The sequence below is a fragment of the Elaeis guineensis genome, chromosome 5 (assembly GCF_000442705.2).
Source record: "Elaeis guineensis isolate ETL-2024a chromosome 5, EG11, whole genome shotgun sequence".
Classification (NCBI taxonomy): Eukaryota; Viridiplantae; Streptophyta; class Magnoliopsida; order Arecales; family Arecaceae; genus Elaeis; species Elaeis guineensis.
Window position 1 is genome coordinate 67316279 of NC_025997.2, and position 72089 is coordinate 67388367.

Consider the following 72089-nt stretch of genomic DNA (forward strand, 5'->3'; position numbering starts at 1 on the left):
GAGAGGGCCTTTAAACCCTATTTTTCTCCTATGATCGGACGGCCATGGCAACCAATCCAATTTGATTACTTGCTACTTGGGTCAAGTATATCTAAATATATCAATTTTAAAATTTAAATTTTAAATTTCAAATTTTAAATTTCAAACAAATTTTAAATTTCAAATTTTAAAATTTTAAGTTTCAAATTTTGAATTTTAAATTTTGAATTTCAAATTTGAAATTTCACCCAAATTTCAAATTTCAAATTTTTGAATTTTAAATTTCGAATTTCAAATTTCAAAATTTAAATTTCAAATTTTGAATTTCAAACTTTTAAATTTTGAATTTTAAACAACTTTCAAAATTCAAATTTTAAATTTTGAATTTCAAATTTTAAATTTAAACTTTTAGATTACAACTTAATCTACGCATGCAAATTCATATATCATATCTTAGAACCAGCTCTGATACCATTTTATGAGAAAAATTCAGTGCAGGGGTAAAATGATAATTTTAAAATTTTTTCAAAATTATGATTTTACAGTGAAAAAATATTAATTAATCTAGTTAATTAACATAAATTTATCCTACACTAAGATCTAAATATGATATATAGTATGCATTCATTTAAATTTGAAATTCAAATTCGAACAGTAAACACTTTACTGTAATGTGTTCAGAACACAATACCTTTGTGCAGGTAGTAGATTGTCGCAATCTGATCATTGTCGAGAGAGTCTGATCATTGCGATGTAGCCACACAGTGTGTCTGGTCTCTGTGGATCGTCCACATGAAGCTTCCGATCTGATCGACTCCTCACGAGTGCTAGCTCGTTGTAGAGCCCTTTTGACGGTGGATGCTGATCAAACTCCTTCGATCGATGTCTATCGATTCTTCGGATGCTTCGGATCGTCAACAAACGTGCTTAAGAGGATGTTGAAGATCTTTCTAAGATTTTATGGGCTCACAACACTCGTAGCTCACTTTCTTACTTTTCGAACCCCAGGTTAAAACTCTAAGGAATTCATCGAAAACCTTGTACCCACTTTTCTTTCTTTTCTTTCTTTTTCTCTTGGAAGGATATGGACTTCCTTCTCATGCATAAGACTTCTCATGCCCTAAAATTTTTCTTCAAAAATCTTCTTCTTCTTGCACGCCCCACTCTTCTCCTCCTTTTATAACAACGTCAAACGTCTTATCCAAAAGAAAGGATAAAGATGAGTAATTGCACATTTGAATTCAAATCAAATTTTGAATTCAAATGGACACCAACTCATCCCTTATCCACTAAAGGCATGAGGTGTGGCTTAAATTGTGCATGGAGTGATTTCATGAGAAACTTTTTCTCATGTAATAAATAAGACGTAAAAAAAGGATAAGGTGCAAAGATTGATTGCCCATTCAAATTCAAACTTTATTTTGAATTTGAATGGCCAACCAATCATCCTTTGTGGAAATTCAGTGTAGGGATAAAATGATAATTTTAAAATTTTTTTAAAATTATGATTTTACAGTGAAAAAATATTAATTAATCTAATTAATTAATATAAATTTACCCTACATTAGGATCTAAATATGATATATAGCATGCAGCATTTAAATTTGAAATTTGAATTTGAACAATAAACACTTTATTATAATGTGTTCAGAACACAATACCTTTGTGCGGGTAGTAGATCACCGCAATCTGATCACCGTCGGAAGAGTCTGATCATCGTGATGCAGCCACACAGCATGTCTGGCCTCTACAGATCATCCACATGAAGCTCTCGGTTTGATCAACTCCTCACGAGTGCTAGCTCGTTGTAGAGCCCTTTTGACGGTCGATGCTGATCGAACTCTTTCGATCGATGTCTGTCGATTCTTTGGATGCTTCGGATCATCAACAGACGTGCTTGAGAGGATGTTGAAGATCTCTCTGAGATTTTGTGGGCTCACGACACTCGTAGCTCACTTTCTCACTTCCCGAACCCCAGGCTAAAACTCTAGGCACCCACTTTTCTTTCTTTTCTTTCTTTTTCTCTTGGAAGGATATGGACTTCCTTCTCACGCACAAGACTTCTCACACCCTAGAATTTTTCTCCAAAAATCTTCTTCTTGCACGCCCCACTCTTCTCCTCCTTTTATAACAACGTCAAACATCTTATCCAAAAGAAAGGATAAAGATGAGTAATTGTACATTTGAATTCAAATCAAATTTGAATTCAAATGGACACCAACTCAACCCTTATCCACTAAAGATGTGAGGCATAGCTTAAATTGTGCATGGAGTGATTTCATGAGAAATCTTTTTTCATGTAATAAATGGGGCGTAAAAAAAAGGATGAGGTGCAAAGATTGATTACCCATTCAAATTCAAATTTTATTTTGAATTTAAATGGCCAACCAATCATCCTTATCCATTCATTTGGCACATTAAAGTGGGGCATGGAGAGGGCTTGGCATGAGGAAAAAATTCATGAGAAGTTCCTTCTCATGAATTCAATGTTGGGAAATGTGTCCCAAAAAGCCAATCGTCAAGCTGTTGACGGTTGAGCAACCAAGTATTGTAATTAATTTGTTAATAAATAAAATATATTTGATATTTTCATCATAAGCTTTCATCTTCTAATGAACTCCGTTGTTATGATGAAGTCCTTAGGAATATTTAGATTCGATAAAGAGAGAATTTATCGATTAGTCCTTAAAACTGTTCACGACCAAATGATAGGCTGTTAATAAGGACGACAGCTTCTATCGAGCATAGGTCGCTGTAGGCCATATGGGTTGGTTGTCCTCTTAACCAAAGAGTGTGGAGACACTGGTATGGCATACAGGTGAGATGTAAGGATACATCGTCATTGAACGTGACCAACTCCAGAGCATTCTGCTGTCGAGAATGTTTCTGATGGGATATAGGTATAAGTATCCCTTAGACTTGAGATCGCCTCAGTGACTTGCAAGCAACTCACTGTGCTTTGGTACTGGACTAACTGAATTTCTAATTCAGGGATGGAAGGCTTCTGGGCACAGTCAAGTACTTGCGAAGTCAGAGTGTGATCGAGATGGGATTGACCACTCCAAGAGTTGGAGAAGAATGAGTCGCTGTATTTCAATTTAGCAAAACCTTGGCCAGGGTAATCCATCAGATGGATTTGATATTTTGAAATACAATGTGGACAACCTGATCAGAATTGACAGTTGAGCTCTGGGGTGTTCTATGATCATTTTGGTCAAGGGGATGAATTATATGAAAACTATATCCGCATGGGTTCTAAGGATGTTGTTCTACACATTCGACCTATCCGGTCGTCGGATATCATTGCTAGATGGTCACTTCGATTGGTATAGGAATTTGTTCCTATACTATCGGCTTAGGTTCGGACCTATGAGGTCACACACATTAGAGTTCATGATCCGATCGGATGGTTGATCAACGATTAAGAATCATTCTAGGGTTAGATGATCAATACGATTGATATTTAATCCAGTGCAAGTGTTGCAGGAGGATCGATTAGCAATTTGATTGCTAATTGGCTTAATTTGATTAAGCCAATGGGATGAGATTAAGTCTAATTAAATATGATTTAATTAGATTTAGTTTGGGCTTGATTGGATCAAGTTCAATTGGTTTATTGGATAAGCCAAGTGCAAGGAAAAACTAGTCCTAGTTCAACTAGGACTTGGGTCAATCTAATTTCTAATTTGATTAGAAAATTAAATCAGATTTAAATATAATTTAATCTGATTAAATTAGGTTCTTAATTGGGTTAAGACCTATTTTAATTAGGTTGATCTAATTTTGATTTGATTTGGTTTGGGAAACCAAATTAAAACAAGTTATGAGATAGAATCCTAGTAGGACTAGGATTCCACCTTGCGCCACATAAACCTTCTCCACGCCCTCTCTCTTATTCAACGCCAATCTCCACTTATTTTGTGCAACAAAAGCCCTCTCCCAGATCTCTCCCACATTCACAAAAGGTCTCCTCTCTTCTTTCTTACATGGAAGGTGGTTTGGATCAAATCTAAAAGGAATAAGTTTGGATTTCGAATTCTATGAGATAGAGTTTTAGAAATCCAAAACTCTTTCAATTTTGCACCGAATTTATCCAAATTTTTTTTGGAATTTTTGTGGATTTTAGGGTATACATTGTGTACCCTTTTCTTATGATCCATATACAAAAATATGGAGGAGGTGCTCAAGAGTTGGGCGTCCCTTAACTTGCCATGTTTGGATAAGCCTTGACTAGGTGTTCGACCTAGATAAGGACTCTATCATATCTCTCTATATAAGATGAGTCTCTTCATAAAATTTTAGGGGGAGATAGATATTTGAGAGACCTTTCTACCATACAAAAATCAGAGAGAAATACCTTTGGGTCGTGGAGATATAAAAGATGTAAGTTTGGGTGTCTAGAGAGAAAAATGTGAAGAAGAAGAGGGTCTTCTTCTAGGGTTTTTATTTTCATATCTTTCCTCCTTCCATCTTGAGTTTCCTGAGAGCGTCTCAGATCTGAAACTCCTTCTACTTTTCATCTTTGGAAGAGTCCAAATCAAGAAGAAGGAGGCACCTGATCAACCATCAAAGAAGGATCAGTGCAGTACTAGCATACTGTGCTGATTTCCTGAAGCAGGACTTCTGATCGAGATTCGTGGGCTTGTGTGGACGACTCCTAGAGGCCGGACGCGTGTGCGGCTTGCAACATCATCCTCAAGCCCAGATCAACAAGGTTAGAACATCTAACTTGCAAGGTAATAGATCTGATCTATTGTTTAATACATACATTAGATGTAGTATAGAAACATGTTGATATGATCAACATGTAGTTCATGCTATATTTATATATTTTAATTTCTGATTTAATGCCATGTAATAATCATGTAATAGGATCCTAGATCTAGGGATTTTTTGATCTTAGAAAATAAATTTTGATTTATTTTAGTCTTTCGCTGTATGATCTTGAAAAAGTTTCAAGATCTAACCCTGAAACCCTAGATCTGGTTCCTTCATTCAAATGGGTGCAATGGAAGTGAGGTGGCGCATGGAGATTGGGTCAAGGTGGTTTAATTATTTAAACCAACCTAATTGAACCAAATAATTTAGGTCCAATTAGACTAATTTAAACTCAACTAAATTAGGCTTAATTAGGCTCAATAAAATCCTAATCAAATCAAGAATTGACTAAGCCCAACCCCTGATTAAATCAGAGACCAAACCATCTCGACGATTAGGTCAACTCTTAACTTAATCAGGTCAAACCCAACTGAATCCAATTCAATTGGACTTGATCCAAAAATAATTACTCAATCAAATTGAGTTAATTAGTGATCAAATCACTAATTAAACCTCTCATAAATACTGTGTCCAAATTCGATGGGCAATCGGGCATCAGAATTCATCGATATGTAACCTTGATCGAAAAGTCCCAACCAGTGGGACTCTTGACCCCGGTACACATAATGTGTGGAACTCATGATCAGAAAATCTTGATTCTCGATCATTGAGTCCCAAACATGTAGGATTCTACATCAGCCATTAGATCAGATAGGAACCTCTAATGTGTGTGACCCCACAGGTTCGAACCTAAGCCGGTAGCACAGGAACCAATTTCTGTACTAATCGAAGTGACCATTTAGTAATGGTACCCGATGTCCGGATAGGTCGAAGAGTCACAATCGCAACACTCAGAACCTACATGAATATGGTTACTGTATAATTCATCCTTTTGACCCCTATGTTTAGGACGACTCAGGGTTAAACTGTCAACCCTGATCAGATCATCCGAATCATGCTCAACTCAAACAGTCCTGTGACTCCTCACAAGGACTATCTTGGCCAAGGTTTTGCTAAATTGAAACACGACTGTACACAGCTCCTAAACTGGAGTGGTCAATCTCATCTTGACACATGCACCGACAAGTCAAGTACTTGACTACACCCAGCAGCCTTCCGTCACTAAATTAGAAATTCAGGTAGTCCAGTGCCTAAGTGCAGTGAGTTGCTTGCAAGTCACCGTGGCGATCTCAGGTCGGAGGGATATTTATACCCATATTCCATCGGAGCAAATCTTGACAGTAGAAATAGCTCCGGAGTCGGTCACGTTCTGTGCAGATGTACCCTTACATCTCACCTGTATGCCATACCAGTGTCTCCACACTCATTGGTTAAGAGGACAACCAACCTATATGGCACACAACGACGTATGCTTGATAAACGTTGTCGTCCTTGGTAAAAACATATCATTTGGTCGTGAACAGATTTAAGGACTAAATGACAAATCCTCCTTTGTCAAGTCTAAATAGTCTTAAGGACTTCACCACAACATAGGAGTTCATTAGAAGATGAAATATTTTGTGATAAAAAATGTTAAAATAATTTTTATTAATTTATAATTTATATACAAATATAAAAATGAGCACAACTGTCAACAGACTGACGATTGGCTTTGGGATACTATTTCCAACAATCTCCCACTTGGCCTAAAGCCAATCGATGCAGTATCTAATACCCATCTTCGACTTGTAGTTGTCGAACTCCTTCACCGTAATGACTTTAGTGAATGGGTCAACCAGGTTCTCCTTCCCCTCGATCTTCTGAAGATTGACGTCACCTCGATCTATAATTTTTTAGATGAGATGGTAGCGACGTAGAATATGCTTCGTCCACTGGTGTGCCTTTGGTTCCTTCGCCTGAGCAATGGCTCCAGAGCTGTCACAGTAGAGCAGAACTGGACCAACAAGGAAGGGTGCTACTCTGAGCTCGATGATAAATTTCCTCAGCCACATCGCTTCTTTGGCAGCATCTGATGCAGCGACATACTCTGCCTCGCAAACTGAATCAGTCACTGTGTGCTGCTTGAAACTTTTCCAGTAGATAGCCCCACCATTAAGGGTAAAAATAAATCTCGACATACTTTTGCTGTCATCATGATCAGACTGGACATTAGAGTCTGTAAACCCTATAAGTCTCAAATCCGATTCACCATAAACAAGCCACTGGTCCTTTGTATTTCTTAAATACTTCAGGATGGTTTTAACAACCTTCCAGTGATTCTCCCCTGGATCAGATTGGTATCTACTCACTACTCCTAGTGAGTATGCCACATCTGGTCATGTACATGTCATGGCGTACATGATAGATCCCACTGCCGAAGCATATGGAATCCTACCCATACGCTCTCTCTCTTGAGGTGTTGTCGGACAATCCCTCTTCGAGAGAGAAATTCCATGGCCTATCGGTAGATACCCTTTCTTAGAATTTTTTATGCTGAACATCTTCAGCATAGTATTTATGTACGTAGACTGGGATAAACCAAGCAACCTTTTAGATCTATCTCTATAGATCCTCATCCCTAGGATGTAGGAAGCTTCTCCCAGATCCTTCATGGAGAACTGTGACGACAGCCAAATCTTTATTCCCTGTAATGCAGGGACATCATTCTCAATTAAGAGAATATCATCCACATACAATACAAGAAATACTACTACTGGACCATTAGCCCACTTATAAATGCATGGTTCTTCTCCATTCTTAACGAAGCCATATGTCTTGATCGTCTTATCAAAATGTATGTTCCAACTCCATGATGCTTGCTTAAGTCCATAAATGGACCTCTGTAGCCTGCACACCTTAGACTCATCTGTGGATGTGAATCCTTCAGGTTGTATCATATACACCTCTTCATCCAGCTCTCTATTTAGGAAAGCTGTCTTCACATCCATCTGCCAGATTTTATAGTCTAGATAGGCAGCTATCGCAAGCATAATCCGAATAGATTTGAGCATTGCCACAGGAGAAAATATCTCGTCATAGTCTATACCATAACGTTGACGATATCCCTTGGCAACCAGACAGGCTTTATAAGTTTCCACCTTTTCGTTTGCACATCTCTTCCTCTTGAAGACCCACTTACACCCTATGGGTTTTACTCCTTCGGGTGGGTCAACCAATGTCCACACATCGTTGACCTTCATGGACTCCATTTCGGATTTCATGGTCTCCAGCCATTTCTCAGAGTCAGGTCTCTGCATTGCATCCATGTAGGTGATCGGATCCTCATCATTTTCATCAAGTTTGATAGAATCACCATCCCGAACCAAAAAACTATAGTATCTGTCCGATTGACGTAGTACTCTACCAGATCGCCTTAAGGGTGCTTGAACAATGGGCTCCGGATCTGATCTAAACAAATCCGGTTCAGGTTCAGCAACTTGTGTCAATTTTTTCACCTGTCAAACTTCATCAAGTTCGATCTTAGAGGCAACAGTCCCTTCACCAAGGAACTCCTTTTCCAAAAAGATTGCCTTAAGGCTGACAAACACATTTTGCTCATCAGCTAGGTAGAAATAATACCCTTTGATCTCTTTTGGGTACCCTATAAAATTACACTTGTCAGACCTAGGTCCAAGCTTGTCCGTAATTAAACATTTAACATAAGCCGAACACCCCCAAACCCTAAGGTGCGAGAGTACTAGCTTACGTCCTATCCATATCTCAAATGACATTTTGGTTACAGACTTATTTGGAACTCTATTTAGAAGGTAACAAGTCGATTCGAGTGTATATCCCCAAAGAGAGATCGACAGGCCAGCAAATCCCATCATGGATCGAACCATGTCCAACAAGGTCCGATTCCTCCTTTCAGACACACCATTATGCTGTGGTGTTTCAGGAGGTGTCCACTGAGAGAGAATTTCATTCTCTCCAAGATATGTCTAAAAATTATTGAAAAGGTATTCACCTCCTTGATCAGATCGAAGAATTTTAATACACTTTTCAGTTTATTTTTCTACCTCATTTCGGAATAGTTTGAACATTTCAAATTACTCTGACTTATGCTTCATTAAATAGACATACCCATACCTCGATAGGTTGTCTGTGAAGGTTATGAAGTAGAAATATCCACTTTTTGCACTTGAGCTCATGGGTCCACATACATCAGAATGTACCAGAGCCAAGAGTTCACTGGCTCGCTCACCTTTTCCAGTAAAAGGTGACTTGGTCATTTTATCAAGAAGACAAGACTCACAGGTTGGAAGTGATTCATAATCACCTACTTCAAGAATTCCTTCTTGAGCCAACCTATTTATCCTATTTTTATTGATATGACCTAGCCTACAGTGCCAAAGGTAGACTTCTGACACATAATCTATTCTACGGCATTTACCGGAGGTTTGAACCACATTAACAGGTTGTGATAGAAAGTAAATTCCATTATTAAGTTATCCAACAAACATTGTAACACCATTCAAAATGATATTGCAAACATTTTTTTTTATTAAAAATTGATAACCGTTCATGGCCAAAAGGCCTACAGAAATAATATTTAATAAAAAGCTTGGACAATAGTGACATTCACTCAAAATTATATTTCGAGAATTGATTACAAGGTTCATGATTTTTAAAGCTAGAACTGGAACTTTGCTTCCATCTCCAACGTTCAGGAATCTCTCGCCTTCATCAAATCTCCTACTGACCTGTAGACCCTGCATCGAATTGCAAATATGATAAGGGCTTCAGGTATCCAATACCCAAGTAGTAGTATCACAAATGAAAAAATTGCAAGGTGTTATCATATAAGTACTTTGCTTCTTCTTCGGCCTGTTCGGGTCCAGTGAGGCAATGTATAGAGGATAATTCCTCTTCCAGTGCCCCTGCTTCTTGCAAAAGAAGCACTCCGCCTAGCTCTGGTCGGGCTTGCACTTCTTGGTCTAACCATGTGCAAATATCCCAGCATGCGGTTGCACCTTCTTATTCTTCTTCTTCTTGTTCTTCTTCCCTTTCTTAAAGGGTCGACGACCAGAAGAAGACCCTCTCATAATATTTACCAACTCCTTATGAAAGCTGGTGATCCTTCTCAAAGTTCTACAGCAACCCCAACAAGCCGTGGTAGTTCACTGCAGGTTTTGTCATCCGAAAATGAGTAAGGAAGGGGAAGGACTTGGGCAATGAATTAAGGATCACATCCTTACTGAGCTGCTCGTGCTAGGGAAAGCCCAGTTTACTTAGGCGCTCAATCATTTTGATCATGTACAGTACATGTTCAGTGACTGAGGCTCCATCCCTCATCCGAGTATTGAAAATGACACAACTAGTTTTGTGCCTTTCAACGTCGTCAGGCGTACCAAAAGAGTCGCTCAACATTTGAAGCATCTCCTGTGGCTAGGCGTTCTCGAACTTGCGGCTAAACTTATCATTCATTGCCGCCAGCATAATGCACCGAACGGTGGTGCGATCGTTGAACCACTTCTGATAAGTATCTCAGACCGTCTCTCTAACGTTCGGGACTGGCTCCTCAAGTGCCGGATTCATTGCTACATAAAGGATCCGCTCATGCTCAAGGATGATTTTTAATTTCGATACCAGCTATCGAAATTAGGTCCAATGAGCTTGTCATTATCTAATAATGACTGGAGGGACAGGGTAGCGGCCATAGCTGCATAAAAGAAAACCAAACCTCTATTAGTACATAAATTATAAATACTAAAGACTTGGACTTTAGTCTAAAGTTTCTCCCAGTATTTTTACGAACTGGTAGCCTTAACCTCCAATTCGAGGAATTACTTTAATTCCTTAGTGGATACTAGAATCCACACAGACTACACACGAGCCCAACTTTGGTTGGTCAACCCATGTGCATCTATTGGTAGGTTCATAACCAGTTGTTTCTCTAAACAACTTCTAGTAATTGATTTTGCCCCAGAACCTAATCAGTAGGCTTTGGTCTCCGCTGAAAAGATCTGGTTAGGTCCAACCTTTAACATGATTTGATTTGGTGAATTGGACCAATAAATGATCAGGCCCGACTTTGGCCGGCCAACCTGATCACCATTAGAAAGATTCAAACCAAATTATCATATTATGAATGATAATTCCATTAGTCAATAAGCACCAGGCCTTTGGGGCTCCAATGATTATTAAACTAATGGACTCATTATCACTCACTTAATGGGAGGCTATGACTTAGTTATCAATATAACTTAATCATTTTTAGAGGCTTAATATTTTTTGAGGATTTTATTAAAGGATAGATGAGAAGAAAATATCCAGCCAATTTTAATCCTCCTACTGACTTCACCAAGTCAGATTAAAAAAGATTTAATTAAAGCTGGCATTAGGAGCACCTAAATCAGTCAAACTGATTTACCTAATGACATGGGTGAGCCCTAATCACCAAGTGATCTAATCAAAATCTAATTCACCAGGTTGGCCAGGTAAGTGAGATCAGTGGTGGGGATAAGCCATTAACTCATCAGAGATCGAATCACTGCGAGTAGCTTCCGCTTAAAAATTATTGGTCAAACTGCCAAACTTACCTTAGACACCAACCGGTTCATTAATTTTAATTTGATCAACTTAGTAAATAGGGTTCCACCATGTAGCCATGAATTAAGTCCATCTTAATCTAGTTAAAGACATGGACCCATTCAACTACAACTATTGGAGTTGAGTCTAGAGTATCTTGACCTAATCTAATTTAACTTTTGATTAGATTTGATCAATTACTCTAATTTAGTCCATTTCTTTAAGCTAACCTTAGGTCTAACCCAATTATGGACCTAATCCGTCTAACCCATTGACCCACAAGTTTATGCAATTGTCTTAGGTCTTAATTCACAATTCTAGACCTACTAGACAACACTTAATTCTTTTAATTAAGTATTTGGACTGATGGGTCAGGATTTGGTATTTCGAAAATAATTTTCAAATTTGAAAGGTTTTATTTTTTATTCACCAAATATATTGACTCATTTCACAAATAGATCAGTGCATTTCATAAATAGCAATCCTATTGCTAATTACATAACAGAAAATAACTCAACCAAAGTAAATCATGAATATTCTTTTAGATCTAATCTAACACATTCATGATAAATTTCATAATTGAACCTTTATAATTAATTCCTTTCGCTGCTTCATCTGCATGAGATATAATTACAGCGGCACCCCTACCGCCATAGGAGACCCCATCGAATGGGAGGAGAGGACCTTTAAACCCTACTTTTCTCCTATAACCGGACGGCCATGGCAACCAACCCAATTCGATTACTTGCTACTTAGATCAAGTATATCTAAATATACCAATTTCAAAATTTAAATTTCAAATTTCAAATTTTAAATTTCAAATTTTAAATTTTGAATTTCAAATTTCAAACAAATTTCAAATTTTAAATTTTCAAAATTTTGAATTTCAAATTTTGAATTTTAAATTTTGAATTTCAAATTTGAAATTTCAATCAAATTTCAAATTTCAAAATTTTGAATTTTGAATTTCGAATTTCAAAATTCAAATTTTAAATTTTGAATTTTAAATTTTTGAATTTTGAATTTTGAACAACTTTTAAAATTCAAATTTCAAATTTAAACTTTTAGATTACAACTTAATCTATGCATGCAAATATATATATCATATCTAAGAACCCGCTCTGATACCATTTGTGAAAAATTCAGTGTAGGGGTAAAATGGTAATTTTAAAATATTTTCAAAATTATGATTTTACAGTGGAAAAATATTAATTAATCTAATTGATTAATATGAATTTACCCTACACTAGGATATAAATATGATATATAGCATGCATGTATTTAAATTTGAAATTCAAATTTGAACAATAAACACTTTATTGTAATGTATTCAGAACACAATACCTTTGTGCGGGTAGTAGATCATCGCAATTTGATCACCGTCGGGAGAGTCTGATCATAGCGACGCAGCCACACAGTATGTCTGGCCTCTGCGGATCGTCCACACGAAGCTCCCAATCTGATCGACTCCTCACGAGTGTTAGCTCGTTGTAGAGTCTTTTTGACGGTCGATGCTGATCGAACTCTTTCGATCGATGTCTGTCGATTCTTCAGATATTTTAGATTGTCAACAGATGTGCTTGAGAGGATGTTGAAGATCTCCCTGAGATTTTGTGGGCTCACGACACTCGTAGCTCACTTTCTCACTTCCCGAACCTCAGGCTAAAACTCTAGGGAACTCACCGAAAATCTTGTACTCATTTTTCTTTCTTTTCTTTCTTTTTCTTTTGGAAGGATATGGACTTCCTTCTCACGCATAAGACTTCTCACACCCCAAAATTTTTTTCCAAAAATCTTCTTCTTGCACACCCCACTCTTCTCCTCCTTTTATAACAACGTCAAACATCTATCCAAAAGAAAGGATAAAGATGAGTAATTGCACATTTGAATTCAAATCAAATTTGAATTCAAATGGACACCAACTCATCCCTTATCCACTAAAGGTGTGAGGCATGGATTAAATTGTGCATGGAGTGACTTCATGAGAAATCTTTTCTTATGTAATAAATGGAGCGTAAAAAAAAGGATAAGGTGCAAAGATTGATTACCCATTCAAATTCAAAAATTTTGAATTTGAATGGCCAACCAATCATCCTTATCCATTCATTTGGCACATTAAAGTGGGGCATGGAGAGGGCTTAGCATGAGAAAAAAATTCATGAGAAGTTCCTTCTCATGAATTCAAATGGGTGCAATAGAAGTGAGGTGGCGCATGGAGATTGGGTCAAGGTGGTTTAATTATTTAAACCAACCTAATTGAACCAAATAATTTAGGTCCAATTAGACTAATTTAAACCCAACTAAATTAAGCTTAATTAAGCTCAATAAAATCCTAATCAAATCAAGAATTGACTAAGCCCAACCCCTGATTAAATCAGAGACCAAACCATCTCGACGATTAGGTCAACTCTTAACCTAATCGGGTCAAACCCAACTGAATCCAATTCAATTGGACTTGATCCAAAAATAATTACTCAATCAAATTGAGTTAATTAGCAATCAAATCACTAATTAAACCTCTCATAAATACTGAGTCCAAATCTGATGGGCAATCGGACATCAGAATTCATCGATATGTAACCCTGATCGAAAAGTCCCAACCAGTGGGACTCTTGACCCCGGTACCCATAATGTGTGGAACTCATGATCAGAGAATCCTGATTCTCGATCACTGAGTCTCAAATATGTAGGATTCTACATCAGCCATCAGATCAGATAGGAACCTCTAATGTGTGTGACCCCACAGGTTCGAACCTAAGCCAGTAGCACAGGAACCAATTTCTGTACTAATCGAAGTGACCATCTAGCAATGGTACCTAATATTCGGATAGGTCAAAGAGTCACAATCACAACACTCAGAACCTACATGAATATGGTTACTGTATAATTCATCCTTTTGACCCCTATGTTTAGGACGACTCAGGGTTAAACTGTCAACCCTGATCAGATCATCCGAATCGTGCTCAACTCAAACAGTCCTGTGACTCCTCACAAGAACTATCCTGGCCAAGATTTTGCTAAATTGAAACATGACTATACACAGCTCCTAAACTAGAGTGGTCAATCCCATCTTGACACATGCACCGACAAGTCAAGTACTTGACTACATCCAGCAGCCTTCCATCATTGAATTAAAAATTCAGGTAGTCCAGTGCCTAAGTGCAGTGAGTTGCTTGCAAGTCACCATGGTGGTTTCAGGTTGGAGGGATATTTATACCCATATTCCATCGGAGCAAATCTTGACAGCAGAAATAGCTCCGGAGTCGATCACGTTCAATGCAGATGTACCCTTACATTTCACCTGTATGCCATACCAGTGTCTCCACACTCATTGGTTAAGAAGACAACCAACCTATATGGCACACAACGACCTATGCTTGATAAACGTTATCGTCTTTGGTAACAACGTATCATTTGGTCACGAACAGATTTAAGGACTAAACGACAAATCCTCCTTTGTCAAGTCTAAATAGTCCTAAGGACTTCACCACAACATAGGAGTTCATTAGAAGATGAAACATTTTATGATGAAAAATATCAAAATAATTTTTATTAATTCATAATTTATGTACAAATATAAAAATGAGCACAACCGTCAACAGGCTGACGATTGACTTTGGGATACTATTTCCAACATCCTTATCCATCCAATTGGCACATTAAAGTGGGGCGTGGAGAGGGCTTGGCATGAGGAAAAAATTCATGAGAAGTTCTTTCTCATGAATCCAAATGGGTGCAATGGAAGTGAGGTGGCGCATGGAGATTGGGTCAAGGTGGTTTAATTATTTAAACCAACCTAATTGAACCAAATAAGTTAGGTCCAATTAGACTAATTTAAACCCAACTTAATTAGGTTTAATTAGGCTCAATAAAATCTTAATCAAATCAGGATTTGACTAAGCCCAACCCCTGATCAAATCAGGGACCAAACCATCTCGACGATTAGGTCAACTCTTAACCTAATCGGGTCAAACCCAACTGAATCCAATTCAATTGGACTTGATCCAAAAAATAATTACTCAATCAAATTGAGTTAATTAGTGATCAAATCACTAATTAAACCTCTCATAAATACTGAGTCCAAATTCGATGGGCAATCAGGCATCAGAATTCATCGATATGTAAACCTGATCGAAAAATCCCAACCAGTGGGACTCTTGACCCCGGTATCCATAATGTGTGGAACTCATGATCAGAGAATCCTGATTCTCGATCATTGAGTCCCAAACATGTAGGATTCTACATCAGCAATTAGATCAGATAAGAACCTCTAATGTGTGTGACCCCGCAGGTTCGAACCTAAGCCGGTAGCACAGGAACCAATTTCTGTACTAGTCGAAGTGACCATCTAGCAATGGTACCCAACGATCGGATAGGTCGAATGGTCACAATTGCAACACTCAGAACCTATGTGAATATGGTTACTGTATAATTCATCTTTTTGACCTCTGTGTTTAGGACGACTCAGGGTTAAACTGTCAACCCTGATCAGATCATCCGAATCGTGCTCAACTCAAACAGTCTTGTGACTCTTCACAAGAACAACTCTGGCCAAGGTTTGGCTAAATTGAAACATGACTGTACACAGCTCCTAAACTGGAGTGATCAATCCCATCTTGACACATGCACCAAGAAGTCAAGTACTTGACTACACCCAGCAGCCTTCCGTCACTGAATTAAAAATTCAGGTAGTCCAGTGCCTAAGTGCAGTGAGTTGCTTGCAAGTCACCATGGCGGTCTCAGGTCGGAGGGATATTTATACCCATATTCCATCGGAGCAAATCTTGACAGCAGAAATAGCTCCAGAGTTGGTCACGTTCAGTGCAGATGTACCCTTACATCTCACCTGTATGCCATGCCAGTGTCTCCACACTCATTGGTTAAGAGGACAACCAACCTATATGGCACACAATGACCTATGCTTGATAAACGTTGTCGTCCTTGGTAACAACGTATCATTTGGTCGCGAACAGATTTAAGGACTAAACGATAAATCCTCCTTTGTCGAGTCTAAATAGTCCTAAGGTCTTCACCACAACATAGGAGTTCATTAGAAAATGAAACATTTTGTGATGAAAAATATCAAAATAATTTTTATTAATTCATAATTCATGTATAAATACAAAAATGAGCACAACCGTCAATAGGCTGACGATTGGCTTTGGGACACTATTCCCAACAACTTCTATGTCAAACGAGTTACAAAGCCAACATGAGCATATGCCCACTGTTAGGGCTATAATAACTTACCTGCAAGAGTTGTATGGTGAGCAGAGCCATACAGCATACTTTAAGGTGTCCAAAAGACTTTTTAATTTGAAGATGTTGGGAATAGTATCCCAAAGCCAATCGTCAGCCTGTTGACGATTATGTTCTTTCTTGTATTAGTATATGAATTATAAATAAATAAAAGTTATTTTGGCATTTTTTATCATAAATTGTTTCATCTTCTAATGAACTCCTGTGTTGTGGTGAAGTCCTTAGGACTATTTAGACTCGACAAAGGAGGATTTGTCATTTAGTCCTTAAATATATTCGCAACTAAATGATATGTTGTTACCAAGAATAACAACGTTTATCAAGCATAGGTCGTTGTGTACCATGTGGGTTGGTTGTCCTCTTAATCAAGGAGTGTAGAGACACTGGTATGGCATATAGGTGAGATATAAGGGTACATCTGCACTGAACGTGACTGACTCTGGAGCTTTTTCTGCTGTCAAGATTTGCTTCGATGGGATATGGGTATAACTGTCCCTCCGACCTGAGACCACCATGGTGACTTGCAAGCAACTCACTTTACTTAGACATTGGACTACCTGAATTTCTAATTCAATGATGGAAGGCTGCTGGGTGTAGTCAAGTACTTGACTTGTTGGTGCGTGTGTCAAGATGGGATTGACCACTCCAGTTCAGCAGCTGTGTACAGTCATGTTTCAATTTAGCAAAATCTTAGCCAGGGTAGTCCTAGTGAGGAGTCACAGGACTGTTTGAGTTGAGCATGATTCGGATGATCTAATCAGGGTTGACAGTTTAACCCTGAGTCATCCTAAACATAGGGGTCAAAATGGATGAATTATACAGTAACCATATTCACGTAGGTTCTGAGTGTTGCAATTGTGACTATTTGGCCTATCCAAACATCGGGTACGATTGCTAGATGGTCACTTCGATTAGTACAGGAATTAGTTCATGTGCTACCGGCTTAGGTTCGAACCTGCGGGGTCACACACATTAGAGGTTCCTATCTGATCTGATGGCTAGTGAAGGGTCCTAATGCTCGTGAACTTTGAGTCCTACATGTCTGAAACTCTGTGATCGAGAATTAGAATTCTCTAATCATGAGTTCCACACATTTTGGGTACCGGGGTCAAGAGTCTCACTGGTTTGGGACTTTTTGATCAGGGTTTCATATCGATGGACTCTGATGCCCGATTGCCCATTAGATTTAGACTCAATATTTATGAGAGGCTTAATTAGTGATTTGATTGCTAATTAACTCAATTTGATTGAGTAATTATTTTTGGATCAAGTCCAATTGAATTGGATTCAGTTGGGTTTGACCCGATTAGGTTAAGTGTTGACCTAATCGCTAAGGTGTTTTGGTCACTGATTTGATCAGGGGTTGGACTTAGTCAATTCTTAATTTGATTAGGATTTTATTGAGCCTAATTAAGCCTAATTAAGTTGGGTTTAACTTAGTCTAATTGTGCCTAACCTATTTTGATTAGGTTGGCTCAATTAGGTTGAAACCACTTTGACCTCATCTCCCTGCGCCACCTCACTTATCTGCGCCCATTTGAATTCATAAGAAACAACATCTCATAAATTTTCTCCCACATAGAAGCCTTCCCACGCCCTCCCTTGTGTGCCATTTATCTAGATAAAAATAGGTTAGTTGGCCATTCAAATTCAAAGGATGTTTGAATTTAAATGGGCAACCAACTCCATGCGCCACACCTTATCTTGTGCACCACTTATTCTACACGAGAAAGAGTTTCTCGTGTAAACTCTCCACGCACAAGGGTGCCCAGCCCTTCTCTTCTCACAGCAAGAGTGGATAAGGATGGGTTGGTTGGCATTTGAATTCAAATTTGATTTGAATTCAAATGAGCAACCACCTACCTTTATCCTCTCACGCATTTACGATGCATCTTGCATTGTTTTAAAAGAGAGAAGAAGGTGGGGCGTGCGTACGAGATTTCTTAGAAAGAAAAGTGGGCGTGAGGAAGCATTCTGTATGATTTTGAAAAGTTCAAAAATTTTGAGAGAAAAAAAAAAGAGAGTGGGCACAGGGTTTTCTAAGAGCACCCTAGGATTTCTGCCTAGGGTTCAAAAAGTGAGAAGGTGAGCTACGAGTGTCGTGAGCCCACCAAATTTTAGAAAGCTTCATCAACCTCTCAAGTTCATCTGCTAATGATTCAGAGTGTCTAAAGAGTCAACAGATCAAGATCGAAGGAGTTCGATCAACATTGGTCGTCGAAAGGGTTCTGCAACGAACTAGCATTCGTGAGGAGCCGATCAGATCAGGAGCTTCATGTGGATGATCCACAAAAGCCAGACATACTATGTGGCTGCATTGCAATGATCAGACCTTTCCGACGGTGATCAGACTGCAGCGATCGACTACCTGCACGAAGGTAATGTGTTTTGAACACATAACAGTAAAATGTTTACTGTAGAGAATTCAAAATTTCAAATTTAAATGCATGCTATATATATCATATTTAGATCCTTATATAGGGTTAATATATATTAATTAATTAGATTAATTAATAATTTCCACTGTAAAATAATAATTTTGAAAAAGTTTTAAAATTATCGTTTTACCCCTGCACCGAAATCACTTCAAATGGTATCAGAGCAGATTTTAAAATATGATATACATTTGCATGCGTAGATTAAGTTATAATCTAAAAGTTTAAATTTAAAATTTGAAATTCAAAATTTAAAATTTGAAATTCAAAATTTGAAATTTGAATTTTGAAATTTGTTCGAAATTCAAAATTTAGAAATTTAAAATTCAAAATTTGAAATTTAAAATTTGAAATTTGAAATTTGAAATTCAAAATTTAAAAATTTAAAATTCAAAATTTAAAATTTAAAATTTGAAATTTGTTTGAAATTTCAAATTTGAAATTCAAAATTTAAAATTCAAAATTTGAAATTCAAAAATTTGAAATTTGAAATCTGTTTGAAATTTAAAATTCAAAATTTAAAATTTGAAATTTAAAATTTAAATTTTGAAATTGGTATATTTAGATATACTTGATCCAAGTAGCAAGTAGTCTAATTGGGTTGGTTGCCATGATCATTCGATCATAGGAGAATAGTAGGGTTTAAAGGCCCTCTCCTCCCATTCGATGGGGTTCTCCTATGGAGGTAGGAGTATCGATGCGATTATATCCCATGCAGATGAAGTAGTGAAAGGACTTAATTGTAAAGGTTCAATTGTAAAATTTATCATGAATGTGTTAGATTAGATCTAAAGAAATATTCATGATTTATTTTGATTGAGTTATTTTCTGTTATATAATTAGCAATAGGATTGATGTTTATGAAATGTGCTGATCAATTTATGAAATGAGTCAACACATTTGGTGAATAGAAAATAAAATCTTTCAAATTTGAAAATTATTTTCGAAATGCCAAACCCTGATCCATCAACCCAAATACTTAATTAAAAGAATTAAGTATTGTCTAGTTGGTCTAGAATTGTGAATTAAGACCTAAGATAATTGCATAAACTTGTGGGTTAATGGGTTAGATGGATTAGGTCCATAATCGGGTTAGACCTAAGGTTAGCTTAAAGAAATGGACTAAATTAAAGTAATTGGTCAAATCTAATCAAAAGTTAAATTAGATTAGATTAAGGATACTCTAGACTCAACTCCAATAGTTGTTGTTGAATGGGTCCATGTCTTGAACTAGACCAAGATGGACTTAATTCATGGCTATGCGGTGGAACCCTATTTACTAAGTTGATCAAATTAAAATTAATGAACCGGTTGGTGTCTAAGGTAAGTTCGACAGTCTGACCAGTGGTTTTTAAGTGGGAGCTACTCGCATTGATTCAATCTCTAACGAGTTAATAGCATATCCCCACCACTGATCTCACTTTCCTGGCCAACCTGGTGAGTTAGGTTTTGATTAGATCACTTGGTGATTAGGGCTCACCCATGTCATTAGGTAAATCAGTGTGACTGATTTAGGTGCTCCTAATGCCGGCTTTAATTAAATCCTTTTTAATCTGACTTGGTGAAGTCAGTGGGAGGATTGAAATTGGCTGATTAATTTTTTCTCTTCTATCCTTTAATAAAATCCTCAAAAATTATTAGGTCCCTAAAAATGATTAAGTTATACTGATAACTAAGTCATAGCCTCCCATTAAGTGAGTGATAATGAGTCCATTAGTTTAATAATCACTGGAGGCCCAAAGGCCTGGTGCTTATTGACTAATAAAATTATTATTCATAATATGATCATTTGGTTGAGTCTTTCTGATGGTGGTCAGATTGGCCGGCCAAAGTCGGGCCTGATCATTTATTGGTCCGATTCACCAAATTAAGTCATGTTAATGGTTGGACCTAACCAAATCTTTTCAGTGGAGGCCAAAGCTTACTGATTAGGTTCTGGGGCAAAATCCATTACTAGAAGTTGTTTAGAAAAATAACTGGTTATGAACCTACCCATAGATGCACATAGGTTGACCAACCAAAGTTGGGCTCATATGTGGTCTGTGTGGATTCTAGTACCCACTAAAGAAGTAAAGTAATTCTTCAAATTGGAGGTTGAGGCTATCAGTTCATAAAAATACTGAGAAAAACTTTAGACTAAAGTCCAAGTCTTTAGTATTAATAAATTTTTATACTAATAAAGGTCTGGTTTTCTTTTATATAGCTATGGCCACTACCCTGTCGCTCTGGTCATTATTAGATAATGACAAGCTCATGGGATCTAATTTCGATAACTGGTATCGAAAATTGAAAATTATCCTTGAGCATGAGCGGATCCTTTATGTAGTAACGGATCCGGCACCTGAGGAGCCAGCCCTGAATGCTAGAGGGATAGTCCGAGACACTTACCAGAAGTGGATCAACGACCGCACCACCGTTCGGTGCATAATGCTGGCGGTAATGAATGATGAGTTCAACCGCAGGTTCGAGAACGTCCAGCCACAGGAGATGCTTCAACTGTTGAACGACTCCTTTGGCATGCCTGACGATGTTGAAAGGCACAAAATTAGTTGTGTCATTTTCAATGCTCGGATGAGGGATGGGGCCTCAGTCACTGATCATATACTGTACATGATCGAAATGATTGAGCACGTAAGTAAACTAGGCTTTCTCTTGCACGAACAGCTCGGTAAGGATGCGATCCTTAATTCTTTGCCCAAGTCTTTCCTCCCCTTCCTTACTCATTTTCGGATGACAAAGCCTGCAGTGAACTACCACGGCTTGTTGGGGTTGCTACAGAACTTTGAGAAGGATCACCAGCTCCATAAGGAGTCGGTGAACATTGTGGGAGGGTCTTCTTCTGGTCGTCGATCCTTTAAGAAAGGAAAGAAGAACAAGAAGAAGAAGAATAAGAAGGTGCAGCCGCATGCTGGGATGTCAGCACAGGGTCAGACCAAGAAGCGCAAGCTTGACCAAAGCCAGGTGGAGTGCTTCTTTTGCAAGAAGCAGGGGCACTAGAAGAGGAACTGTCCTCTATACATTGTCTCCCTGGATCCGAACAGGACGAAGAAGAAGCAAGGTAATTATATGATAATACCTTGCAACTTTTCTATTTGTGATACTACTGCCTGTGTATTGGATACCAAAAGCCCTTATCATATCTGTAATTCGATGCAGGGTCTGCATGTCAGTAGGAGATTTGATGATGGCGAGAGGTTCCTGAACGTTGGAAATGGAAGCAAAGTTCCAGTTCTAGCTTTAGGAATCATGAACCTTGTAATCAATTCTCGTAAAGTAATTCTGAGTGAATGTCACTATTGTCCAAGTTTTTTATTAAATATTATTTCTGTAGGCCTTTTGGCCATGTACAGTTATAAATTTTTAATAAAAAGAAACATTTGCAATATCATTTTGAATGGTGTTACAATGTTTGTTGGACAACTAAATAATAGAATTTACTTACTATCACAGCCTGTTAATGTGGTTCAAACCTTCGATAAATACCCTAGAATGGATAATGTGTCAGAAATCTACCTTTGGCACTGTAGGCTAGGTCATATCAATAAGAACAGGATAAACATATTGGCTCAAGAAGGAATTTTTGAAGTTGGTGATTGTGAATCACTTCCAACCTGTGAGTCCTGTCTTCTTGGGAAGATGAACAAGTCACCTTTTACTGGAAAAGGTGAGCGAGCCAGTGAACTCTTGGGTCTGATACATTCTGATGTATGTGGACCCATGAGCTCAAGTGCAAGAGGTGGATATTTCTACTTCATAACCGTCACAGACGACCTATCGAGGTATGGGTATGTCTACTTAATGAAGCATAAGTCGGAGTCGTTTGAAATGTTCAAACTATTCTGAAATGAGGTAGAAAAATAAATTGAAAAGTATATTAAAACTCTTCGATCTGATCGAGGAGGTGAATACCTTTTCAATGAGTTTCTGACATATCTTGGAGAGAATGGGATTCTCTCTTAGTGGACTCTTCCTGGAACACCACAGCATAATGGTGTGTCTGAATGGAGGAATCGGACCTTGTTGGACATGGTTCGATCCATAATGGAGTTTGCTGGTCTGTCGATCTCCCTCTGGGGATATGCGCTCGAATCGGCTTGTTACCTTCTAAATAGGGTTCCGAGTAAGTCTGTAACCAAAATGCCATATGAGATATAGATAGGACGTAAGCCAGTACTCTCGCACCTTAGGGTTTGGGGGTGTCCGGCTTATGTTAAATGCTTAATTACGGACAAGCTTGGACCTAGGTCTGACAAGTGTTATTTCATAGGGTACCCAAAAGAGACCAAAGGATATTATTTCTACCTAGCTGATGAGCAAAAGGTGTTTGTCAGCCTTAAGGCAATCTATTTGGAAAAGGAGTTCCTTGGTGAAGAAACTGTAGCCTCTAAGGTCGAACTTGAGGAAGTTCGACAGGTGAAAAAACTGACACAAGTAGCTGAACCTAAATCAGATTTGGTTAGATCAAATCTAGAGCCCATTGTTCCTGCACCCTTAAGGCGGTCTGGTAGAGTACCACGTCAACTGGACAGATACTATGGTTTCTTGGTCCGGGACGGCGATCCTGTCGAACTTGTTGAAAACGATGAGGATCCGATCACCTACATGGATGCAATGCAGAGATCTGACTCTGAGAAATGGCTAGAGGCTATGAAATCCGAAATGGAGTCCATGAAGGTCAATGATGTGTGGACATTGGTTGACCCACCCGAAGGAGTAAAATCCATAGGGTGTAAGTGGGTCTTCAAGAGGAAAAGAGGCATAGACGGAAAGGTGGAGACCTATAAAGTCCATCTGGTTGCCAAGGGATATCGTCAACGTTATGGTATAGACTATGATGAGACGTTTTCTCCTGTGGCAATGTTCAAATCCATTCGGATTATGCTTGCGATAGCTGTCCATCTGGACTATGAAATCTGGCAGATGGATATGAAAATAACTTTCCAAAATGGAGAGCTGGACGAAGAGGTGTATATGATATAACCTGAAGAATTCACATCCACGGATGAGTCTAAGGTGTGCAAGCTACAGAGGTCCATTTATGGACTTAAGCAGGCATCCCGGAGTTGGAACATACGTTTTGATAGGACGATCAAGATGTATGGCTTTGTTAAGAACAGAGAAGAGCCTTGTATTTATAAGTGGGCTAATGGTCCAGTAATGGTATTTCTTGTATTATATTTGGATGACATTCTTTTAATCGGGAATGATGTCCCTGCATTATAGGGAATAAAGATTTGGCTGTCGTCACAGTTCTCCATGAAAGATCTGAGAGAAGCTTCCTACATCCTAGGGATGAGGATTTATAGGGATAGATCTAAAAGGTTGCTTGGCTTATCCCAGTCCACGTACATTGATGCTATGCTGAAGAGGTTTAGCATGGAGAATTTCAAGAAAGGCTATCTACCGATAGGCCATGAAATTTTTCTCTCGAATAGGGATTGTCCGACAACACCTCAAGAGAGAGAGCATATGGGTAGAATTCCATATGCTTCGGTAGTGGGATCTATCATGTACGCCATGACATGTACATGACCAGATGTGGCATACTCACTAGGGGTAGTGAGTAGATACCAATATGATCCAGGAGAGAATCACTGGAAGGTTGTTAAAACCATCTTGAAGTATTTAAGAAATACTAAGGACCAATGGCTTGTTTATGGTGAATCGGACTTGAGACTTATAGGGTTTATAGACTCTAGTTTCCAGTCTGATCACGATGACAGCAAGAGTGTGTCGAGATTTATTTTTACCCTTAATGGTGGGGCTGTCTGCTGGAAGAGTTCCAAGCAGCACACAGTGGCTGATTCAATTTGCAAAGCAGAGTATGTTGCTGCATCAGATGCTGCCAAAGAAGTGATGTGGCTGAGAAAATTCATCACCGAGCTCAGAGTAGCACCCTCCCTTATTGGTCCAGTTCTGCTCTACTGTGACAGCTCTGGAGCCATTGCTTAGGCGAAGGAACCGAAGGCACCCCAGCGGACTAAGCATATTTTGCACCGCTACCATCTCATCCAAAAAATCATGGATCGAGGTGACGTCGACCTTCAAAAGATCGACGGGAAGGAGAACCTGGCCGACCCATTCACTAAAGCCATTGCGGTGAAGGAGTTCGACGACTTCAAGTCGAAGATGGGTATTAGATACTGCATCGATTGGCTTTAGGCCAAGTGAGAGATTATTGGGAATAGTGTCCCAAAGTCAATCGTCAGTCTGTTGACGATTGTGCTCTTTCTTATATTAGTATATGAATTATAAATAAATAAAAATTATTTTGATATTTTTCATTACAAATTATTTCATCTTCTAATGAACTCCTGTGTTGTGGTGAAGTCCTTAAGACTATTTAGACTCGACAAAGGAGGATTTGTCGTTTAGTCCTTAAATATGTTCGTGATCAAATGATACGTTATTACCAAGGACAACAATGTTTATCAAGCATAGGTCATTGTGTGCCATATAGTTGGTTGTCCTCTTAACCAAGGAGTGTAGAGACACTGGTATGGCATACAGGTGAGATGTAAGGGTACATCTGCACTGAACGTGACTGACTCCAGAGCTTTTCTGCTGTCAAGATTTGCTCTTATGGGATATGGGTATAACTGTCCCTCCGACCTGAGACCGCCACAGTGACTTGCAAGCAACTCACTGCACTTAGGCACTGGACTACCTGAATTTTTAATTCAGTGACGGAAGGCTGCTGGATGTAGTCAAGTACTTGACTTGTCGGTGCGTGTGTCAAGATGAGATTGACCACTCCAGTTCAGGAGCTGTGTACAGTCGTGTTTCAATTTAGCAAAACCTTGAACAGGGTAGTCCTAATGAGGAGTTGCAGGACTGTTTGAGTTGAGCATAATTCGGATGATCTAATCAGGATTGACAGTTTAATCCTGAGTCATCCTAAATATAGGGGTCAAAAGGGATAAATTATATAGTAACCATATTCACGTAAGTTCTGAGTGTTGCGATTGGGACTATTCGACCTATCCGAATGTCGGATACCATTGCTAGATGGTCACTTCGATTAGTACAGGAATTGATTCCTGTGCTACCGGCTTAGATTTGAACCTGCGGGGTCACACACATTAGAGGTTCCTATCTGATCTGATGGCTGGTGAAGAGTCCTAATGCTCATGGACTTTGAGTCCTATATGTCTGAAACTCTATGATCGAGAATCAGGATTCTCTAATCATGAGTTCCACACATTTTGGGTACCGGGGTTAAGAGTCCCACTGGTTTGGGACTTTTTGATCAGGGTTTCATATCGATGGACTCTAATGCCCGATTGCCCATCGAATTTGGACTCAATATTTATGAGAGGTTTAATTAGTGATTTGATTACTAATTAACTCAATTTGATTGAATAATTATTTTTGGATCAAGTCCAATTAAACTGGATTCAGTTGGGTTTGACTCGATTAGGTTAAGTGTTGACCTAATCGCTAAGGTGTTTTGGCCACTAATTTGATCAGAGGTTGGGCTTAGTCAATTTTTGATTTGATTAAGATTTTATTGAGCTTAATTAAGCATAATTAAGTTGGGTTTAACTTAGTCTAATTGTGCCTAACCTATTTTGATTAGGTTGGCTCAATCAGGTTGAAATCACTTTGACCTCATCTCCCTGCGCTACCTCACTTATCTGCGCCCATTTGAATTCACGAGAAACAACTTCTCATGAATTTTCTCCCATGCAGAAGCCTTCCCATGCCCTCCCTTGTGTGCCATTTATCTGGATAAAAATAGGTTAGTTGGCCATTCAAATTCAAAGGATGTTTGAATTTGAATGGGCAACCAACTCCATGCGCCACACCTTATCTTGTGCACCACTTATTCTACACGAGAAAGAGTTTTTAATGTAAACTCTCCATGCACAAGGGAGCCCACGCCCTTCTCTTCTAATGCCAAGAGTGGATAAGGATGGGTTCGTTGGCATTTGAATTCAAATTCGATTTGAATTCAAATGAGCAACCACCTAGCTTTATCCTCTCACGCGTTTAAGATGCGTCTTGCATTGTTTTAAAAGAGAGAAGAAGGTGGGGCATGCGTACGAGATTTCTTAGAAAGAAAAGTGGGTGTGAGGAAGCTTTCTGCATGATTTTGAAAAGTTCAAAAATTTTAAGAGAAAAAAAAAGAGAGTGGGCGCAGGGTTTTCTGAGAGCACCCTAGGGTTTCTGCCTAGGGTTCGAGAAGTGAGAAGGTGAGCTATGAGTGTTGTGAGCCCACCAAATTTTAGAGAGAGCTTCATCAACCTCTCAATTTCATCTGTTGATAATTTAGAGCATCCAAAGAGTCGGCAGATCAAGATCGAAGGAGTTCGATCAACATCGACCGTCGAAAGGGTTCTACAATGAACTAGCATTCGTGAGGAGCCGATCAGATCGAGAGCTTCGTGTGGATGATCCGCAGAGGCCAGACATACTATGTGGCTATATTGCAATGATCAGACCTTCTCAATAGTGATCAGACTACAGCGATCGACTACCTACACGAAGGTAATGTGTTCTGAACACATAACAGTAAAATATTTACTGTAGAGAATTTAAAATTTAAAATTTAAATATATACTATATATATATCATATTCAAATCTTTATATTGGGTTAATATATATTAATTAATTAGATTAATTAATAATTTTCACTGTAAAATAGTAATTTTTAAAAAGTTTTAAAATTACCATTTTACCCCTGCACCAAAATCACTTCAAATGGTATCAGAGCGGGTTTTAAAATATGATATATATTTGCATGCATAGATTAAGTAGTAATCTAAAAGTTTAAATTTAAAATTTGAAATTCAAAATTTGAAATTTGAATTTTAAAATTTGTTCGAAATTCAAAATTCAAAAATTTGAAATTCAAAATTCAAAATTTAAATTTTAAAATTTGAAATTCAAAATTCAAAAATTTGAAATTTAAAATTTAAAATTTGGAATTTGTTTGAAATTTTAAATTTGAAATTCAAAATTTAAAATTCAAAATTTAAAAATTTAAAATTTAAAATTTAAAAATTTAAAATTTAAAAATTTAAAATTTAAAATTTGTTTGAAATTTGAAATTCAAAATTTAAAATTTAAAATTTGGAATTTAAATTTTGAAATTGGTATATTTAGATATACTTGATCCAAGTAGCAAGTAGTCTAATTGGGTTGGTTGCCATGGTCGTTCGGTCATAGGAGAATAGTAGGGTTTAAAGGCCCTCTCCTCCCATTCGATGGGGTTCTCCTATGGCGGTAGGGGTACCGATGCGATTATATCCCATGCAGACAAAGTAGCGAAAGGACTTAATTATAAATGTTCCATTATAAAATTTATCATGAATGTGTTAGATTAAATCTAAAGGAATATTCATAATTTATTTTGATTGAGTTATTTTCTATTATGTAATTAGCAATAGGATTGCTGTTTATGAAATATGCTGATCAGTTTGTGAAATGAGTCAACACATTTGGTGAACAAAAAATAAAATTTTTTAAATTTAAAAATTATTTTTGAAATGCCAAACCCTGACCCATCAGTCCAAATACTTAATTAAAAAAATTAAGTATTGTCTAGTTGGTCTAGAATTGTGAATTAAGACCTAAGATAATTGCATAAACTTGTGGGTCAATGGATTAGATGGATTAGGTCCATAATCGAGTTAGACCTAAGGTTAGCTTAAAGAAATAGATTAAATTAGAGTAATTGGTCAAATCTAATCAAAAGTTGAATTAGATTAGGTCAAGGACACTCTAGACTCAACTCCAATAGTTATAGTTGAATGGGTCCATGTCTTTAACTAGACCAAGATGGACTTAATTTATGGCTACGTGGTGGAACCCTACTTACTAAGTTGATCAAATTAAAACTAATGAATCGATTGGTGTCTAAGGTAAGTTCGGCAGTCTGACCAGTGATTTTTAAGTGGGAGCTACTCGCATTGATTCGATCTCTGATGAGTTAATGGCATATCCCCACCACTGATCTCACTTACCTGGCCAACCTGGTGAGTTAGGTTTTAATTAGATCACTTGGTGATTAGGACTCACCCATGTAATTAGGTAAATCAGTGTGACTGATTTAGGTGCTCCTAATGCTGGCTTTAATTAAATCTTTTTTAATCTGACTTGATGAAGTTAGTGGGAGGATTGAAATTGGCTGGTTAATTTTTTCTCTTCTATCCTTTAATAAAATCCTAAAAAATTATTAGGTTCCTAAAAATGATTAAGTTATACTGATAATTAAGTCATAGCCTCCCATTAAGTGAGTGATAATGAGTCCATTAGTTTAATAATCACTGGAGGCCCAAAGGCCTGGTGCTTATTGACTAATGGAATTATCATTCATAATATAATCATTTGGTTGAGTCTTTCTGATGGTGGTCAGGTTGGCCGCCCAAAGTCGGGCCTGATTATTTATTATTCTGATTCACCAAATCAAGTCATGTTAATAGTTGGACCTAACCAGATCTTTTTAGTGGAGGCCAAAGCCTACTAATTAGGTTCTGGGGCAAAATCCATTACTAAAAGTTGTTTAGAGAAACAACTGGTTATGAACCTACCCATAGATGCACATGGGTTGACCAACCAAAGTTGGGCTCGTGTGTGGTTTGTGTGAATTCTAGTACCCATTAAGGAATTAAAGTAATTCCTCGAATTGAAGGTTGAGGCTACCAGTTCGTAAAAATACTGGGAGAAACTTTAGACTAAAGTCCAAGTCTTTAGTATTAATAAATTTATATACTAATAAAGGTTTGATTCTTTTTTATGCAGCTATGGTCACTACCCTGTTGCTCCAGTCATTATTAGATAATAACAAGCTCATGGGATCTAATTTCGATAGCTGATATCGAAAATTAAAAATCATCTTTGAGCATGAGTGGATCCTTTATGTAGTAATGGATCCGGCACCTAAGGAGCCAACCTCGAATGCTAGAGGGGTGGTTCGAGACACTTACTAGAAGTGGCTCAACGATCGCACCACCGTTCGGTGCATAATGCTGGCGGCAATGAATGATGAGTTCAACTGCAGGTTCGAGAATGCCCAGCCGCAGGAGATGCTTCAAATGTTGAATGACTCCTTTGGCACGCCTGACGATGTTGAAAGGCATAAAATTAGTTGTGCCATTTTTAATGCTCGGATGAGGGATGGGGCCTCAGTCACTAATCATGTACTGTACATGATCGAAATGATTGAGCGCCTAAGTAAACTGGGCTTTCCATTGCACGAGCAGCTCAGTAAAGATGCGATCCTTAATTTTTTGCCCAAGTCCTTCCTCCCCTTTTTTACTCATTTTCGGATGACAAAGCCTGCAGTGAACTACCACGGCTAGTTGGGGTTGCTGCAGAACTTTGAGAAGGATCATCAGCTCCATAAGGAGTCGGTGAATGTTGTGGGAGGGCCTTCTTCTGGTCGTCGACCCTTTAAGAAAGGGAAGAAGAACAAGAAGAAGAAGAATAATAAGAAGGTGCAGCCGCATGCTAGGACGTCAGCACAGGGTCAGACCAAGAAGCGCAAGCTTGACCAAAGCCAGGTGGAGTGCTTCTTTTGCAAGAAGCAGGGGCACTAGAAGAGGAACTGTCCTCTATACATTGTCTCCCTGGATCCGAACAGGACGAAGAAGAAGCAAGGTAATTATATGATAATACCTTGCAACTTTTCTATTTGTGATACTACTGTCTGGGTATTGGATACCAAAAGCCCTTATCATATCTGTAATTCGATGCAGGGTCTGCAGGTCAGTAGGAGATTTGATAAAGGCGAGAGGTTCCTGAACGTTGGAGATGGAAGCAAAGTTTCAGTTCTAGCTTTAGAAATTATGAACCTTGTAATCAATTCTCGTAAAGTAATTCTAAGTGAATGTCACTATTGTCTAAGTTTTTTGTTAAATATTATTTCTGTAGGCCTTTTGGCCATGTACAGTTATGAATTTTTAATAAAAAGAAACGTTTGCAATGTCATTTTGAATGGTGTTATAATATTTGTTGGACAACTAAATAATGAAATTTACTTACTATCACAGCCTGTTAATGTGGTTCAAACCTTCGGTAAACGTCCTAGAATGGATAATGTGTCAGAAGTCTACCTTTGGCACTGTAGGCTAGGTCATATCAATAAGAACAGGATAAACAGGTTGGCTCAAGAAGAAATTCTTGAAGTTGGTGATTGTGAATCACTTCCAACCTGTGAGTCCTGTCTTCTTGGAAAGATGACCAAGTCACCTTTTACTAAAAAAGGTGAGCGAGCCAGTGAACTCTTGGGTCTGATACACTCTGATGCATGTGGACCCATGAGCTCAAGTGTTAGAGGTGGATATTTCTACTTCATAACTTTCACAGACGACCTATCAAGGTATGGATATGTCTACTTAATGAAGCATAAGTCGGAGTCGTTGGAAATGTTCAAACTATTCTGAAATGAGGTAGAAAAATAAACTGGAAAGTGTATTAAAACTCTTTGATCTGATCGAAGAGGTGAACACCTTTCCAATGAGTTTCTGACATATCTTGGGGAGAATGAGATTCTCTCTCTGTGGACTCCTCCTGGAACACCACAGCATAATGGTATGTCTGAAAGGAAGAATCAGATCTTATTGGACATGGTTCGATCCATGATGGTGTTTGCTGGTCTGTCAATCTCCCTCTAGGGATATGCACTCGAATCGGCTTGTTACCTTCTAAATAGGATTTCGAGTAAGTCTGTAACCAAAATGCCATATGAGATATGGATAGGACGTAAGCTAGTACTCTCGCACCTTAGGGTTTGGGGGTGTCCGGCTTATGTTAAACATTTAATTATGGACAAGTTTGGACCTAGGTCTGATAAGTGTTATTTCATAGGGTACCCAAAAGAGATCAAAGGATATTATTTCTACCTAACTGATGAGCAAAAGGTGTTTGTCAGCCTTAAGGCAATCTTTTTGAAAAAGAAGTTCTTAGGTGAAGGGACTGTTGCCTCTAAGGTCGAACTTGAGGAAGTTCGGCGGGTGGAAAAACTGACACAAGTAGCTAAACCTGAATTGGATTTGGTTAGATCAAATCCAGAGCCCATTGTTCCTACACCCTTAAGGCAGTCTGGTAGAGTACCACATCAACCGAACAGATACTATGATTTCTTGATCCGGGATGGTGATCCTGTCGAACTTGATGAAAACGATGAGGATTCGATCACCTACATGGATGCAATGCAGAGATCTGACTCTGAGAAATGGCTAGAGGCCATGAAATCCGAAATAAAGTCCATGAAGGTCAATGATGTGTGGACATTGCTTGACCCACCCGAAGAAGTAAAACCCATAGGGTGTAAGTGGGTCTTCAAGAGGAAGAGAGGTGCAGACAGAAAGGTGGAGACCTATAAAGCCCATCTGGTTGCTAAGGGATATCATCAACATTATGGTATAGACTATGACGAGATATTTTCTCCTGTGGTAATGCTCAAATCCATTCGGATTATGCTTGTGATAGCTGCCCATCTGGACTATGAAATCTGGCAGATTGATGTGAAAATAGCTTTCCTAAATGGAGAGCTAGACGAAGAGGTGTATATGATACAACCTGAAGGATTCACATCCACAGATGAATCTAAGGTGTGCAGGCTACAGAGGTCCATTTATGGACTTAAGCAGGCATCCCGGAGTTAGAACATACGTTTTGATAGGAAGATCAAGACGTATGGCTTTGTTAAGAACGAAGAAGAGCTCTGCATTTATAAGTGGGTTAATGGTCCAATAATGGTATTTCTTGTATTGTATGTGGATGATATTCTCTTAATAAAAAATGATGTCCCTGCATTACAGGGAATAAATATTTGGCTATCGTCACAGTTCTCCATGAAAGATCTGGGAGAAGCTTCCTACATCCTAGGGATGAGAATCTATAAGGATAGATCTAAAAGGTTGCTTGGCTTATCCCAGTCCATGTACATTGATACTATGCTGAAGAGATTCAGCATGGAGAATTTCAAGAAAGGCTATCTACCGATAGGCCATGAAATTTCTCTCTCGTAAAGGGATTGTCCGACAACACCTCAAGAGAGAGAGCGTATAGGTAGAATTCCATATGCTTCGACAGTGGGATCTATCATGTTCTCCATGACATGTACATGACTAGATGTGGCATACTCACTAGGGGTAGTGAGTAGATACCAATCTGATCCTGGGGAGAATCACTGGAAGGTTGTTAAAACCATCCTGAAGTATTTAAGAAATACTAAGGACCAGTGGCTTGTTTATGGTGAATCGGATTTGAGACTTATAGGGTTTACAGACTCTAGTTTTCAGTCTAATCACGATGATAGCAAGAGTATGTCGGGATTTTTTTTACCCTTAATAGTGGGGCTGTCTGCTGGAAGAGTTCCAAGTAGCACACAGTGGCTAATTTAGTTTGCGAGGCAGAGTATGTCACTGCATCAGATGCTGCCAAAGAAGTGGTGTGGCTGAGAAAATTCATCATCGAGCTCAGAGTAGCACCCTCCCTTATTGGTCCAGTTCTGCTCTACTGTGACAGCTCTGGAGCCATTGCTCAGGTGAAGGAACCGAAGGCACACTAGCGGATGAAGCATATTCTGCACCGCTACCATCTCATCCGAGAAATCATAGATCGAGGTGACGTCGACCTTCAGAAGATCGACGAAAAGGAGAACTTGGCCGACCCATTCACTAAAGCCATTGCGGTGAAGGAGTTCGACGACTTCAAGTCGAAGATGGGTATTAGATACTACATCGATTGGCTTTAGGCCAAGTGGGAGATTGTTGGGAATAGTGTCCCAAAGCCAATCGTCAGCCCGTTGACGATTGTGCTCTTTCTTATATTAGTATATGAATTATAAATAAATAAAAATTATTTTGGTATTTTTCATCATAAATTGTTCATCTTCTAATGAACTCCTGTGTTGTGGTGAAGTCCTTAAGACTATTTAGACTCAACAAAGGAGGATTTATCATTTAGTCCTTAAATATGTTCGCGACCAAATGATACGTTGTTATCAAGGACAACAATATTTATCAAGCATAGGTCATTGTGTGCTATATTGGTTGGTTGTCCTCTTAACCAAGGAGTGTAGAGATACTGGTATGGCATACAGGTGAGATGTAAGGATACATTTGCACTGAACGTGACCGACTCTGAAGCTTTTATGCTATCAAGATTTGCTCCGATGGGATATGGGTATAACTATCCCTCCGACCTAAGAATGTCACGATAACTTGCAAGCAATTCACTGCACTTAGGCACTGGACTACCTGAATTTTTAATTCAATGATGGAAGGCTGCTGGGTGTAGTCAAGTACTTGACTTGTCGGTGCGTGTGTCAAGATGGGATTGACCACTTTAGTTCAGGAGCTGTATGCGGTCGTGTTTTAATTTAGCAAAATCTTAACCAGGGTAGTCCTAGTGAGGAGTCACAGGACTGTTTGAGTTGAGCACGATTCGGATGATTTAACAGAGTTGACAGTTTAACCCTGAGTCATCCTAAACATAGGGGTCAAAAGGGATGAATTATACATTAACCATATTCACATAGGTTCTAAGTGTTGCGATTGCGACTATTCGACCTATTTGAATATCGGGTACCATTGCTAGATGGTCACTTCGATTAGTACAGGAATTGGTTCTTGTGCTACCGGCTTAGGTTCGAACTTGCGGGGTCACACACATTAGCGGTTCCTATCTGATCTGATGGCTGGTGAAGAGTCCTAATACTTGTGGATTTTGAGTCCTACATGTCTGGAACTCTGTGATCGAGAATCATAATTCTCTAATCATGAGTTCCACACATTTTAGGTACTGGGGTCAAGAGTCCCACTGGTTTGGGACTTTTTGATCAGGGTTTCATATCAATGGACTCTGATGCCCGATTGCCCATTAGATTTAGACTCAATATTTATGAGAGGCTTAATTAGTGATTTGATTACTAATTAACTCAATTTGATTGAGTAATTATTTTTGGATCAAGTCCAATTGAATTGGATTCAGTTGGGTTTGACCCGATTAGGTTAAGTGTTGACCTAATCGCTAAGGTGTTTTGGTCACTGATTTGATCAGGGGTTAGACTTAGTCAATTCCTAATTTGATTAGGATTTTATTGAGCCTAATTAAGCCTAATTAAGTTGAGTTTAACTTAGTCTAATTATGTCTAACCTATTTTGATTAGGTTGGCTCAATTAGGTTGAAACCACTTTGACCTCATCTGCCTGCGCCACCTCACTTATCTGCACCCATTTGAATTCACGAGAAACAACTTCTCATGAATTTTCTCTCATGCAGAAGCCTTCCCATGCCCTCCCTTGTGCACCATTTATCTGGATAAAAATAGGTTAGTTGGCCATTCAAATTCAAAGGATGTTTGAATTTGAATGGGCAACCAACTCCATGCGCCACACCTTATCTTGTGCACCACTTATTCTACACGAGAAAGAGTTTCTCATGTAAACTCTCCAAGCACAAGGGAGCCCACGCCCTTCTCTTCTCATGCCAAGAGTGGATAAGGATGGGTTGGTTGGCATTTGAATTTAAATTCGAGTTGAATTCAAATGAGCAACCACCTAGCTTTATCCTCTCGCGCGTTTAAGATGCATCTTGCATTGTTTTAAAAGAGAGAAGAAGGTGGGGCATGCATACGGGATTTCTTAGAAAGAAAAGTGGGCATGAGGAAGCTTTCTGCATGATTTTGAAAAGTTCAAAAATTTTGAGAGGAAAAAAAAGAGAGAGTGGGTGCAGGATTTTTTGAGAGCACCCTAGGATTTCTGTCTAGCGTTCAGGAAGTGAGAAGGTGAGCTACGAGTGTTGTGAGCCCACCAAATTTTAGAGAGAGCTTACATCAACCTCTCAAGTTTATCTACTGATGATTCAAAGCATCCAAAGAGTCGGCAGATCAAGATCGAAGGAGTTCAATCAACATCGACTGTCGAAAGGGTTCTATAACGAACTAGCATTCGTGAGGAGCCGATCAGACTGAAAGCTTTGTGTGAACGATCCGCAGAGGCCAGACATACTATGTGGCTGCATTGCAATGATCAAACCTTTCCGACGGTGATCAGACTGTAGCGATCGACTATCTGCATGAAGGTAATGTATTCTGAACACATAACAGTAAAATATTTACTGTAAAGAATTTGAAATTTCAAATTTAAATGCATGCTATATATATATATCATATTTAGATCCTTGTGTAGGGTTAATACATGTTAATTAATTAGATTAATTAATAATTTTTACTGTAAAATAGTAATTTTAAAAAAAATTTAAAATTATCATTTTACTTCTGCACTGAAATCACTTCAGAAGATGCACGAAGGGTAGTCTGTCCATGAGCACTATATGACAGTGATCAAGGACATTAAGGAGCTTGGGAAGCTAGAACTAGAAATACAAAAAAAATTACAGATGGATCTAATCCTTCAATCTCTTATGAGTTCATATAGTCAATTTATTATAAATTTTTATATAAACAAACTCGATTTCACTATTCTCAAACTAGTCAACATGTTGGTCACTACGGAAGAAACCTTGAAGAGTTTAAGGGGTACTGTTCTTGTTGTGGAGCGAACTTCTTCCAAGAAAAACTCTACTGGGAAGAAGAATGCAAAATCCGCTAAGAAGCAGAAAAAGGAGAGCAGGCCAAAGAAGGAAGTTCTTAATAAGTGTTGGGCTCTGGTGACGCAGCAGAATATAAATTTTAAAAATTTTTACATGCATTCAATAATTGAAAATAAGTTTAACATTTAAACTAGACTACCGAAACATAAAAGCCCTAGGAATACCTTGATGATTGCAATCAAATAACATAAGCATATATAACAAGAGAAGATCCGAAGCCATATACCAACATGAAGATCACAAACTGGTAATCTTGATATCTCCATGAGACTCCAAAAGTAGAAGCCCTCCAATGGTGATCCACACGAGATAGATCAGGGCCCTTCCCAATTTGACATGGTGTTGCAGTCTTTTTCCTAAGTGTGTTGCCGATCATCCTTTGCAAGAATGAGTTGTACCACCATTTGTATGCCTTCATGACATCCACTAGGACCTCTTTAGTAATCCTTCCTCAAAAGATCTCACCACACACAAATCAGATTATATGTTCAACATATGAATAATCTGATTTTAGGACAAGCATCTCATGCTTTCCATTTTCTTTCTTCTCTTCTTTTTTTTTTTAAATTTTCTTTTTTACTTCAAATTTTTTTTGACTTATCCTCATCTAATCCCATGCCTAAACCACTCTTGAATCAAATTTTATGCCATATGGGATGCTCCTTATATAAGGTATGAAGGGGCACCACATATTTTTCCAAGGGATGCCAACTCTTGACGTCCCTTAATTCTTACACAGTGAAATTAACTTTTCAGCATGAAAACCCCAGTGTAAGGTATGGAATAAGAGGTGTTTTATCTGCAGAAGGACTCTTCCTCTACATAGAAAAATTTGGATGCCATCTTATGGCGTGTGGAATTTAGGAAGCGCATGAGAATTCAAGAGTCCATGACATTAAGGACTCTTCCATAAACTCAATATATATATGAAAGGGTGTCCCAATTTATTTGATGTTCAAACTCCTCGCCAGAGAAGGACTCTTCCTTCTCTTTTGTGTCCATAATTCAAAGAGCCATCATATGACACGATGAAATAAGAAATGCATGGAGAAATAAAAGGAATTTAAGAGTTTGACATGAAATGGACTCTTCTATTTCTCTTCTTATATATGTAACATCCCTTTTAATTTATCGCATGGAGTTCCTTCTAAGAGAAGGACTCTTCCTTATCTTCCATGCCCACATGTCTTTAGGCACCATTTGATGGCGCATAAAACAAAGGATGCATGAAATCATGTAAAGAAATTAAGATACTTAGTTAGGAAGGACTCTTCCTTCTTAATGCCAAAATTAAATGGAGCGTTACAATAAATTATGTGCGTGTAGTGTTGGCATGGAGAAGGCTGATTCATATGGAACTCTTCTAACAAAAATCAGATAAACCACCTATTAATTAGATGGTTTAAATCTAATCACAGTAGGTCAAGGCAACAAGTAAAGGATTAGCACAAACACATTTGCACTGAACCTAATTGAGAACTTGGGTTAATTCATGTGCTAGCAATTCAATTAACCCATTGAATTTACAATAAATCCAAATAGATTAGACCAAGATCAAATTTCTATTGTGTGTAATGAAGGAACCAGATCTAGGATTTTAGGGTCAGATCTTGAAACTTTTTCAATCAGGCAGCAGAAGACTAAAATAAATCAAAATTTATTTTATAAAACTAGAGAATCTTTAGATCTAAGATCCTATTACATGATTATTATATGATATTAAATTAAAAATTAAAATATAAAGAACAAGAACTACATGTTGATCATATCAACATGTTTCTATACTACATCTAATGTATGTAAAATATAATAGATCAGATCTATTACCTTGCAAGTTAGACATTCTAACTTTGCTGATCCAAGCTTGAGGATGATGTTATAAGCTGCACAAATATCCGGCCTCTAGGAGTCATCCACACGAGCCCACGAATCACGATCAGAAATCCTGATCTAGGAAATCAGCACAGTACGCTAGTACTGCGTTGATCCTTCTTCGATGGTCGATCAGATATCTCTTTTTTCTTGATTTGGACTCTTTCAAAGATGAGAAGTAGGAGAAGGAGTTTTAGATCTGAGTCACTCTCAGAAAACTCAAGAAGCAGGAAGGGAAGAGATGAACTCAGCAACCCAAGAAGAAGATCCTCTTCTTATTCTCTTTGCTCTCTCCTAGACACCCTATTTTGTGTCTATTATATCTTTAGGCCCCAAACTTCTTTCTCCCTGATTTTCATAAAGAAATTCATTTTAAATAGAGAGATATGATAGAGTCCTTGTCTAGGTCAAATACCTAGTCAAGGTATATCCAAACAGGACAAGATAAGGGGCGCCCAACTCTTGGGCGCCCCCTCCTTCTTTTTGTGTGTGGACCACCAGAAAAGGGTGCATATTATGTGCCATAAAAGTCACAAAAATTTTAGAAAAATCTGAATAAAATCAGTACCATAAGGAAAGAGTTTTGGTTTCTTAAAACTCTATCTCATAGAATTTGAAATCCAAACTAATTCCTACTTTGACTCGATCGACAACCACTTTCCATATAAGAGAGAAAGAGAGAAAACCTTTGGGTGTGCGTGAAGACCTAGGAGAGAATATTTATCGTACAAAATAAGAGAGAGTGGGCGTGGGATAAGAGAGAGTGGGCGTGGGGGCTAAGGTGGCGCAAGATGGAATCCTAGTTTTACTAGGATTCAATTTATGATTTGTTTCAAATTTAGTTTCTCAAACCAAATCAACCTAATTAAAATAGGTCTTAATCCAATTAAGAACCTAATTTAATCAAATTAAATTATATTTAAATTTGATTTAATTTTCTAATCAAATTAGAAATTAGGTTAACCCAAGTCCTAAATGAACTAGGACTAGTTTTTTCTTGCACTTGGCTTATCCAATAAACTAATTGAACTTGATCCAATCAAGCCCAAACCAAATCTAATTAAATTATATTCAATTAGACTTAATATCAATCCATTGGTTTAATCAAATTAAGCTAATTAACAATCAAATTGCTAATCGATCCTCCTACAATATTTGCACTAGGTTAAATATCAATCGTATTGATCGTTTAACCCTAGAATGATTCTTAATCGTTGATCCACTATTTGATCGAATCATGAACTCTAATGTATGTGACCTCATAGGTCCAAATCTAAGCTAGTAGTATAGGAATAAATTTTTATACCAATCGAAGTGACCATCTAGCAATGGTACCCGATGGTTGGATAGGTCGAATGTGTAGAACAACATCCTTAGAACCCATGCGGATGTAGTTTCCATATAATTCATCCCCTTGACCAAAATGCTCATAGGACACCTCAGAGTTCAACTGTCAACTCTGATCAGGTTATCCATATTGTATTTCAAAATATCAAATTCATCTGATGGATTATCCTGACCAAGATTTTGCTAAATTGAAATACAACAGCTCATTCTTCTCCCACTCTTAGAGTGGTCAATCCCATCTTGATCACATTCTGACTTTGTAAGTACTTGATTATGTCCAGAAGCCTTCCATCATTGAATTAGAAATTCAGTTAGTCCAATACCAAAGCATAGTGAGTTGCTTGCAAGTCACTGAGGCGATCTCAAGTCTAAGAGACACTTATACCTATATTCCATCAGAGACATTCTCGATAGCAGAATACTCTGGAGTTGGTCATGTTCAATGGTGATATACCCTTATATCTCATCTGTATGCTATACCAGTGTCTCCACACTCCTTGGTTAAGAGGACAACCAACCCATATGGTCTACAGCGACCTATGCTCGATAGAAGCTATCGTCTTTATTAATAGTCTATCATTTGGTCATGAATAGTTTTAAGGACTAATCGATAAATCCTCTCTTTATTGAACTTAAATAGTCCTAAGGACTTCATCATAATAATGAAGTTCGTTAGAAGATGAAAGCTTGTGATGAAAATATCAAAAATATATTTTATTTATTAACAAATCAATTACAATACAAGGTTGCTTAACTGTCAACAGGTTGATGATTGACTTTTGGGATATATTTTCCAACATGTAATCCATTGGGTTTCAAATCTAGCTAGCAGTGGACTCAGACTTATGACATAACCCTAATCCTACTAGATTAGGTCAGCTTAAGAGTCTTAATCAACTAGGACTCTTCCTAATTGATTCTTGAATTAAACTCTTTTAATTCTGATGAGTCCATAAGTCAAGATTGACGTCTAGCAACGTGTTATGACTATCCAAAAAATTTAAAATTTGATGAAAATACTAAAATTACCTTTTTGTGGTGAGTTACCATGTAATTCAATCTTTTGATCACACAACATCCCGGAAAGGCCATGGGTATGAAAATATGTCAAGCCCAAATACCTATCCTGTTGCTCCATGAATTGATTTTGATGATTACAATACATTTGAGGGGTTACTAATGATTTTGGCTTAGAAAAAGATTTATTATATTTCAAGAGCAAAATTATAATTTTATCAAGTTCTGATTCGAAAGCCTCAAGAGCAAGAATAGAAGATTTGTGATCTATTGGAGGCAATTTCATACTTTTTGGATGGATATATTGAGAGTAATTCAAGTTTAAAGAATTGGATCGACCCTATGAGTCGACTTTTGTCAAAAGGGGCTGAACAGATGCTATTTTCGGCTGGCACACCCAAAGAGGTCGACCCTATGAGTCGACCTCTGTTGCTACGCAGGCCAAAGATACAGAACAGTGATTTTCTATTCTGTACCACAGAGGTCGACTCCATGGGTCGCCCTATGAGTCGACCTCTATTGCTGTGCAGGTCAAAGATATAGAACAGTGGTTTTCTGTTCTGTGCCACAGGGGTCGACTCCATGAGTCGACCCCTATGCAGAGATCGACCCCATGAGTCGACCCCCTATGACAGAAACTTCCATAACGACTAGTTTTTAGCTCCTTTTGACAGTATTTAATGCTCTTTTAATGATCTCCAACGCCTCTATTTTAGCCCAGATTTCTCTTTACCATCTGTTGAACCTATAAAGGCTCTTAAAGGAGTGAAAAAGAAGTAAGATTGAAGAGACTCAAGCATTCATTTCAATCTTAAGCAAAAAGACCTCTTCAAGAAAAAGAAGCTTTCAATTCAAGTTCACCAACCCCTCAAGAGCTCATTCAAGTCTTCAACCACCTTGAAAAAAATCATAAAAGCTTCCTTCATGTTGTGTACAGTGTATTTAAAGTTTTATTTGCTCATTAAAGGAGCTAATTTTATATTTTTGTGTGATTAACTCACATACTCTATTTTTTGTCTTGATTGTTAGTTTTGGAAGGATTTTAAAATTTGGATAGATTGATCCGAACCTTGAATCAGATTGTATTGGATTGGCTTGTATCTAAAAAATAAGTATTCTAGCTTGGGACAGCTAGAGTCGGAGGTACCGACGTTGTATTCTTGTTGAATACGGTTTAGTGGATTTGAATTCTCAAGTAGGAGCTTGAAAAGTGGATGTAGGTGCAAGATTGGCATCGAACCACTATAAACCTTGATTGTTTGTGGTGTACTTACTTGCTCTCTTCCTAAATTTCTTTACTTTCTTGCATTCTTGCATCTTATTGCTACACCTTGCTTAAATCACTTACTACATATAACTTGCTTAGTATTACTTAATTCTTGTGGTTCTAAATTAACTTTAAAATTTTAAAAATCTAATTCACCCCTCCTTTTGGGTTGCATAGCTAGGCAACAAGTGGTATCAGAGCTCGGTGCTCTAGCCCTATTTTGATTTAACCATCAAAGAGCTAAAGATCTATGGCAACTCAAGTTAGTGCTTCACTAGCCGAGGGGCAGTCCACAAACCGACCTCCACTTTTCAATGGGTCAAACTACACCTATTGAAAAGCTCAGATAAAAATCTTTGTCCAAGCACTTGACTATAATATGTAGAGTATCATAGTTAATAGACACACCCACTAAGATAATTGATGGTGTAGAATCAACCAAACTCGAAAGAGAATGAGATTAGGTTGACAAGAAAATGACTCAACTCAATGCCAAAGTCATGAATATTTTATATTATGCTTTAGATGCTAATGAATTTAATCATATTTCAACATGCATGTCGGCTAAGAAAATATGGGATAGATTAAAAGTAATGCATGAAGGTACTAGTCAAGTTTAAGAATAAAAAATTAACATGCTTGTGCACAAATATGAACTCTTTAAAATAGAGCATGATGAATCAATAACTGAAATATTTACTCGCTTTACGAATATTATTAATGGTCTAAAAAGTCTTAGTAAGTCTTATTCTAACAGCGATCTTGTGAGAAAGATTCTTAGGTCTTTACCAAAGACTTGGGAGGCAAAAGTGATCGTAATCCAAGAAGCCAAAGATCTGAATATCTTATCCTTGGAGGAGCTTCTAGGATCGCTAATGATACATGAGCTAAGCATGAAACAACACCAAAAAAAAGATGTCAAGAAGAAGAGGACAATCGTTCTCAAATCTATTGCTCAACTCGATGAGAAATCTGATGAAACAAAAAATGAAGAAAAAAATAAAGAAATAGCCCTCATCACTAGAAAGTTTAAAAGATTTTTAAAGAAAAAAAAATAAGGGATGAGGAAGAGGCCACCTACAAAAGGGGAGCACAGCAATGAGAAGAATAAGAAGCAGTCTCTTATTTGCTATGAATGTAAGAAGCTGGGGCACTTTAGGTTCAAATATCCACAACTTAAGAAGGACTCTAAGAAGTACAAGAAAAAGGCTATGGTAGCTACATGGAGTGATAGTGATGAGTCAAGCTCTGAAGAAGAAGATTCACATGAGCAAGCCAACTTGTGCTATATAGCACATGAAAATAAGATAAATACCGAAACTTCTGATGACTTTACTTTTGAAGAACTTCAAGAAGTATTTTATGATCTAGTTGATGATCTAAAGAAGTTAGAGGTAAAGAAAAAAGAATTAAAATCAAAGAATCAATCTTTACTAAAAAAATAAAATTATTTTAAATAAAAAATTGATCTTGACACAAGAAAATCTAAACTTGAAAAATAAAATTGCTAAGTTAAAATCTATAGTAGAAAAGTTCACTCTTAGTTTAACTAAACTTCAAATGATACTTGATAATCAAAAGGCCTTTATGATAATCAAAGGGTTTATCCTTTAAAAAAACAAAATTTTTTAAAAAATATCTATGCAAACTCATCAAACAATAAGTTTTCAAATATTACTTACTTTAAATATGGTAAAGTAGGACATAAATCCTATACTTGTTTCTCTAATAAATCTAAAAATTTTAATGTAAAGAAAATATAGATTCCAAAAGGAACCACTGTGACTAACCAAAAAAGATCCAAGAAAGCTTGGGTACCTAAAGTGAAAACTTGATTTTTACATGCAGGTGTGTCTTGCATTCCAAGGAATAAATCAAAAATAGTATCTTGATAGTGGGAGCTCAAGACACATGATCGGTGATGAATCTCAGTTCATCACACTTGATGCAAAAGATGGAGGGATGGTCACCTTTGGAGACAATAGCAAAGGAAAGATCATCGGTATAGGTAACATTGGTATCACTCCCTCCAAGTATATTGAAAATATTTTATTAGTAGATGGTTTGAAACATAATCTATTGAGCATTAGTCAATTCTGTGACAAAGGATATAAAGTTATTTTTGAATCTTCATTATGCATAGTAATTAGTCCTAATGATGAAGGTATTAAATTTGTTGGGCATAGACATGATAATGTTTATATGGTAGATTTGAATGATCTTTTCAAGATAAACTTGCAATGCCTAGTAGCCTTGAATGCCAAAATTAATGAGACTAGTTGCTTTGACACTGTTGGGTATAAAGTACCCACAGCCGAAGTCCTCAGCAGAATCAACTCCAGGAGGTCCGCCCGGACTCCTACGGGAACCGGGCTCTGCCTACGACTCTAACCTCAAGGGGGACTTCGCCCGAACTCCTACGGGAGCGGGGCTTCGTCGCCAACGTCAACCGCCGGTAAGGTCCGTCCGGACTCCTACGGGAGCCGGACTCCGCCAACAACTTCAACCGCAAGTAGACTCCGTCCGGACTCCTACGGGAGCCGGGCTCCGTCCTCAACATCAGCTGCCGGTAAGCCTTGTCCGGACTCCGACGGGAGCCAGACTTCGCCTTTAACTTTAATCACAGGAAGACTCCGCCCAGACTCCTACGGGAGCCGGGCTTCGTCCTCGACTCCAACGGCTGCAGACAGACTTTGTCCGGACTCCTACGGGAGCCGAACTCCGCCAACAACTTCAACTGCAAGTAGACTCCGCCCGGACTCCTACAGGAGCCGGGCTCCATCCTCAACATCAACTGCCGGTAAGCCTTGTCCGGACTCCTACGGGAGCCGGACTTCGCCTTTGACTTTAATTGCAGGAAGACTCCGCCCGGACTCCTACGGGAGCCGGGCTTCATCCTCGACTCCAACGGCTGCAGACAGACTTCGTCCGGACTCCTACGGGAGCCGGACTCTGCCAACAACTTCAACTGCAAGTAGACTCCGCCCAGACTCCTACAGGAGTCGGGCTCCGTCCTCAACATCAACTGCCGGTAAGCCTTGTCCGGACTCCTACGGGAGCCGGACTTCGCCTTTGACTTTAATTATAGGAAGACTCCGCCCAGACTCCTACGGGAGCCGAGCTTCGTCCTCGACTCCAACGGCTGTAGATAGACTTCGTCCGGACTCCTACAGGAGCCGGACTCCGCCAACAACTTCAACTATAAGTAGACTCCGCCCGGACTCCTATAGGAGCCGGGCTCCGTCCTCAACATCAACTGCCGGTAAGCCTTGTCCGGACTCCTACGGGAGCCGGACTTCGCCCTTTAACTTTAATTGCAGGAAGACTCCGCTCGGACTACTACGGGAGTCGGGCTTCGTCCTCGACCCCAACGACTGCAGACAGACTTCGTCCGGACTCCTACGGGAGCCGGACTCTGCCGACAACTTCAATCGCAAGTAGACTCCGCCCGAACTCCTACGAGAGCCGGGCTCCATCCTCAACATCAACTGCCGGTAAGCCTTTTTCGGACTCCTACAGGAGCTGGACTTCGCCTTTAACTTTAATTACAGGAAGACTCCGCCCGGACTCCTACGGGAGCCAGGCTTCATCCTCAACTCCAACGGCTGCAGACAGACTTCGTCCGGACTCCTACGGGAGCCGGACTCCACCGACAACTTCAACCGCAAGTAGACTCCGCCCGAACTCCTACGGGAGCCGGGCTCTGTCCTCGACATCAGCTGCCGGTAAGCCTTGTCCGGACTCCTACGGGAGCCGGACTTCGCCTTTAACTTTAATTGCAGGAAGACTCCGCCCGAACTCCTACGGGAGCCGAGCTTCATCCTCAACTCCAACGGCTGCAGACAGACTTCGTCCGGACTCCTACGGGAGCCAGACTCCACCGACAGCTTCAATCGCAAGTAGACTCCGCCCGAACTCCTACGGGAGCCGGGCTCCGTCCTCAACATCAACTGCCGGTAAGCCTTGTCCGGACTCCTACGGGAGCCGGACTTCGCCTTTAACTTTAATTGCAGGAAGACTCCGCCCGGACTCCTACGGGAGTCGGGCTTCGTCCTCGACTCCGACGGCTGCAGACAGACTTTGTCCGGACTCCTACGGGAGCCGAACTCCGCCGATAACTTCAACCGCAAGTAGACTCCGCATGAACTCCTACGGGAACCGGGCTCTGTCCTTAACATCAACTGCCGGTAAGCCTTGTCTGGACTCCTACGGGAGCCGGACTTCGCCTTTAACTTTAATTGCAGGAAGACTCCGCCCGGACTCCTACGGGAGTCGGGCTTTGTCCTCGACTCCCACGGCTGCAGACAGACTCCGCCCGGGCTCCTACGGGAGCCAGACTCCGCCGACAACTTCAACCGCAAGTAGACTCCGCCCGAACTCCTACGGGAGTCGGGCTCCGTCCTCGACATCAACTGCCGGTAAGCCTTGTCCGGACTCCTACGGGAGCCGGACTTCGCCTTTAACTTTAATTGCAGGAAGACTCCGCCCGGACTCCTATGGGAGTCGGGCTTCATCCTCGACTCCAACGGCTACAGACAGACTTCGTCCGGACTCCTACAGGAGCCGGACTCCGCCGACAGCTTCAACTGCAAGTAGACTCCGCCCGAACTCCTACGGGAGCCGGGCTCCGTCGCCAACTTCGACTGCCGGTAAGATCCGTCCGGACTCCTATGAGAGCCGGACTTCGCACCTGACTTTTGTTGCAGGGGACTCCGCCCGGGCTCCCACGGGAGTCGGGCTCCGCCCACGACTCCAACCGCAAGGAGGACTCCGCCCGGACTCCTACGGGAGCCAGACTCCATCACCTGCTCCGACCACTGCCGAACTTCAGCTGACGGATCTGCACTCCCAGGCAGGCCACAATAACGGCCACGATCCTGCTCCACTTCCTGCGGCGGATTCCGCACAGCTCCATCACTCCCTGACAGGCCGCAGTAACGGTCATAGCACTGCTCCACTTCTTACGATGGATCTCGCACAGCTCCACTACTCCCTGGCAGGCCACAATAACGGCCACGATCTTGCTCCACTTCCTGCGACGGATACCGCACGATTCTCCCATCCGCTGGTGAGTCACGACAACAGATGCCGCTCTACTCCCCGCGGCAGACTCCACGTGGCACACCCCGGTGATAGCCACGGGTCCACTCCACTACTCTTCGCAGCAAACTCCGCCTGATCCTGGACAGCCCACTGCCAGACGGTTACAGATGTCGCTATCAGGCTACTGCCCCCTCCGCCTATAAAAGGGAGCTCCAGATACGTTATTCGATAAGCTCTCATCTTTCGTCTAAAAACTCTGCTAAATTCTTCGTTCGAGCACTCCATTCTTGTTGAGGCAGAGAACTGACTTGAGCGTCGGAGGGTCTTGCCGGAGCAACCCCACCTCCGATTTAGACTTCCTTTGCAGGTCCCGACGGCGACCGCAACTTCCTCGACTGCAGCTTCTCCTGCGCAAGCGGATTTTTGCACCAACAGGATTGGCGCTAGAGGAAGGGGCTGTGTCTTCGCAGTACCCTTGTTCTTGAAGGAGCGTTCAACGGAGCCACCCCCGATCGTCTCCTCCGACACCCACTCCTTGTTTCCCCTACGGTATCCATACTTGATGCCTCCTCGCAAGGCGTCCACGCGACGGTCCACGGCCTCCGCGGCCAGATCCCAGGCTCCGACCTTCCCTCCTGTTTCTCAACCTCCTCCTCCTCCGACGGCGGCGGTCGGTGCGGAGCAGTTTGACCTGCTGGCGTAGCAGGTCAGAGGCCTCACCGAAGCCGTGCAAGCTATGCAGCAGCAGCAGCCGCAGGCATCGGTATGCCCGGAAAGGGCATCCCCGAAACACCAGAATCCGGCGGTGGGGCGGGCCACCTGGGCCAGCCGCCCCGTCCTTCCTGGAAAAATGAACCCGAGGGTAGAGAGCCCTCAATCGGACCATGACTCCACCCCTGGAAGATCCCTGCCCCTGTTCTGCCAGAGGACCCTCGAGACTCGAAGTCGAGAGGATTTCCTAGACCGGAGGCTCCAGGAGATGAACCGACAGATCGAAGAACTCCGCCATGTGCCCCCCACTTATGGTGAGGATATTTGTACTGACCCTCCCTTCTCCCAAATGATCATGCAGGAACCAATCCCGCCAAACTTCAAGCTTCCCCAGTTCGAAAGCTACGATGGGACTTCGGACCCGGTTGATCATCTGGAGGCCTTCTGGATGATGATGCTGCTTCACGGTGCTCCTGATGCCATTCTATGCCGGGCCTTTCCGTCCACCTTGAAGGGAGCGGCAAGGAACTGGTACTCGGCTTTGAAACTGGGTACCATCTTTTCCTTCGATCAAATGAGCCACCAATTTGTGGCCCATTTTGTGAGCAGCCGGCACCTCCGGAAGGGTTCGGAGTCCCTCATCAACATCAAGCAAAGGGAGGGGGAGTCCATTCGGGCCTACATTAACCGCTTCAACATCGCGGCGCTGGAAGTCCGGAACTTGGACCAATCAGTCGCAATGGCCGCCCTGAAGGGTGGCCTTCAGAAGAATGATCTTTTGTTCTCCCTGGAGAAGAAGTATCCCAGAGATTTTGCTGATTTGCTGGCCCGGGCCGAAGGATACGCCCGAGCGGAAGAAGCCTTCAAAATGAAGGATGAAGAGTCGACGAGGGAGCGGCAAGCGGGAGACTCGAGTAAGCCCGTAATTGAAAAAAGGCCAAAGGAAGCCCAGCTGCGTTCTCGATCCCCTCCTGGGCATAAGCGCGCCCATACTCCACCCCGGGCGCGCAGGCAGAGAAGTCCGGATCGCGGGGTTCGGCGGGGTTCCCCACCAGGGAGATTCCGCAACTACGCCCCCCTCAACGCTTCGAAGGCCCAGGTATTGATGGAGGTCAGGGAGCAGCTCCCTAGGCCGAAAAGGATGCGCACACACCCCGGGAAGCGCAACCCCAACAAGTTCTGCCTCTACCACCGCAACCACGGCCACGACACAGAGGAATGCATCCAACTCCGGGATGAGATCGAGGAGCTCATTCAGTGAGGTCGACTCGACAGGTTCATCCGACGCAGGCCTGAGGGTAGAGGAGATCGGCCAAGGGCCCTTCCGCAGCCTGAACCGCCAAGAAGGGAGGAGCAACCCGGGGACCGGCCTCCCATCGGGACCATCGACTCCATCATCGGAGGGCCTCAAGGAGGAGCAGACCACTCACGACCGTGAAACTCGAAAAATCTGTAAATGTATCACTTACAATTTTACCTTGAATCTAAATTTCTTTCTACTTGACGTACTCTTCCCATCTGGCGTGGATTTATTACGACTGGATATGACCCCTCCAAATGCTTGAAGCAAAGTTATGTTAGGAACGGGGGAGAACCCCATCCTAACATACCTAAAATGAAAGTCCGACTATCTCAAAATCGGATTGGGGGAGAGGCCTTACAACGCCCTAATGTGCCCCCACAGCCATGTCAGGAACAAGAGGAGAACCTCGTCCTGACATGAGCAAAGTCAAAGGCCCGGTTCTTTTAGACCGGATGGGGGGAGAGGCCTTACAACACCCTAATGTGCCCCCACAGCCATGTCAGGAACAGGAGGAGAACCTCGTCCTGACATGAGCAAAGTCAAAGGCCCGATTCTTTTAGACCGGATGGGGGGAGAGGCCTTACAACGCCCTAATGTGCCCCCACAGCCATGTCAGGAACAGGAGGAGAACCTCGTCCTGACATGAGCAAAGTCAAAGGCCCGGTTCTTTTAGACCGGATGGGGGGAGAGGCCTTACAACGCCCTAATGTGCCCCCACAGCCATGTCAGGAATAGGAGGAGAACCTCGTCCTGACATGAGCAAAGTCAAAGGCCCGGTTCTTTTAGATCGGATGGGGGGAGAGGCCTTACAATGCCCTAATGTGCCCCCACAGCCATGTCAGGAACAGGAGGAGAACCTCATCCTGACATGAGCAAAGTCAAAGGCCCGGTTCTTTTAGACCGGATGGGGGGAGAGGCCTTACAGTGCCCTAACGCGCTCCCACAGTCAAGCCGGGAATGGGAGGAGAACCTCGCCCTGGCTCGAGCGAAGCGGAAGGCCCAGACTCCTACGGGAGCCGGGCTCCATCCACGACGCCAAGGAAGACTCCACCCGGACTCCTACGGGAGCCGAGCTCCGTCAACGTCACCAAGGAAGACTCCACCCGGACTCCTACGGGAGTCGGGCTCCGTACACGACACCAAGGAAGACCCCACCCGGACTCCTACAGGAGCCGGGCTCCACCCGCGACTTCTGCAGCAAGGACTGATGGTGGCAAAACCCGGCCGCCCAACAAGATCGGATGAAAGGAAAAAGCCCCTCAGCGGTACCTCCTCGCTTCTATGCGACCCTGCGAAAAGCGGGGGGAGGGCCCTCACTCTGAGAAGAGGAAGAAAATTAAAAAGGAAGGATGACGAACTACGACGGGAACAGATGAAGGATGAACCGCACCAAAAGACCTAAAGGACTTCATCCCAACTGAAATGGGGGGTTCCTACCGAACACCCCCGACTTCTGAAAAGACTTCCGACACTGGTTAGGAAGACAACGACATCCCCGAAGTAATGCGGAGCCCGGACGGTCAAGCTCGGGCTTGCGGCCATGTATGACGAGAAAGGCGAGCTAACGCATCGACGACCAGGCACCCCCCCCCAACGACGTCTACATCAGACAGGTCAAACGACAAGAAAAGTTCGGCGAACGGCAATTTAGCACAACGCGCGGACGAGGTAACACAAAACACCCTTTTCATTCCATTTTCGATATACACGCTACAAAGCCCGGAAGGCCAAGGAAAGAAAGGCAAAACGATAAAAAGGGAAGTAAATACATGAAAAGACAGAAAGACGAAAAGAGCTCTAAGGAGGCCCTGCTCCCTCCGACCTAGAATTATCTACTCCATCCCTTAACCAAGACTGCCTTAGATTCTCAATTTCTTCTTCTAGCTCTCCCCTTTTTTGCGGCACGTCCTGGAGCGCCCGACGAAGTCGCTAGCTCTCGACCTCCGCCTCTCGATGCCTCTTCCTCAAGACCTCAGATTTTGCCTCTGCGTCCGCGACGGCCCGCTGCTCATATGACAGTTGGATCTTCAGTTGTTGCAGCTCAGCCATCTTTTCTCCGAGGGAGACAAAAATCTCCTCAATGGTGCCTCTTAGGGCTTGGAGCTCATCAGAATCTCGGGCGAAAGTAAGCTGTGCTCTGCTAGCCAACTGCCTCTGGAGACGGACGACTTCGTCGGCCGCCACCCTGAATCTCCCTTTATATTCTTCCACCTGCCTGCGCCAGCTAGCCCGATGCACGTCGTGGCTCACCTCGGCATCTTGAAGCCGCTGCTGAAGGTCGGAGACCTTCTTCGACCACTCCTGGTCACCGTCGACCCGAGCCAAGAGTCGGGATGAATTTCCTTCCAGCTGGCCGATCTTCCCCTTTGCAGCTGACAGTTCCACCTTGAGGGCGCTGATCCTGGCGGCCTGGGCCCAAATTCGATCGCTGGCGCTCTTCTTGCATTCCTCAAGTTCCTTCGCGAAGTCCGCCTTCCTCCGGCTATACTCCATGATCCCCTTCACGTGGAGATTCTGAAAGTGGGTGGCCTCAGCGGTGGCTTCAGAATGACCTTCCCTCAATCTGCGGAGCTCGCCTTCCATCTTCTTTAACTTCTTTGTCAGGTGAAGGACTTCCTTCTTCAGCTGCTGGATCGTCGATTTCAGTGGGACCCCCAGGGGTAGGGGGAGTGCTTCTGCAGGACACTGCCATCAGAAGGCAAAAGCGTCAAAGCACGACTCATTGCAGGAAGGAGAACAGAGAGAAGGAGGGGGGGAGGAGAAGCCGTCCGCAACAAGAAGTTCAACTTTATTGATTGGATGATTTTTGAAGATAAACCGAAAAGAAAAATTACGACGAAATAAAGGTACAAGATCGGAGGTCTCAGACCTCGGGGGTGGGGGGTGGAGAACTCGGCATCCCCGGTAAGGGGGCTGCGACAGCGGTGGCGGCTGGCGAGGGACCGGTCTCATCTTCAGACTCCTCGCCTAGGAAGCTGAGGTCGAGCTCTGGAAATTTTTTGGCCACCTTTTCTTGGCAGAGCTCGAACCCCTTTTTGAACGCTTCCTGGCCAAATTGGACCTTCAGGTCCCTCATCTCCACAGAGGCCTTGAATTCCTCTACCGCAAGGACTCTGGCCTCCGAGACCAGGACCGGAGTTTGCTCGATCAAGTTGGCGACCTCGGCCTCCGCCTTTCTCGCCGATTCCTCCAAGGTCTGCCTCTCCTCCTCCCGGGCTCGTTTCTCTCTTTCCAGGGCCTCCTGGAGGGCGACTACTTCGGCCGACTTTGCTTGGAGGCGAGCAACCTCGGCCTGACAGTGTTCCTCCACCTGGAGGACGTCCCTCCTCGCACGGCTCGCCGCCTCGATATAGGCGAGGAGTTGGTGCCCAATCTGCAAGGGCGGCTAGGGAATTAGAACAAAGGCCGAATAGCCATGAAGATGAAGATTCACTTACCTCAAGGAAGGACCCCAAGGAGTCCCAGGCCCGCTGCTCAGGATCGGCGCGGTCGATCCTCTCAACAACATCAGGCAGAATGCAACCATCGATCAGCCGCCTGATCAAGTCCCTATCATTGAAGGGATTCTCCGACCCCTCTTCGGAGCAGAGGGACTTGTCCGCAGCAGTTCGGCGGCTACTCGCCCTGTGGGCCACCGATTTCCTTCTTTTCCTCTCGACTATGGGCGCCTCCGTGGGGCGGACCCCCGAAATGGGGGCCCCAGTCGGTGGATGCCTCGAGGAGGCCCGAGGAGCCGTTGGCTCGGCATCCGAGGGAATATCGATGGTCGGGGCCACCTAGACGGGTGCAGTTAAGCTTGACTCCTCCGCCCTGGCCCTCTTCGTCGATCCAGAGGTCGCAGCACCCTTTCTCTTGTGGGCCCTAAGGCCCCTGGCAAGCATCCGCGCTGCTTCGGCGTCCATTCCTAAAAAAAAAAAAAAAAAAAAAAAGAGAGAGAGAGAAAAGGAAAGAAGAAAAAGAAGCAAACCAATCAATCAAGAGTCAAAAAAAAAAAAAAAAAAAGAAAGAAGAAAGAAGAAAGAGAAGGAAGGGGAAGAAAGAAAGAAAGAAACGGAGGGGAAAAAGAGAGAGAAGGAAGAAGAGGTAAAAAGAGAAAGGAAAAAAAGAAAGGCATGAAAAGAGAAGATAAGGTAAAAGATGAATACTCGTTGGATCCTGGGGACTCAGGCCGATATTGAAAAGAAATTGCTCCCTCAAAAGGTTGGGAAGGGAAGGAGCGGAGTAAGCTAGAAGCTTCCAGGCAGCCTGGAGGTCATCCTCCCCCAGGCTGGGGGCCCGACGGACAGAATCCCTCAGAGAGCCCCAAGGGGGCAGGTCCAGTCTCAAGGTCGGGTAGTGGACGAAGAGATATTTCTCCTTCCAATTGTGGATTGAAGAAGGGGCGCCTTTCAGCAACCCCTTCTTGCCGAACTGGGGGGAGAAGTACCACCAGTCCTTCGCCGAAGGATGGTGCTTAAAAGTATAGAAGTGCCTAAACAGGGAGAGGGACGGTTGGACCTCGACTACGTGGCAAAGGGAGAGAAATCCTATCAAAAACCTAAAAGAATTCGGGGCCACGGAAGCCAAGGAGATGTCTAAGAAGCAGAAGAGGGCAACAACAAAGGAAGGAAGCGGAAGACGGAGTCTGGCACGGAACGCTTCCTGGTATAGACAAAAACAACCAGATGGGGGGGTGCTGGCCCGGTCAGAAGGGCTAGGCAGCTCCAGGTCGTACTCCGGAGGAACTCCATACTGAACCCTTATCAGAAGGAGTTCCTCCGAGGTCAGGGAACATGGAATGGTGCCCGGTGCAAAAACCGAGCAGAGCCCAGCCCCAGACACGGGTTCGTCTACAGAGCAGGGGACCTGGGGGTTTGAGGTGGAAGAGCTCCCGGAACTGCAGGGAGCAGAAGAGCCGGACGACATTTTGAGTAGTTTCGAAGGAGGGCTCTAAAGGTCCCTAAGAAGACGGACAAGATGGGGGGCGAGAGGCCATAGGAAACTAACTCGGAGGAATGCAAAAGATAATGACAGAGAAGAAGTCCCTAGGCGGTGGGAAGAAGGTTGAAGGTGCTGGAACTAACCTATATCGCTCTGAGGGACCAGAGGGACGAAGACAGGGACGATTTGGAAGACACCTATGGCTCAAGAAGATGCCCACTGAAACAGGGCTCTCGAAGAGAAGGCAGACACTGATAGAAACTCTGTAATGGAATAGGGCACCTAAAGGTGGGAGGACGGATTTAAATAGACCCTGGGATCCGGTGCCATAATGATCACGAATCCCCCCAAGCCAGTCCACACCCGGCACGTGTCCCACTCCCCCCGGCAGGTGGCTAAAAGCGGCTGATGAATCAGCAGGGCCATTATGGCACCGTAACTGGGCCAGTGTACCAATGAGAATTTTGAAGGGTCCCTTCGTATCACCCCGATCCAAAAAGACTCCAGCACGCGCACATTTAATGCCAAAATATCTGGGGGCGGCAGTGCGCAGGATTCGAGGGGACAGTTTCGGCTGTGCCCATCTCTCTCTGTACTTCCTTCGTTCGAAATTCAAACTCGGAAGTAGGGGGACTGGTGTTGGGTATAAAGTACCCACAGTCGAAGTCCTCAGCAGAATCAACTCCAGGAGGTCCGCCCGGACTCCTACGGGAACCGGGCTCCGCCTACGACTCCAACCTCAAGGGGGACTTCGCCCAAACTCCTACGGGAGTCGGGCTTCGTCGCCAACGTCAACCGCTGGTAAGGTCCGTCCGGACTCCTACGGGAGCCGGACTCCGCCAACAACTTCAATCGCAAGTAGACTCCGTCCGGACTTCTACGGGAGTCGGGCTCCGTCCTCAACATCAGCTGCCGGTAAGCCTTTTCCGGACTCCTACGGGAGCCGGACTTCGCCTTTAACTTTAATCGCAGGAAGACTCCGCCCAGACTCCTATGGGAGCCGGGCTTCGTCCTCAACTCCAACGGCTACAGACAGACTTCGTCCGGACTCCTACGGGAGCCGGACTCTGCCAACAACTTCAACTACAAGTAGACTCCACCCGGACTCCTACAGGAGCCGGGCTCCGTCCTCAACATCAACTGTCGGTAAGCCTTGTCCGGACTCCTACGGGAGCCAGACTTTGCCTTTGACTTTAATTGCAGGAAGACTCCGTCCGGACTCCTACGGGAGTCGGGCTTCGTCCTCGACTCCAACGGCTGCAGATAGACTTTGTCCGGACTCCTACGGGAGCCGGACTCCGCCAACAACTTCAACTGCAAGTAGACTCCACCCGGACTCCTACAGGAGCCGGGCTCCATCCTCAACATCAACTGCCGGTAAGCCTTGTCCGGACTCCTATGGGAGCCGGACTTCACCTTTGACTTTAATTGTAGGAAGACTCCACCCGGACTCCTACGGAAGCCGGGCTTCATCCTCGACTCCAACGGCTGCAGACAGACTTTGTCCGGACTCCTACGGGAGCCGGACTCTGCCAACAACTTCAACTGCAAGTAGACTCTGCCCGAACTCCTATAGGAGTCGGGCTCCGTCCTCAACATCAACTACCGGTAAGCCTTGTCCGGACTCCTATGGGAGCCGGACTTCGCCTTTAACTTTAATTGCAGGAAGACTCCGCCCGAACTCCTACGGGAGCCGGGCTTCGTCCTCGACTCCAACGGCTGCAGACAGACTTCATCCAGACTCCTACGGGAGTCGGACTCCGCTGACAACTTCAACCGCAAGTAGACTCCGTCTGAACTCCTACGGGAGCCGGGCTCCATCCTCAACATCAATTGCCGGTAAGCCTTGTCCGGACTCCTACGGGAGCCAGACTTTGCCTTTAACTTTAATTGCAGGAAGACTCCGCCCGGACTCCTACGGGAGCTGGGCTTCGTCCTCGACTCCAACGGCTGCAGACAGACTTCGTCCAGACTCCTACGGGAGTCGGACTCCACCGACAACTTCAATCGCAAGTAGACTCCGCCCAAACTCCTACGGGAGTCGGGCTCCGTCCTCGACATCAACTGCCGGTAAGCCTTGTCCGGACTCCTACGGGAGCCAGACTTCGTCTTTAACTTTAATTGCAGGAAGACTCCGCCCGGACTCCTACGGGAGCCGGATTTCATCCTTGACTCCAACGGCTGCAGACAGACTTCGTCCGGACTCCTACGGGAGCCGGACTCCACCAACAGCTTCAACCGCAAGTAGACTCCGCCCGAACTCCTACGGGAGCCGGGCTCCATCCTCAACATCAACTGTCGGTAAGCCTTGTCTGGACTCCTACGGGAGCCGGACTTCGCCTTTAACTTTAATTACAGGAAGACTCCGCCCGGACTCCTACGGGAGTCGGGCTTCATCCTCGACTCCAACGGTTGCAGACAGACTTCGTCCGGACTCCTACGGGAGTCGGACTCCACCGACAACTTCAACCGCAAGTAGACTCCGCCCGAACTCCTATGGGAGCCGGGCTCCGTCCTCAACATCAACTGCTGGTAAGCCTTGTCCGGACTCCTATGGGAGCCAGACTTCGCCTTTAACTTTAATTGCAGGAAGACTCCGCCCGGACTCCTACGGGAGCCGGGCCTCATCCTCGACTCCCACGGCTACAGACAGACTCCGCCCGGGCTCCTACGGGAGCCAGACTCCGCCGACAACTTCAACCGCAAGTAGACTCCGCCCGAACTCCTACGGGAGTCAGGCTCCGTCCTCGACATCAACTGCTGGTAAGCCTTGTCCGGACTCCTACGGGAGCCGGACTTCGCCTTTAACTTTAATTGCAGGAAGACTCCGCCCGGCTTCCTACGGGAGCCGGGCTTCATCCTCGACTCCAACGGCTGCAGACAGACTTCGTCCGGACTCCTACGAGAGCCGGACTCCGCCGACAGCTTCAACTTCATGTAGACTCCGCCCGAACTCTTATAGGAGCCGGGCTCCGTCGCCAACTTCGACTGCCGGTAAGATCCGTCCGGACTCCTACGAGAGCCGAACTTCACACCTGACTTTAGTTGCAGGGGACTCCGCCCGGGCTCCCACGGGAGCCGGGCTCCGCCCATGACTCCAACCGCAAGGAGGACTCCGCCCGGACTCCTACGGGAGCCAGACTCCGTCACCAGCTCCGACCGCTGCCGAACTTCAGCCGACAGATTTGCACTCCCAGGCAGGCCACAATAATGGCCACGATCCTGCTCCACTTCCTGTGGTGGATTCCGCGCAGCTCCATCACTCCCTGACAGGCCGCAGTAATGGTCACAGCACTGCTCCACTTCCTACGATGGATCTCGCGCAGCTCCACTACTCCCTGGCAGGCCACAATAACGGCCACGATCCTGCTCCACTTCCTACGACAGATACCGCGCGATTCTCCCATCCACTGGCGAGTCATGACAACAGACGCCGCTCTACTCCCCGCGGCAGACTCCACGTGGCACACCCCGGTGATAGCCACGGGTCCACTCCACTACTCTTCGCAGTAAACTCCGCCTGACCCTGGACAGCCCACTGCCAGACGGTTACAGATGTCGCTATCAGGCTACTGCCCCCTCCGCCTATAAAAGGGGGCTCCAGATACGTTATTCGATAAGCTCTCATCTTTCGTCTAAAAACTCTGTTAAATTCTCCGTTCGAGCACTCCATTCTTGTTGAGGCAGAGAACTGACTTGAGCGTCGGAGGGTCTTGCCGGAGCAACCCCACCTCCGGTTTAGACTTCCTTTGCAGGTCCCGGCGGCGACCGCAACTTCCTCGACTCCAGCTTCTCCGGTGCAAGCAGATTTTTGCACCAACAGGCACCGTAAGCTTGCATATATTAGCATGCATTCACTTTTAAAACTTATTAAAAAGGAATTGGTTACCGGTTTATCTAAATTGAATTTTGAAAAAGATAGAATTTGTAATGCATGTCAACTAGGTAAACAAACAAAAGTATCATTCAAATCTAAAAATATTGTTTCAACTTATAAGCCATTAGAATTATTTCACATAGATTTATTTGGACTCACTAGAACTACTAGTTTAGGTAGAAAATGATATGGCTTTGTAATTATTGATGATTTCTCTCGTTTTACATGAGTTTTCTTTTTGGCACATAAGGATGAAATTTTTCATGTATTCTCAAAATTTTATCGAAAGGTTACTAATGAAAAAAATTTTTCAATTCAACATATTCAAAGTGATCATGAAATCGAATTTGAAAATCAAGATTTTGAAAAGTTTTGTGATAAAAAAGGCATTGACCATAACTTTTCAGCACCTAGGATACCCCAACAAAATGGGGTAGTAGAAAGAAAAAATAGAACCCTTGAAGAAATGGCCCGTACCATGCTATGTGAAAGCAACCTCCCAAGATACTTTTAGACGGAAGCAATTAACACGGTATGTTACATATTAAATCATGTTTTAATTAGACCAATTCTAAAGAAAACACCCTATGAGCTTTGGAAAGGAAGAAAATCAAATATTGTATTTTTACACATTTTTGGTTGCCGATATTTTGTTTTGAATAATGGTAAAGAAAGATTAAAAAAAATTGATGCAAAATCTAATGAAGCTATTTTTCTTGGTTATTCTTCTTCTAGCAAAGCTTTTAGAGTTTTCAATAAAAGAACTTTAGTAGTAGAAGAGTCAATACATGTTATTTTTGATGAGACTAATGATCTTCCTTCAAGGAAGAATGAAGGTATTGATGATGTAGATTCTCTTATAGAAGGGATGAAGGAGCTCACCCTAAAAGATTCAACTATTCAAAATGAAGAAGAACATGATGACAAACAAGAAGATGAAGGTGAAGAACAATAAAAACAACCTCAAGGTATAAATGATCTACCCAAAGAATGGAGGTATGATCACAATCACCCTAAGAAACTAATTATTGATGATCCTACACATGGAGTAAGAATTCATTCTTCACTTAGAGATGCATACAATCATTTTACATTTGTTTCTCATCTTAAACTTAAAACTATAGATGAAGCTGAAAAAGATTATAATTGGATAAATGCAATGCAAGAGAAACTTAATCAATTCGAAAGAAATAATGTATAGACTTTAGTATCAAGACCTAAAAATTATCTAGTAATTGACACAAAATGGGTATATAGGAATAAATTGGATGAACATGAAAATGTAATTAGGAATAAAGCAAGATTGGTTGCAAAGGGTTATAATCAAGAAGAGAAAATTGATTTTGATGAGACCTTTGCACCTGTTGCTACATTAGAAGCAATTAGACTTTTACTTGCATATGCATGCTTTATAAATTTTAAGTTATTCCAAATGGATGTCAAAAGTACTTTTTTAAATGGTTATATTGCTGAAGAAGTATATGTAGAACAACCCTCCAATTTTGAAAATCATACTTTTCCTAATCATATTTTCAAATTAAACAAAGTTTTATATGGTTTAAAATAAGCACCTAGGGCTTGGTATAAAAGGTTAAGTAAATTCTTGCTTAATAATGGTTTTTCAAGAAAAAATATAGATACAACCTTTTTTATTAAAAAAAATCATGATGATATCTTACTTGTACAAATATATGTTGACGATATTATATTTGGGTCTACTAATGAAACTCTTTGTCAAGATTTTGCTAAGCTCATATAGGGGGAGTTCAAGATGAGCATGATGGAAGAACTTACATTCTCCTCAGACTCCAAATCAAACAAACAAAGGAAGGGATCTCCATCACCCAAAGCAAGTACACAAGAGAACCACTCAAAAGATTTGGAATAGAGAGCTCCAAAGCAATTGGTACACCCATGAGCCCATCATGTAAGCTTGACAAGGATGAAAGAGGTAAAAATATAGACTCAAAACTTTATAGAGGCATGATTGATTTTTTATTGTATTTAACTGCTAGTAGACCAGATATTATATTTAGTGTTTGTTTATGTGCATGCTTTCAATCAAATCCAAAAGAATCACACTTAAATATAGTTAAAAAAAAATTTAAATATTTAAAAAATACACAAACTCTAGGATTATAGTATTCTAAGGACTCATCAATTGACTTAATAAAATATTCAGATGCCGATTTTGCTGGATATAAATTAGATAGAAAAAATACTAGTGGAACTTGCCAATTTCTTAGAGTTAACTTAATCTCTTGATTTAGCAAGAAGCAAAATTCGGTAGCACTGTCTACAGTCGAGGCCGAATACATTACAGTCGAAAGTTGTTGTGCTCAAATCCTATAAATTAAGCAACAACTTGAGGACTTTGGCATCAAACTCAATGAAACTCACATAAGATGTAATAACACTAGTGCTATTATCTAACTAAAAATCTAATTCAGCATTCTAGATCAAAATATATTGAAATTAGGTATCATTTCATAAGAGAACATGTCCAAAATAAAGATATAATTCTTGATTATGTATGTACTAAAAAATAATTGACTGATATCTTTATTAAGGCCTTAAGTGAAGATAGATTTTATGAAATTAAGAGAGAATTAGGAATCCTTGATCCTTCAGCTTGAGTATCTTTCTAATTCCAAGTTTAATTTGTCAAAAATTTATTAAACCAATTTATTTTTGAGCTAATTTCTCATCTCTCCTTTTTTAAAAGCTCAAAACTATCATTCAAATGATCAATCTCTCAAATAGATACCCTTCCTTCAAGTTTCAAGTTTTTTTGAAATTTCTCCATCATTTTTTTTTATTTTTCCTTGCCATGAGTCGACCCCCAGGGTTGACCCTAGGGTAAATTTATAATTTTTAAAAAAAAAATCATCGAGCTCTATTTTATTGGGATTTCACCGATTGCAAAGAGCCGACCTCTTTGCCGTTCATCTTCCCCATTCCACCGAACAAGATCACCTCCCTCTCCACTCTCATCTCAAAATTCCACTTCCCACCAGATTTTTTTTCTTTAAATCACCCCTTTAGGATTTAAATCTCTCTTCTCTTTCTTCTTCGTTTGGGTGGTTCAAGCTTACCCTAGCTTCCAACCCTCTTTTCTAAACCGACCATCTATCTCCCCAAAATCTTTGCTTTTCCTTAAAATCTCTTTCACTCTACCACTCATCAACTCTCCTAGGCTGTTTGCAAGTCTCTCCTGTCCAAAATGGCTCCCAAATCAAAGCTACCATAGAGAAGAAAATTTGTTCGAGGGTTAAAGAAAGATATGCGCAGAAAAAGAATGGCTGTCGAGCCCTCTTCTGCTCCAACTCCAGTTTTAGGTCTTGCTCCAGCTTCTTCATAGTCTCCACTCAGTCCAAGAAAGGTACCTCTCTCCAATCAAAAAATAAAACCCGAAAAGAATATAGATTTCAAGTTTTTTGAAAAAGAAGGGTTCTCTATTGGATCAAAGATTAAAAATCAAGGATGAGAGTTTTACTGTTTATTAAAGAAAAATACTTATGTTGATTTGATCAGAAAATTTTACTTAAATTTGAGTTATTGCAATAGAACAGTAAAATCCTTGGTGAAAGGTGTTAACATTGTTCTTGATCCATTGCATTTGGGACAAATCTTACACTTGTCTTGTGAAGGCTATGCTCATATGGAATGTCCAATCAAAGAAGAAGGATTAAGTGCTATCTTAGGGAGGGCATTTACTGAAAACTTGAATAAATTAGAAGCAAAAATTCTTTCAATTGAGATGAGGCTTTTGCATCACATGGTTATCAAACTTTTTATCCTTAGGAGTGGCAGACATGACCTCTTAATTGGTAGGGACATATGCATCATGTACCATGTGATCACTGAGAGCCCCTTGAACCTTTCTGCTTTGATGTTTGAGGCCATGAGGGAGACCCTAAACAGGTCTAAGGCTCACTTGCCTTATGGTATGGCACTCACCCTGGTCTTTAGGAGGTTTGGAGTCTATTTTGAGGGAGAGGCAGTCACCAAATTGTCACATTCTGACACCATCAACCGCCACACACTGCATCGCATGGGTTTTTCAAAGACTGATGGCGGTTGGTCGAAGGGTGTTGAGGAGAGAGCAGAGGAGGAAGGACCATCTTCACCTCCTTGTGATCACAAAGCATCTCTTGATATTCAGTTCGTATCTAATCATGAGGCTGGTCCCTCAGAGTCAGTGAGGAGGCATGTTTCAGTTCCACAGTCAAGGAGCAGGATACATCCTTCAGAGTTCAGATTTGCAGATGATCAGATTAAGTTGATGTCCCAGCGTGTTGCCTCCATTTTATCTCAGCAGTTTGTCACCTCAGTCTTTGCTCAGAGGTCGACATCTCAAGTTGACTCAGACCAGACTTTGATCCCTCATATCTCTACTATCTTTCAGATGCTTACAGCTCAGTTGGCATGAATTGAGGAGCTTGAGAGATATATTCTGAGATTGATGGATAGAGTTCTAGATTTGCAGAGGCAGGTATTAGTCTTAGCCCATCTCCAGCCGCATGAGGACATCACAGAGGTCTCCATCCTGTCTGTAGAGACGGCTAGACTTCGAGGAGTTTTGGAGGGTGGATTTGACTTCTTGAAGAGATAGTTTAGTGACTCCAGTGAGACTGTCTCTACTCAGATTGGTGCCTTGATGCAGTCCATGATGAGAGCTTTGGAACAATTGGACACCATCAGACTTTCTCTCCTAGCACAGTCCATAGCTTCTCAGGCTCCAGGATCTTCTCTCCCTTCTGCTCGTGCCGGTACTTCTACCCATGGCCGAGGTAGATGAGGTCGAGGATGTGCCCGTGGCTTTGATCCTGAGACTCCTCATCATATCTCTGGCTCTTCTGATTCTGACCCTTCTAGTCATGACATCTATTAGATCTAGCATAGTTAGTCTTTTATGTCTAGGTTTTAGCTTATGGCCTTTGTAATTGTTGGCTGATTGACTCATGGATAGTTGTATTTTTTTTATTATCCATGATTTTTGTATGGCCTATGTATTTTGACTTGACTCATATGTATTATGACACTTATGTCACATTTTGGATATATACATATTGTTGGGTATAAAATAATTCCAGCCGAAGTTCGTAAGAGGCCAATCCTCCCAGGACTCTTCCGGCTTCCGACCTTATGCGGCATCTTTCTGAACTCCCCCGACCGTCCGAGCTTCCACAGTACCATCCGGACTCCTCAAGCAGTCGACCTTCCACAGTGTCCTCCAGATTCTTTTAGCAGACGAACTCCTATCGTACCCTCCAGATTTCTACGATAATGAGCTCCTTCAGTCGTCTATTGGACTGCTCCAAATGCTCTCTGGGATTCACTATCAGTCGATTTTTTACAGTGATCGACTACTCTCCGAATCTTTTTTAGACTTCCTCCTGTCACGATCGACTTTACTCCGAACTTCTTTCGGACTTCGTCAATGTCCAGGCTTCTCCAGCAGCAGGACTTCTACAGTAACCAGACTCCATTCAAGTTTCTATAGTGGTCGACTACCTTCTGAATTTCATCTGAGCTTCTACAATAAGCGAATTCTGTCTGAACTTCTATTGCAAGCGGACTTCATTCGAGTTTCTACGGTAAGTGGATTTCGTCTGAGCTTCTACAATAAGCGATCTCCATCCGGGCTTCCACGGCAATCGGTCTCCATCCGAGCTTCTACAGTAAGCGGCCTCCTTCTGAACTCCTACAAGAACCGGACTCCGTCCAAACTTTTACAACAGAATTGGATTCCAGATGAACTTCTACAATGGACAGGCTCTAGCAGCCGAATTTCTACAGTGACCGACTGTCTCCGATGTCTTCTGTACCTCTCTAGCCATCAACCTTCAACAATGCCAACCAGACTTCAACAGTGTCAACCAGACCCCTCCAACGGATAAATTCCCTCCAGACTCCTCCAGCGGATGAACTTCCACAACACCTTCCGGACTCTTCTATCGGTCAACCTTTTATAATGCCTTTTGAATTCTACTATCGGTCGACCCTCTGTCGGATTCCTCATGCAATTGGACCTCTCCAGCGGATAGTCTTCACACAAGCTTCTACATCAAACAAATTTCAGACAGACTTCTCTAGCAATCAGACTCCAGTCGGATTTTTCCAATAGAAAGTTTTCGTTCGAGCTTCTACAGCAGATGACTTCCGTCTGCAGCATCAATGCCTAAGGCATCCAACAACAGTTAACCCGTCAGCAACCTCGAAAACATCCAAGCTTCTCTTAGATTGCTGAGACAGAGAGCTATTTCGCTCCACCAGACGTCCCAATCGAGCTTCAGCCATTCGATCCGAACTCTTCGGTAAGTCATGACAATGGACACCACTCCACTCCCTATAACAAACTCCACGTGGCCCCACCACTCTCCGGCAAGTCGCAACAATGGACACCACTCCACTCTCTGTAACAAACTCAACGTGGCCCCATCACTCTCTAGTAAGTCACGACAACGGACACCACTACTCTCCATAACAAACTCCACGTGGCCCCGAATGACACACTACCAGACAGTTATGGATGTCGCTGTCAATCGGTTACGCTCTCCCATCTATAAAAGAGACCCCCCAGATATGTTCTTCTCTAAGCTCTAAGTACTATCTCAAAACTCTGCTAAAATCTCATTTGAGTGCTCCATTTCTATTGAAGCAGAGTACTGACTTGAGCATCGGAGGATCTTGCCGGAGCACCCCCAACTCTGGTTTAGACTTTCCTTGCAGGTCCCGATGGCGGCAGGCGGCGGCTGTGATCCCCTCGACTCCAGCTTCTCCAGCATCGGTGGAATTCTGCACCAACAGAATTGGCACTAGAGGAAGGGGCTGTGTCTTCACAGGACCCTTGTTCTTAAAGGAGTACTCAACGGGACTGTCTCCGGTCATCTTCTTCGACATCTTCTTCTTCTTCTCTGGCCAGATCCCAACCTGATGCCTCCTCGAAAGGCATCCACCAGGTGATCTATGGCCTCCATGGCCAGATCTCAGCAAGATCCGCCAGCTCCGACCTCATCTCTAGTTTTTCAAGCTCCTCCTCCTCCGACAATGACATTCGGCATAGAGTAGTTCGACCTGCTGGTTCAGTAGGTCAGGAGCCTCACTGAAGCAGTGCAGGCCATGCAGCAGTAGCAGCAGCAGCTGCAGGCATCTGTGCGGCTGGAAAGAGCATTGTCAGAGTTTCAGAAGCCAACGATCGGATGGCCCACTTGGGCCAGTCGCCCTGTATCCCCCGAAAAGGGAAAGCAGAGGGTGGAGAGCCCTCTGTCTGATCATGATTCCACCCCCAGAGGGTCCCTACCTCCGTTCTGCCAGAGGACCCTCGAGATTCACGATCGAGAGGATCTCCTCGATTAAAGGTTCCAAAAGATGAATCGATGGATGGAAGAGCTCCACCATGCTTTCCTTACTTGCGGTGAGGATATCTGTACTGACCCTCATTTTTCTCAAAGGATTATGCAGGAATTGATCCCGTCAAACTTCAAGCTCCTCCAATTTGAGAGCTATGATGGGACCTCGAATCTGGTTGACCACCTGGAGGCCTTTTGGATAATGATGCTGCTCCATGGCACGCCAGATGCCATCCTATGCCGAGCTTTCCCATCTACCTTGAAGGGAGCAGCAAGAAATTGGTACTCGATACTGAAGTCGGGTACTATCTTCTCCTTTGATCAAATGAGCCACCAGTTTGCGGCTCATTTTGTCAGCAACCGACGTCCCTGGAGAGGTTCGGAGTCCCTCATCAACATCAAGCAAAAGGAGGGAGAATCCATCCAAATTTATGTCAACCATTTTAACGCCGTCGCATTGGAGGTCCGGAACTTGGACCACTCAGTTGCAATGGCCACCCTGAAGAGCAGTCTTCAAAAGAATGACCTTCTGTTTTCTCTAAAAAATAAGTATCCCAGGGATTTTGTTGATTTACTAGCTCGGGTCGAAGGATATGCCCGAGCAGAGGAAGCCTTCAAGCTGAAGGATGAGGAGGCCGCGAAGGAGCGATAGGCGGGTGACTTCAGCAAGATCGCAGCTGAAAAAGGGTCGAGTGAAGCTCGACCACATTCTCAAACTCCCTCCAGACACAAGCATGTCCGAACTCCCCCCTGAGCTCGAAGGTAGAGAAGCTCGGACCGCAGAGTTCGATGGAGCTCTCCCCCAGAAAGATTCCATAGCTACACCCCTCTCAATGCTCCAAAAACTCAAGTGCTGATGGAGATCAGGGAGCAGCTGCCAAGGCCGAAAAGGATGCGCACACACCTCGAAAAGTACAACCCTAACAAGTTCTGCCTCTATCATCATGATCACGGCCATGACACAGAAGAGTGTATTCAGCTCCAAGATGAGATCGAGGAGCTCATTAGATGAGGTCGGCTTAACAGATTCATCCGACATCGATCTGAAAATAGAAAAGATCGGTCGAGAGCCCTACTACAACCAAAGCCACCAAGGAGGGAAGAACAGCCTGAAGATCGACCTCCAATCGGGATCATCAACACCATCTCTGGAGGACCCCAGCGGGGAGCAGCCAGTGAATCGACCAGACCGCCCAAGCGGCAGAGGACTGAAGAATCTATAACCTTTACTGAAGAAGATGCCCAGGAGATTCAATTCTCCCATAATGATGTGGTTGTAGTTTCTTTAAATATTACTGACTATGATGTATGCCGCATTCTTGTTGATAACGGAAGCTCGACTGATATTTTATTTTACGATGCATTCTCAAAAATATCCTTTCTGAATGATCGATTAAGGCCGATAAGCTCCCCATTGGTAGGGTTCACTGGCGATGCTATGCCAGTGGAAGGAGTAATAACTTTGACCGTGGTTGCAGGTTGGTACTTGAAATAATTTAGAGTGCAAGTGGATTTCCTGGTAGTAAAGGCACCGTCTACCTACAACGCAATACTCGGCCGACCTGGCCTCAACGCCCTTTGAGCTGTGGTATCGACCTACTATTTGAAATTGAAATTTCCTACAAGCCAAGGGGTCAGAGGAGATCAAGTCCTAGCAAGACACTGCTATAACATAGCCTTACAAAGAAATGGTCAGTCTGACCCCTGTTCGGTTGATGGATTAGACACCCGCGATGACCTTACTGAAGAATGGGGTGAGCCAGTTGAAGAACTTGTCTCAACTCCTTTGAACGATGGGAATGAAGAGCACGTGGTGAAGATCGACTCCAACCTGGGAGAAAAGGTACGGACATAGCTCATCAATTTTCTACAAAAAAATATAGATATTTTCACTTGGGTTTCGATGGACATGCCAAAGATTGATACGGAAGTCATGGAACACCGTCTAGCTGTTGATCCCAAACATCGATTGATGAAGGAAAAAATCTGAGGTCATGCATCGGAAAGGCAGAAGACAATAGCTGAGGAAGTTGATAAACTCCTAAAAATCGGGTTCATCAGAGAAGTCAACTATCCGAACTGGGTCTCTAATGTAGTTCTCGTCAAGAAGGCGAACGGCAAGTGGAGGATGTGTATAGACTTCAAAAAGTTGAACAAAGCTTGCCCGAAGGACAGTTACCCTCTGCCCAGAATTGACCAATTAGTTGATGCAACCTCAGGCCACGAGCTTCTCACTTTTATGGATGATTCTTTGACTACAATCAAATCAGGATGGCACCAGAGGATGAAGAAAAGACTGCTTTTATCACTGACCGTGATTTTTACTGTTACAGGGTCATGCCTTTTGGCCTCAAAAATGCAGGGGCGACCTATCAACGACTGGTGAACAAGATCTTCAAAGAGCAGATCGATCGCAACATGGAGGTCTATGTGGATGACATGCTTGTAAAAAGCAAATCCTCAATGAACCACGTCACCGACCTTGAGGAGACCTTCAGCGCCCTCCGAAAATACAAGATGAAGCTGAACCCAACCAAGTGCGCTTTTGGAGTAACCTTAGGAAAATTCTTAGGCTTTATGGTATCAGGGTGCAGGATCGAAGTAAATCTGAAAAAGATTCGTGCCATCCAGGAAATGACCACTCCGAAGTCAATAAAGGAAGTTCAGCGCCTTACTGGGAGAGTAGCAGCTCTAAATCGCTTTGTCTCAAGGTTGGTCGAACAGTGCCTACCTTTCTTTCAGACTCTCAAGCAGCCGAAGAACTTCTGTTGGACTACTGAATGTCAGCGAGCATTCGAAGAATTGAAGAACTACCTCGGCTCACCTCCGCTATTGGCAAAGCTCGAATATGAAAAGGAGTTGTTTCTGTACCTGGTGGTCTCCTCTGTGGCTCTCACAGCAATTCTGATTAAGGAAGAAGCAAAAATTCAATGGCCGATCTACTACATAAATCGAGTATTGAGAGATGCTGAAATCAAGTATACTAAGTTAGAGAAACTAACTTATGTCCTGTTGATTGCAGCCCGAAGGCTCCGACCTTACTTTCAAGGGCACACCATAATACTGCTCACCGACCAGCCGATTAAGGCAGTTCTGCATCGAGCGGATGCTTCCGAAAGGATAGCAAAATGGGCAGTCGAGCTCACAAAATTCGACATCAACTATCAACCTCGACCGATGATAAAAGCCCAGATATTAGCAGACTTCATAATGGAATGCACTATCCTGGAAGAAGCCAAACTTGAACGAGGTGAAGCTGATAACCCAGGGCTCCAACCGAACTCCCCTGAGGAAAGAACAGATTTCCTTGATGATTTTTGGGCCCTCTATGTGGATGGTTCCTCCAACATGTCAGGCGTGGGTGTGGGCCTGATCTTGGTCAATCCAAAAGGAATTATCATGGAGTATGCGCTGCACTTCGAATTTTCTATAATAAATAATGGAGCAGAATATGAAGCTCTGATTGCAGGACTGAAGATCGCCAAAGAATTAGAAGTAGATTGGCTCCAAGTCTATAGTGACTCTCAATTGGTGGTGGGACAAGTTAGTGAAAACTATGAAGCTCGAGAGGACAATATGGCCAAGTATCTCGAAAAGATAAAAGAGATCATCCCTGCCTTTGGCAGCTTTGACATCAAGCAGATTTCAAGAGTAGAAAATACCAGGGCCGATCTTCTCTCCAAGTTGGCTACACTGGCTCCGACTGAACTACCCAAGGAAGTCCTCTTCGAAGTTATGAAATGTCCAAGTATGGAAGAACCACAGCTTGTAATAGAGATCAGCCATGAACCCAGCTAGATTGACCCACTGGTTGCATACCTCAAAGATGGTGTTCTTCCTCAAGATGCAAAAGAAGCTCAGAAGCTTAGAAACCAGGCCTCCCGATATATCTTTTATGAGGGCAAGCTATACAAGAGGTCGTACTCTCTGCCCCTCCTGAAATGTCTCCGGCCTTCTGAAGTTGACTTTGCCTTGTGGGAGGTATATGAAGGAGTCTGCGAAAGTCACCTGGGGGCCAGATCTTTATCCCCAAGTTGCTCTGACAAGGTTATTACTGGCCTACAATGTACCACGACTCTATTGAATATGTCAGAAAGTGTGATCGGTGTCAGAGATATGCGAATATCCAAAGACAGCCCACCTTCGAACTTACACCCTTGAGTGTCCCATGGCCATTTGCACAATGGGGGATGGATATCCTTGGACCTTTTGCCATGACATTCGGGCAACGAAAGTTCCTCCTGGTGGTAATTGACTACTTCACCAAGTGGGTCGAAGCCGAACCTTTGGCAAAAATCACAGAAGCTAAAGTGTAGGACTTCATCTGGAAGTCAATCGTTTGTAGGTTCGGCTTACCCAGAACTCTCATTACTGATAATGGGTGACAATTTGCTGGAGCAAAATTTGCTGAATTTTGTGAGGACTTAAACATCTCCCATAACTTCATGTCAGAAGCCCATCCGTAGGCAAACGACAAAGTCGAGGTGACTAACAGGATTCTGTTGCAAGGAATCAAGGTGAGACTTGAAAAAGCAAAGAGAACTTGGGTAGACGAGCTTTATCATGTGTTATGGGCATACCGAACTACCCAAAGATTGCCCATGGGGGAGACCCCCTTTGCCTTAGCCTTCAGAATAGAAGTCGTTATCCTGATTGAACTCAAGCTTCCGTCGGTGCAAGTCGTGGCATTCGATGAGCAGCGCAACTCACAGGATCTCAAAGCCAACCTCGACTTGTTAGAAGAAAAGTGGGAGATAGCTCAAGTTCGGATGGCAGCCTACAAGCAGAAAGCAGCCCGCTACTACAACTCCAGAGTCAAGAGCAAAGCCTTCTGAGTGGGGGACTTAGTACTTCAGCGAGCCGCTATTTCACAACCTCAGAACCAAGAAAAACTTATCTCAAACTGGGAAAGCCCATACGAAGTCAGGGAGGTAGTCCGGTCCGGAATATACTATCTAAAAGAGCTTGGAGGAGCGGACCTTCCGTGACCATGGAATTCGAAAAATTTACGAATATACTACCGATAACTTTGCCTTAAATAAAAGTTTCATACTCGCATATCTTTTCTTTTGACATGAACTTATAATGACAAGGAGTAGCTCCTTCAGACAATCGAAACTAAGCATGTCAGGAACAAGAAGAGAATCTCGTCCCGACACAAATGAAGGCTTGATTATTTAGAGATCGAATGGGGGCAGAGGCCCTCACAACGGCCCTTATGTGCCCCCACAGCCATGTTAGGAACAGGAGGAGAACCTCATCCTAACATGAGCAAAGTTGAAGACCTGGTTATTAAGAGATCGGATGGGGGGAGAGGCCCTCGCAACAGCCCTTATGTGCCCCCACAGCCATATTAGGAACAGGAGAAGAACCTCGTCCTAGTATGAGCAAAGTCAAAGATCCGATTATTAAGAGATCGGATGGGGGGAGAGGCCCTCGCAATGGCCCTTATGTGCCCCCACAGCCTTGTTAGGAACAGGAGAAAAATCTCATCCTAATATGAGCTGAAACTGACTGTGTCAGGAATAGGAGGAGAATCTCATCCTGACACAAACGAAGACCTAGTCGTTTAAGACCAGATGAGGGGAAAAGCCTCCTCAACGGCTCCTCTACACCCCTACAACCCCGTTAGGAGTAGGAGGAAAACCCTCACCCAAACATAAAAAAAAAAGGAAGAGAAAAAGAAAAAGCGACGAGCTACGCCAGAGATAAGGGAAAAATGAACTACATCTAAGACACAAGAGACCTCATCTCAACGAGGAAGAAAACTCTTGTCAAAAATCTTCAGTCTCTAAGGGGGAACCCAACACTAGCAGGAAAAAATAGACTTCCTTAAAGTAACGAGAAGTTCGGGCCCCAAGCTCGAACACCGAGAGAAAGCACAAATTTGAAGGGTCTCGAAAGGACCTTCGGTCATGAACAAAAAGGATGAATCAATGTGGCGATGACCAGAAACCTTCAAACAACGTCGACATCGAATAAGACAAAAGATAAGAGAAGTTCGGTAAATGACAACTCAGAGCAAGATTAGATAAGGTAATGAGAAAATTTCTTTTCATTTCATTAGCAAAGAGAGCATTACAAAAGTCTTTGAAGGCCAAACAAAAAAAAACAACAAGAAAAGAAAAGAATACATGGAACAAAAGGTAAAAGAAGCTCTAAGGAAGCTCGACTTCTTCTGACTTTAAACTCTTGGTTTCAGCTATTATCATGGATTGCTTTAAATTCTCAACTTCTTCTTTCAGTTCCTTCTTCCTTAACAACATCTCCCGATAGATTTGGTGAAACCACCAACTTTCGCCCTTCGATTCTCGAAGCCTCTTCCTCAGAACTTCGAACTCCGCTTCTGCATCCTTGACCACCTGCTGCTCATAGGCCAGCTGAATTTTCAGCCGCTGCAGTTCGGCCTTCTCCTTCCCAAGGGCTATGGACAGTTCTTCCATGGTCCCCCTCAAGGATCGAAGCTCGTCGAAGCTTGAACCGAAATGGTCTGGGCTCTTTCGGACAACTGCTTCTGAAGGCGAGCAACCTTGTCGGTCATCGTCTTGAGCCTCCTTCTGTAGTTGTCTATTTGCCCGCACCAGCCGACTCAGGAAGTGTTGTAATTCATCTTGGCATCCTGTAGCTACTTCTAAAGGTCGAAAAATTTCTTCGACCAGTCCCAACCGTAGTCAGCCTGAGTTGGAAGCCAGGACGAGCTCCCTTCCAATTGTCGATCTTCTCCCATGCGGCCGTCAACTCGACCTCGAGGGAGCTGATCTTGGAAGCCTGAGTCCAAGATCGATCGCTGGTGCATTTTTGGAGTTCCTCAAGCTCCTTCTCAAAGTTGGCCTTCTTCCGGCTGTA